Source organism: Oncorhynchus kisutch, linkage group LG6, assembly GCF_002021735.2.
Source record: "Oncorhynchus kisutch isolate 150728-3 linkage group LG6, Okis_V2, whole genome shotgun sequence".
NCBI classification, from domain to species: Eukaryota; Metazoa; Chordata; class Actinopteri; order Salmoniformes; family Salmonidae; genus Oncorhynchus; species Oncorhynchus kisutch.
In genome coordinates, this window is record NC_034179.2 from 54,492,240 (window position 1) to 54,556,466 (window position 64,227).

The 64,227-nt window shown below is 44.5% G+C and overlaps 1 protein-coding gene across 3 annotated transcripts; it reads right to left on the reverse strand.

Moving 5' to 3' along the window:
• Window positions 1-2,784: 2,784 nt before the first annotated feature.
• On the reverse strand, window positions 2,785-27,658 carry LOC109892988 (cytoplasmic polyadenylation element-binding protein 4). Of its 3 annotated transcripts, XM_020485941.2 has the most exons (11): window positions 27,575-27,651; window positions 27,216-27,286; window positions 25,213-26,367; window positions 18,777-18,867; window positions 12,713-12,736; window positions 9,909-10,079; window positions 9,143-9,232; window positions 8,752-8,870; window positions 8,373-8,487; window positions 7,868-8,049; window positions 3,798-6,792 (listed from the first exon to the last, which is right to left on the reverse strand). In XM_020485941.2, the coding sequence occupies exons 3-11, from the start codon at window positions 26,320-26,322 to the stop codon at window positions 6,565-6,567; spliced, it is 2,130 nt and encodes a 709-aa protein (XP_020341530.1). In that variant the 5' UTR covers window positions 26,323-26,367; window positions 27,216-27,286; window positions 27,575-27,651; the 3' UTR covers window positions 3,798-6,564. The 3 variants fall into 3 exon arrangements, with proteins under 3 accessions (XP_020341528.1, XP_020341530.1, XP_031682801.1); XM_020485939.2 differs by having other exon boundaries at window positions 2,785-6,792; window positions 27,216-27,623; XM_031826941.1 differs by lacking the exon at window positions 12,713-12,736 and having other exon boundaries at window positions 27,575-27,658.
• Between the last annotated feature and the right edge of the window lie 36,569 nt (window positions 27,659-64,227).

Here is a 64,227-nt window from a genome sequence, read left to right on the forward strand (position 1 = left end):
TGCGGTGAGTCGGGCATAACCACACACTTTTGCTTACGGAAAGGACAGGTGAAAGTCACTTAGGCTGCGCACCGTGTGCTCAATACCCAGACTGTCACATCTGGTGGTGTCAGGTCTGGGTTGTCTGCCATGGGCCATTGGGGCCTGATTATATTTCCCCATAGTACGCTTTACCGAAGTTGACTGACTTAAAAGGGAACGTAATGTTCTGACTATAACTACTGTTCCCTGAAGGAGGGAAAGGAGATACAACACCTGTTTGGCCCCGCACCGCCCGTTCCTGGGCTTGGTGAAGAGCATTATTCAATTGAAGGAATGAATCCAAGCCTCACGCTTATCACCTGTGGAAGGCGGTTCTTCCATCGAGGCACATTGGCTTTGTCAGGCGTGATTTAGGATCCTTCAACCGAAGTCGCGAGAGTGCGACTCCCCATAGTATGATGTACCTCGTTTCCCTCCTTCATGACACAGAAGTCACAACGTTACATTCTTTGTTTCAAGGGTTCAGTGCACTACTTTTGACCAGGGCACATAGGACCAAAAGGCACATAGGACCAAAACAGTGTTCAATAACAATAATCTAAGGAGATTTCAAATTCTTGTCCTAGAGTACTCATTCTTATAAATGTACTACCTAAGGGACGATATGTCCAGGGCAGAGGCTTTTCCTTGCTATGAGTCTTACCAGACACCACGGCCTAGCTGTGCTTAATGAGGGGTCCATGTCTCTGTGACCTGGTTGCTGGCTGCTACAGAGGCAGAGAGAGAAAGAGAGAGAGGCAGGCACCCGGTCACAGAATGGATTGGCTCAGCAGAACCTTTGTCTCCACTGTCAGAGAGACAGGCGTGATGTCATCTGGATCTTTCATCCAAGTTTTTTGTCACTATTATTCTATACTGAACAAAAATATAAATGCAACATGCAACAATTTCAAAGATTTGACTGAGCAACAGTTAATATAAGGAAATCAGTCAATTGAAAAAAAAATATTAGGCCCTAATCTATGGATTTCACGACTGGGCAGGGGTGCAACCCACTTGGGAGCCAGGCCCAGCCAATCAAAATTAGTTTTTCCTCACAAAAGGGCTTTATTACAGACATAAATAGTTCTCAGTTTTGTCAGCTGTCCAGGTGGCTTGTCTAAGACTATCCCGCAAGTGAAGAAGCCAGATGTGGAGGACCTGGGCTGGCATGGTTCCACGTGGTCTGTGGTTGTGAGGCCGGTTGGACGTACTGACAAATTCTCTAAATTGAGGTTGGAGGCGACTTATGGTTAAGAAATTACATTCAATTCTCTGGCAACAGCTCTGGTGGACAGTCCTGCAGTCAGCATGCCAATTGCACATTCCCTCAAAACTTGAGACATCTGTGGCATTGTGTTGTGTGACAAAACTGCACATTTCAGATTGGCCTTTTATTGTTCCTAGCACAAGGTGCACCTGGTTAATGATCATGCTGTTTAATCAGCTTCTTGATATGCCACACATGTCAGGTGGATGGATTATCTTGGCAAAGGAGAAATGCTCGCTTGCAGGGACATAAACAAATGTGTGCCCAAAATTTGAGAGAAATAAGTTTATTGTGTATATGGAACATTTCTGGGATCTTTTATTTCAGCTCATGAAACATGTGACCAACACTTTACATGTTGTGTTTATATTTTTGTTCAGTATATGTACACTTCCTGCAGCGGTATATATCCATGCAATGCCATCCGAGAACAGGGTCGGGGTCCATATTGACGGAAGCCCAACTACTGTTTTTGATGCTGCCTCACGAGGAAATGTTTTCCCAAATGCACCGCACAGCCCCAGGGACCTACAATTTTTCTCTTGCATTACCTATTTTGATGATAGCAAGGTAATTCATGGTTTTGCCTACATTGAAGGAAAATTGTATGGCTTTACACTTACTCATGCAATGTGAGTGCTGCTACCTACGGTACATAAGGTCCCAAAGTTAGTGAGCTAATGTTTTTTTTTCCAGGTTTGACACAGTACATTAGAGTGAATTCTGAGTGGTGCTTTATATTGGTAATGTACCAGTCAGCAGGCAGGTGGAGCTGCTGAGTCTGATGAATATGATCACGTACAGTATGTTTGGAGAGGACATTAATCACATTCTTTATCCCAGGACATTTCTGCAGGATTATCAATACCCTGACATGTGTGATGATACATCTATTTTGAATGACTGGTTTCATCAGCTACGGTTTGTATAAAGCAGGGGCGTCAAACTCATTCCATAGAGGGCCTCATGTCTGCTGGTTTTAAAATTTTCCTGTCAATTATGACCTAGACAACCAGGTAAGGGGAGTTCCTTAATAATCAATGACCTGAATTCATCAATCGAGTACAAGGGAGGAACAAAAACCTGCAGACACCCGGCCCTCCATGGAACGCGTAGCATTATAGTGACATTCTTTGAAAGGATCCAGTAACGACTGGCATACAAACACACTGACGTCTTAGCCTGGAAAAGGTAATAATGGTTGCAAAATAACTGCTCATAAAATATGAATAGTTAATCTGATACTGACATTTGCAAAAGCTGCTGGTGGTCGACATTTTAACACCCTCTCTCGCTCACACACAGCATAACGTTCAAAACTCGTTGCGACCTTATTTTCTTGTATGCAGTAAAGATATCTGAATTCATTCAGAGATTTTATCAGCCAGGGCCCAGCAATGGCTGCTGCCTAGCTTTATGAAAGCAGCAACCAATGAACATCTACAGAAAACACAATACACTTAACTGTCCACACAAAGAAAAACACAATGGGCCTTATTGTCACAGTTAAGTTTTATTCATTCAACATTTCACATTACAAATATTTAAAAGTTATGCATACTGTTATAAATAGTTGGCTGCAAACAATTAAATAACATTAGATCTCTTTTTCATTTCACTAGCACTTTTACAGACCAACTCCTAGAAATATGGACATTTTGTATTACATAACTTAATTTGAAAGGAAAATACAAAAATAGTAACTTATAAAGTGAAATGACAATAAAAATTATGGTGATATCTTAAGTAAAAAAAAAAATATTAATAAATACAACCTTCCCATACACAGTTAAAAACTATTGACATTTTGCCATTAAGTAACATCATTAACAGACCAATATTTAAATATTTATTTCCTTCAGAAAATGTGAACCATATATTGTGGAGCACAATATAGCAATTAGTAAAAACTAGACACTAACATATTAAAAGCTTCACCTCAAAAATATAACAAAAATCTGATCAAAATTATAAAAAATTATACATTCCAATTAAAAATATACCAATAAACAGCTAAATACATTATTGACCTAATAATTACAATGCAACCAATCACAGTAGCTTGAAATAAACAAATTAAGCAAATGAGCACAAAACCTTTAAATGTTTTAAAAAATAACTTCAATTATTTATATTAGTACAAATAGTTTGATTTCTTTTTCTTTTCTTTTTTACAAACACCAGCATGAAAAGGATTACAATAACAGTAGAAAATGACTGTGAAAAACATATTAACATCTTCTTTAAATGTCTGCAATTAAAAACGGCATTAAAGAATTACATTGCAAAGTCTTATTCTGGAAAAAAGTTCAAAAAAAGTATTGCACATAACAACTCGAAGTTAACTTGCAACATTTACCACATTCAAGTCTTAATGTTCCCCTTCCTCCAACTAGGTTGATTTGCCTCAACAGGCAGTGGAGATGAGTTATCAAGTCTTTTCAACAGTGTCCTAAAAGATGCTCAAGTCTTGCACTGCTAAAATATATTTTAGAGGTTTTTTTTTATTATTATTTTCTTGTATATTTTTCTGTGCATCCTGCAGAGGTCTGAGTATGGGGAAGGCAAAGAGATGAACACATGGGAGGGGAGTGAGGTGTGGGGGTGTCCTTAATAAATTAAAAGTTGTGAAACATCTGGTGCACTACAACAATTAATTTCAATAGCTAATTCATGTACTTCTTTTTTTTTTTTTATCATGCATGCTAAGGATTATAATAGGAGCTAGTTGGCAAGTTCAAGAATATACATTTTCCAATGTTAAAATATCTAAACACCAAACATCCATTCTTGTGATACGAGATTCAGCCTAATTATGAACCATCATTTGCATTCTCCTTATAAATGTTACATTCCAGCTATGGAGAGAGGAAACCAAAAACAATAGAAGTTACCATTTTCCAACTAGGGTAGCCATTTTTTTAAACATTCATTTTAAATGACAACGTTTTCTCACCATGCTGTTAAGATCAGATTTTTGTGAAACATTTAGTGTATGAGATCTAATACCTTAAGCAATACACTTTCATCATCCCTCTGCAGTTTTGAAGTCGCATCAACACAAGTGTGCACTTAGTTGTAAAGATTCCTCAGCACTGAAATGTATAATAAAAGCATAATTGAAAATAATATATTGAAATCACTCAACTTTTTTCTTTAAATTAAAATTTCCATATATGCAGATCTCTCAGTAACAAAAGTACAAAAGCTACCTTTCACAATGTGAAAAATTGAGGTATTGCAAAAAGGACTTTTCCCATTTGTGAAAAAATGTGCCTAAAATGACTGTTGAAAAAAATGTTTAGAAAAGTAGTGCATAATAAATGTTTATATGTGCATGACAAAATAATTTAGCTAGAAAACACTGTACCAAAAATCAGCAGGCCATGTATAAAATAATCTTTTTTCTCATTAACAGCAAATTCTTCAAAAAGGGTTTTTAACTTCTAAAATGTTCACCCACCACACCCAAGCTAAATTCATGGTGCAGAACTGGTGCATTATCACACCATCAAGCCAACACAAGGATACGTATTTCACTAGTGTATTAAGTTATATTTTAGCACTTACTCCCTGACATATTTAACGCTAGTAGATTCAGATACTGTATGACTATATTAACCAGACCAACTGTGAGTCTTTGTTTACCTTTTTGTGTTACATTTCCAAACCTTTTGCAGATCTATCCAAGTTACACAACTGCCTAGCAAGAAGCTTCTCCATTTTGACCTTTGGAAATGAGCGGATTGACTGGTGAAAAGGCCTGGGTGCTTGTAAGCTCAATAAATCCAGTTGTTTTCACTAATGTTTTCCTGGATTTTGACTGCACTGTTATCTATTCAAGGCCAATCTTTGGTTTACTGGTGTCCATCTGGTCTTCTTAAGGAAAGGGTAGAAATTATATAAAAACGAGAATGAAAACTCTTAAGAAAAAAATAAATGAGCTAGTATTACTCACTACTGCACAGCCGTCTTTGCTTCCCTAACGAGTCTAGGTATAAACTCTTTATTGCAGTCTTGAGTGAAAGAACTGCATGTGGGACGCACATAGTAGAGCACATTACATGGAGTATCTTCATTTATGCTTAAAACACTGGCTGAGTTAGCTCGGCTGGCACAGGAAAAGAGGTCTGCTGTTCTAGCTATATCAATGCCTCTAGGGGTAAATGTGTGTTGATGACAACCCCCAACTTTTCTAATTAATTTCTCTTTTCTTTTTAAGGGGGGTAAAAACAAAATAGGATTGTGGATAAAGGCTTGGGAGATTTGCACACCTGCATTAATAATAATAAATGAAAATTTAAAAAAACAAAACACAAAATATAAAAACAGGGCTTTCTGCTCACATGCAGCCCTGATGAGAACTAGACCCTAGCCCCTCCTCCTCTCCGAGCTAGCAAGACCACAGACACAGAGAGGGGGGTTCACTTATTATCTCGACACCGGCCAGAACTCAGGGCCTCTGGGACCTCCAACGCCATACATTCCTCAATAAGATGCTCTGTTCATTCTTACTACAACCCTGGTTGGATTACAAAAATAAGGAAGTGACAAAGCAGTGTCTAGAAAAGTGTGCCGTTTCCCTTTGATTGTGGTCCTAAGGGAAAGGTGGAGACCAGCTTCTTTTCTTTAACTTATTCGGCACATTAGCAGCTAAGCTTGAGGTATTAGTTTTTGCATGTCAAAATGGAGATCAAACTCAAACGCCTGTTGTGAAATCGATCTTGTCAAGTAACATCAAATATTAGCATGGTCTTAAACATTATTTCAAACATTTGATCTGTAGTCGTTTCCTTTTCAAACCAATTGAGATTAAGCTTTGGTTAAACTACTGGGATTTTATACTGAATCATCTGCACTCTAAAGTAAATAAATAAGTGCACTCTTCTTTAGCGACACCTTTTATATTCACATTTGCTCTGAACTACAACTGAACATACTGCTTTAAAATTCATGGTCAATGACACGCCAAATTGGATAGCAGAGTGACAATTGAAAGCCCTTTTTTTCTTCAAATGTCTCTATGCACTAATAAAATATAAAATCAACTGAAGTAAAGAAAAGAATGGGATTTAAACATTTTCTTTTCCTTCCTTGACATATCGGGATATAATTCCAGTTTCTCATCTTTAAAATAAATATGAATTTAAAATTAAACATTTTTTTCAAATTAGAGCTAAAAAGTAACCAGCAACTGAAAAGTGCATTTATTTGTACAATGATTTGCGACTCCGACTCCCCCCTCTGCCTCTGCCTCTTACTCTGTGTGTCAGTCAGTTCCAGCGGAAGGAGATGTGCCTAGGCCGGTCCCCTCCTTCCTTTACCAGTGGCTTGTGGAACTCCCGGCCGGCGCGTGAGTGAATGGCCGCCCAGCAGTATTCACAGTAATACTGAAGACAGGTGACGTTGGCGCAGAAGAAGGGGGCAAACTTGCCCCCACACCGGGTTCCCTGACACTCATCACACAGCTGGTCGTCCAGGACGTATGGCTTCACTTCCACCTGTAGAGAGAGATAGAGAGAGGAGATAACTATCTGTCAGACACCCACTAGAGAATAAAGTTAGGATTCGTTTACATTAATGTACACTACATCACCAATTAGTGAGGTCAGGCACTGATGTTGGGCGATTAGGCCTGGCTCTCAGTCGGGGTTCCAACTCATCCACGACAATCTCAACAACCCATTTCTGTATGGACATCCCCAAACGGTTGCCACAAAGTAGGAAGCACAGAATCGACTAGAATGTAATTGTATGCAGTAGCGTTAAGATTCCCTTCACTGGAACTAAGGGGCCTAGCCCCAGACAATTATTCCTCCTCCCCCAAACATTACAGTTGGCACAATGCATACGAGCAGGTAGCATTCTCCTGGCATCCGCTAAATCCAGATTCGTTCGTTGGGACTGCCAGATGGTGAAGCGTGATTCATCACTCCAGAGGACGCATTTCCACTGCTCCAGAGTCCAAAGTTGAAAGTCACCGAGGTCTTCAGTAAGGCCATTCTACTGACAATGTTTGTCTACGGAGACCGCATTGCTGTGTGTTCGATTTAATACACCTGTCAGCAATGGCTGTGGCTGAAATAGCCGAATCCACTCATTTGAAGGGTGTCCACGTATGTTTGTATATTGCTATATAGTGCATCTCCAAAGATTTAACACACAACTGTACTGACAATTACGCACGTCATCCTTTTTACAAAAACTTTTTATCTACAAAAATTCTCAAGTCACTACAAAAATAGAGACATGTTGGCTTGGCACATACGAATGTGTGAACAATTATTCCAGTGTGACCGAGTGAAATAGCCAAATTCTTCTGCAGGTGGCAGCTGGTTAAAGGTACAAGGCATTTGTTTTCTGTCCTCGTACGCCCCAGTCAAAATGCCAACAAATATTTTGCTTTAATCTTCTAAGACCAGAACAATAAAGAACAATTTGTCCTTTTAAAAAGACAGGAGACAGAGCCTATCTGTTTTAGCCTACCTATTCTGTCCTTCCGCATATTTGTGTGTGTAATGCTGCATTTTCCTGAGAGAGAAGAGAAAAAGGAAGAAAAAAAAAGTCTTCACCAACCCGTTTATCGATTTCTCCATGCTGCAGTTGGACAAAACGAGCGCTGATAGCAGCAATGTAGCTCTGCTGATTAGAGAAGGCGACCCGCCCTGCTCCCTTGGGGTACTTGAGCTCGGGGTCTGTGTCGATACCGGCGTAGCACACCCCTCCATACAGCCTGTCCATGATCATTGCTAGCTCCACTGTGAAAGGAGGGAAACACAGGTTACGAAAGTGTTCAAATGCAGCACAGTTCCAGGATCTAGCCTCAGATTTAATGTGACATTCCGAACTTGGCCATAATATTCCAAATAGCTGTACGAAAGTCCCCCCATTACACACATGCTGATGTGATGAAATGCAACTCTCATCTAACCGGTTTTTAATATACCATAGAGGAGCTAGGGCTGCATCCCAAATTCCCTATGGGCCCCCTAGTCAAAAGTAGTGCACTATATGGTGCCATTTGGGACACAGCCCAGGACTAAAGTGCCAATGGGAGTGTGGACTAGGGTCAATAGGTTACCTGCACGGAGAGGGCGTGGCACCCCACCCACAAATATGGTCTTCCTGGGGTCCAGAGGCTGGGAGCCGTCCATCACAAAGTCACTGTCGTTCAGGTTCCAGGGACGGATCTGGACCTGTTGCACACATACACAGGGAGACGTATGTATCACAACATGTTACGTCTTAACGTTTGTCATGTCCACCATGTTACGCCAATTTCACAAAGAAGGGTGGCTGCTTGGTTATTCACTTGGTCAGCCACTAATCGAATGGGCTCACTAAATAATAAATGAGGCAGTAAAACGCTGCTGTGGCGCTGCATCTTGATAGCTTTCACAATAGCATGAGAGAAGGGGAGAGAAGATAATAGCAGATGGGTGATGGGGCAATCCGCTCACCGGCTTGTCTTTGATGGTGGGGCTGGACACACACAGGTAGAGCTTGCCGTCCTCTTCAATACAGGCCTCAATCAGGGCCTGCACAGAGCTCTCATCCTGGAACAGCAGGAAGGCATAACCTACAGAGCAAACAGAGGGACAAGGTCACTCAAACCACCTACACGGAACAATGTCACAGAGATTACTAGAGGACTTACCTCTACCATTTCATTCTCTGTCTGCTGATGGAAATGACTGTCAATGGTAAGACCGCTCTGCTCACGAGTTTGTTTTAATATTTCAGACTATTTAGGCCTCAATAGTCAATTCTGATAGTACATTTTGATGGCAATGCTGTATGTGGCTGACGATAAGGGCAGTAAGCAGTAGGTTGACTTAAAACGCGACTCACCTTTCGGGGGAAAGTAAGATTTGCTCTCTGCCTTGTGAGGCCAGTCCACAAAGAGGTGTCCAAAGCGACGGAAACTAGCCGTTATCTCATCTAAAAAGGCGAAAAAGAAAAACATTCAACTATTGCTTCACAGTGGTTATACTGTGATATGGTGCATGTGTGTAATATCAGATGCCTGTTCTTAGTGGTGTAGACTACAGGGATATATGTGAGTCCCTATTACATTGGGTGTAGATTGTAATGGTAAACAAGGAGAATAAAGCAGAGCAGATGGTAGCATCAAGAAAACAAGCAGGGCCTCAGCTGTTCTCTAGTCCCCTGCCAGCAACACCAATCTGACACGAGATGTCCTCCACTCCTTATTCTAAAAGAAAATACACAGAGAATGTACTACAACTATGCCTACTTAAGAGCCAAAACCCTCAGGAAGCAATAAGAACCGGGCAGAAACTGAACAAAATAACACAAGATGTTGTGTTATGCAGTGAGAAAAATGACAAGAGGCTTTCACTACGCAGCGCTGCTCTTACGGCAGAAATTGGTCAAAGGGAGACATCTTCAACCTCCGTCGTGGAACCCTAGACTACAGCCCATGAAGACATGCACATTCTAGACCTCCACCCCATCAACCAGGTGTCCAGTCCAGTAACATCCTTGTGTTCACAGTTCATTGCCTCCACCTACGTAACCGTCGTCAGCAGTATTCAGTGAAGCAGTTTATATTTTTTAGAAATTATAACATTTAAAATCAAATTTAAAAGGTTACCTTCATCAATATCAGGGGGGAGACCGCCAACGAAGACCTTGCGTGAGTAGCGCTCCACTCGCTCCCCGTTCTGGTGGGGGAAGCAGTGGGGTGAGCCTAGGCCAGGCAGGCTCTGCTCGCCACGCTCGTCGTCAGGGAAACCATCCTCCATGGGGAACAGGGAAGAATGGACTGAGGAGAGGATCACAGACAACGCAGTCAGCCAATAACAGAGGATAGCATGACTAAACACAACTGATACAACAACAAAAAGATCAATACTCATTGGGTTTATTTCCTAGGTGTATCATCAACCTGAGTTGAGTGGAGGGGGTATCATTGCATGGTTAGGTATGGTCTAGCAATTTTAGCTACAACAACATGCCCATTTTCCAGTAGTTCATCTGACATGAATCATTGAGTGCCAGAAACAATGCTACAGTAAGGCCCTGCTGATCTGCGTTAACAGGGACTGAGGCAGGGATACTAATCAATCTCCCGCTCTCCACATCCGTCCCCAGCACAGAACTACACCAGCCACCCCTCCCCCATTTCAGCTCAAAACACACAGTCCACACACCCACATGAGCGCCTGCAGCCAAGCCCATGGCAGCAGCAGGGGCCGGGCAAGCCTAAAATATCGTTCCGGCCGGGTGTCCTGGAGCCACCCCAGCCTTATTCCTAACCAAGTGACGGAAACCAGAGCTGAGCAGCTTTACGTGAGAGAGTTAGCCCCGAGTCTGTACACTGTGTGTATTGTGTCAAAATCTAATCAAATTTTATTGGTCACATACACATATTTAGCAGATGTCATTGCGGGTGTAGCGAAATGCTTGTGTTCCTAGCGCTGACAGTGAAGTAGTATCAAACAATTCACACAAAACAAAGTGAAATAATGTAATATAAAAATACAAAGTTCGGATACACCTACTCATTCAAGGGTTTCTTTATTTTAACTACTTTCTACATTGTAGAATAGTGAAGACATCAAAACTATGAAATAACAAATGGGATCATGCAGTAACCAGAAATGCACATTCTTGGCTCTCTCAACAGGCTTCGTGAGGTAGTCACCTGGAATGCATGTCAATTAACAATTGTGCCTTGTTAAAAGTTAAATTCCTTCTTAATGCATTTGAGCCAATCAGTTGTGTTGTGACAAGGTAGAGGTGATATACAGAAGATGGACTTTTACCAAATAGGGTAAAAGTACATATGGCAAGAACAGCTCAAATAAGCAAAGAGAAACAGTCCATCATTACTTTAAGACATGAAGGTCAGTCAATGCTGAACATTTCAAGAACTTTGAAAGTTTATTCAAGTGCAGTTGCAAAAAACCATCAAGCGCTATGATGAAACTGGCTCTCATGAGGACCGCCACAGGAAAGGAAGATCCAGAGTTACCTCTGCTGCAGAGGACATGTTCATTAGAGTTACCAGCCTCAGAAATACAGCCTAAATAAACACTTCAGAGTTCAAGTTACAGACACATCTCAACATCAACTGTTCAGAGGAGACTGCGTGAATCAGGCCTTCATGGTCAAATTACTGCAAAGAAACCACTACTAAAGGACACCAATAAGAAGAAGAGACTTGCTTGGGCCAAGAAACACGAGCAATGGACAATAGACTAGTGGAAATCGGTCCTTTGGTCTAATATGAGTCCAAATTTGAGATTTTTGGTTCCAACCGTGTCTTTGTGAGACGCAGAGTAGGTGAATTAATGATCTCCGCATGTGTGGTTCCCACTGTGAAGCATTTAGGAGGTGTGATGGTGTGGGGTGCTTTGCTGGTGACACTGTCAGTGATTTATTTAGAATTCAAGGCACACTTAACCAGCATGGCTACCACAGCATTCTGCAGCGATACTCCATCCCGTCTGCTTTGCGCTTAGTGGGACTATCATCTGTTTTTCAACAGGACAATGACCCAACACAGCTCCAGGCTGTGTAAGGGCTATTTGAACAAGGAAAGTGATGGAGTGCTGCATCAGATGACCTGGCCTCCACAATCACCCGATCTTAACCCAATTGAAATGGTTTGGAATGAGTTGGACCGCAGAGTGAAGGAAAAGCAGCCAACAAATGATCAACATATGTGGGAAATCATTCAAGACTGTTGGAAAAGCATTCCAGGTGAAGCTGGTTGAGAGAATGCCAAGAGTGTGCAAGCTGTCAAGGCAACGGGTGGCTACTTTGAAAACTTTTTTTGGTTACTGATTCCATAGGTGTTATTTCATAGTTTGGATGTCTCCACTATTATTCTACAATGTAAAAAATAAAAATAAAAACCCTTGAATGAGTAGGTTTGTCCAAACTTGACTGGTACTGTATAGACAATGTGGACACTATATGGATAGAATATGTAGTATACCTGAATACATGTGCACGTGAAGCAACAGTTAAATAGGATAGGCCTTGACTAGAATACACATATGAAGTGGGTAAAACAGTATGTAAACACTATTTAAGTGACCAGTGTTCCATAGGGCAGCAGCCTCTAAGGTGCATGGTAGAGTAACTGGGTGGTAGCAGTCTAGTGACAGTGACTCAAGTACAGGGCACGCTAGTGGGCGGGGGCCGGCTAGTGGTCACTACTTGACGTGTGTATCTGTGTTTCTCGCTCTGTACACAAACAAATGTAATGCTGACAACCACAACACCACAGACCAACAATGACGCACAACATCTACATGCAAACACATACTGCCCCCCTTCATAAACACTGGACATGGATGCAAAAGACAGGGTCTTTCTATGCCAGTTTTGAAGGTAAAACCAAACAAACAAATAATCCACTTGAATAACCCAAAATAATTAAATTACCTCGTCTCCTCCCATAATTCCTTGCTGCATGTAAAAACAAGACAGGTGAACAAAGGGATGCATAGAACATCAACAGTTTTATTGAAATGCTCATTCTTTCAGTCACAACACATGCCCTTCTCCTTTGCAGTCAAATCCTACATGTTAATAGTGCTGTATTGCCTCCTCAGTGCCCAGCAGTACATGGCAGACAGAGCCAGAGGATGCCCTTGTGTCATGAGGATCCCACACCCACTCTCTTCCATGGGTCAGATGGCGAGCAGCTCTTCAGGAAGTCAGTGGAGGGTGATTTTACACGCGTGTGCATTCCACAGAGTATCTACCAGCTGGTGTGAACGCCTCTCTAAGACTAGTACTCTCTGAATGGTATCTATGCAGGACCACCATCTGTACAGTTTGATCACTGTCTGACCATATGACCGAGCGATATAGGCTAACACTATGAGACTCAGGGAGAGACTCCATGGTGGATCACTGGGCTCTCAGTTGCACGTCGGCTTATGCATATCAAAATGCAGTTGAGGAAGCTGTATGTTATATTTTTTTAATTAACATGTCACTATCTTCAGGCAATAGGGTTTCATTCTCAAGTAAGAACACAAATGGGGAGCATAGTTCTTTCATTGCATAGCTAGGCAAATTAGAGGTCTGGCTGAATGCAAATAGCATAGCCTCTGGCCCTCTGTGGCCTTATCACATGTAAAATATATAAAATAATATCTTGCCTATGCAATGAAGGAACTAAGCACCCCATTTGTGTTCTTACTTGAGAATGAAATCCATTGCCTAGGGATGGTGACATGTTAATTTAAAAAATATAACATACAGCTTCCTCAACTGTATTTTGATATGCATAAGCCGAAGTGCAACAGAGAGCCCAGTGATCCACCATGGAGTCTCTCCCTGAGTCTCAGAACATGATTTAAAAGCAGAAATTAGAATGACAAAGCTGTAAAACATTATCCTAAATATAAACCATCAACTTAGTGAATTCCACTGCTGTTAAATATGAGGGACTCCGCATGAAATGTCCTTTATCACTAATGTTTAATAACACCCTTATTATTTGACTAAGTCAATATGTCTTTGTTGTAAATGTGTTGGCGCCAAACTTGTGGCAGTTGTGAAAAAGAGTCAATAGCTGGAAGAGTTGCAGAGTTAATAGAAAATAATGCCATTGTTGATTAGATGCTATTTCATTGATTAGGCTATTCTCTTGAACCATATGATCTATCTACTAGAAACTCATGGATAATGTGGTAGAATATAAAGAAATTAATACTATGACATGTGTTGTAGTACTACCCATTTTTTGCCCCAATTTCGTGATATCCAATTGGTAGTTACAGTCTTGTCCGATCGCTGCAACTCCCGTTACGGACTCGGGAGAGGCGAAGGTCGAGATCCTGCCAAACCGCACCGCTTCTTGACACACTGCTCACTCAACCCGGAAGCCAGCCGCACCAATGTGTCGGGGGAAAACACCGTCCAACTGGCAACCGTGTCAGCATGCATTCACCCGGCCCACCACAGGAGTCGCTAGAGCGAGATAGGACATCTCGGCCGACCAAACCCTCCCTTACCCCGGACCAAATTGTGCGCCGCCTTATGGTTCTCCAGGTCAGGCCGAGTGGCTGCAGATAGAACCCGGATCTGTTGTGACGCCTCAAGCACTGCGATGCAGTGCCTTAGACTACTGCACCACTCGGGAGGCTTATGAATAAAAACTATTTTAAGTTATTCTAGTAAAAATTACTTAAGTTACAATAAATTATCTGTTAATTACCAAAAAGATCCAAGATTGCAGTAGATTTGGTAAATTAGTCTACCGTAGGTTTCCAATCCTATCACTATTCAATGAATCTGACATCCAGAGCAAATAAAATAAATAGATTCAGTTCTGGGGGAGACGTGTTAGAAAAGATACTAGAATGAGGAGCGGTAGGGGAACGAGGAGCTCCACCCCCTCTTTTTTTGGAAGTTACAGGCAAGTCTACGGGCCAAATGTCCCCATCCCATCCAAAATTGAAATGCTTACATCTGCAAAATTGTGATTTGTTGTAATTACCAGTGCTGAAAAATCTACGCACCTGGTTGCAATCCATAGTCTGTTGACAGATGCTACAACACCAGAAATTCTACGTGTGTCTGTCCACAAGAGATTACTATTCAATAAATCCACATCAATCATTTAAAGAAATAATGGCATAAGAATCGTCCACAGAGCAGCAAATCCACACTGGTGCCTCAAGAGCACGCCAAGCACAAACATGACTACTGACTACGTTAACATATGGCTTGTTTCACCCATCCATCCCTCCATCAGCATGGGTAAAGCCATCAGATCACTAGTGCTATAAAAGCATTTACATATCATTTATGGGCAAAGGACTATCTCCCCGTGGATGTGTGAATCCTAGGCGACCTAGTGAGAGGAAACAGAGTATAAATCATTAAGAGATTCAGTTACAAGCATACGCTGCAATACACAAACTGAGCCGTTACATTAGCCCACGTAGTCCGTCGCCCAGCCGCCTGCTCGCTGGCACCTCATACAATTTACACTGAGCCATTTGCGCACACCCTGTTCCTCCCATGACCTCCTGCCAAATGTACTTGAGTGTTGAACTGTGCCATGCTGGGATGCCTTGGTGAAGGGGATAATGAGGGAAAAAACTCGTAATAGTAAACCCATTGTGACTGGTGTGGACCAGAGCCATGTATTTAGAGAGTTGGGCCATTGAGGTTTCAGCGTTGATGCATTTACATGACACTCAACATTCTATGGCAGCCATGTCAACGCCCCATAAGCATTACATGGGGAATATTTAATGTCTAGAATTGGAACAATATTTCGCTTTGTTTGTTTGACCAACTCTCTATATACATGGCTCCTGTGTGGACCAGATGAGAGTGCGGTGATTGGTGAAATCCGTTCCGTCACACAAAGTCTCTAAGCCCCTCCCCTCCCTCCACCTATTCAATCAAAGAGAGAGAACAGGCTGGTGGACAGGCTCAGCAGTCAATGGTGACACAGAGCCAACACACCATTTTGTAACTTCTCAGAGAACAGAGTGCTCTTTTTAGTCGCAGAGGACAATGCTGGAATCGATTCAAAGCCACTTCTACAGTCCATTTTTCCCCTCTTTCCTTTTAATCTGTTCTACAAAGGTCCACGTTTGACGGTCAGATCATTCTTTTCAATTAGGGATAGGCGGGCCGGGGCGCTGCTTTGGTACCCTTGGAGCTCACCCAAAGCGACCCAGTAAGGTCAGGACACAGCCGGAGTAGGGCCTGCATCTGTGTGGATCTTTCTAATGTAGAAACACATTGCCCTGGAGACAGTGGCAAGGAACTGCTGCTGCTCACAAGGCGAATGATGCATCATAATGATGTTTTTCTCTGCCTTCTGTAGCTGGCACGCAGCACTGGGAGCGTCATTCCAATAATCAGCAAAGGCACAAACTAGATTGGAGAACATCTGAGAGGCAAAGAGCCTGAAGTGATGAGCTGTTGTGTGTGACAAAGTTGACTTTCACTGTGTGGTTTAACAGCTCAGTACAGAGGTGTAAAAATGAATACACGCTACGGAAGAGATAAACATTATAAACCCATGCCTAAGCTACTCCCTCTAACCAACCGTGACCCAGTCTGTCCTTTCCCAAACAAAACAAAGAGTAGCCTAGGTGTAAAGTAGAGCGTCCTCACTGACTGACAACAGGAACGTTCCGGTTTGCAATGTTTGCGTCACAAACCAGACGGACAGACTATAGAGACCGTCGCAAGCGTTTCATTTACATGCCCCATAAAATACTATTTTTTTTTACTCTGCGAAATCAACAAACCCTTCACTAGCTGCAGCTATGAAAATACCTCCCACACAACCAGCAACTAACTTCAAACACGACCTCTAAAACGCCTCACTTTACATCATTATAAATCTATTCAAAATGCAGACAGTTTTATTAGTGGTGGAGTCCCTTTCCTCCACGTCACATCCTGGATCAGCCTGACTAATCCTGAGGAAGCCTTGCATCACAGAGAGGGCCAGTCAGCACACCCAGCACAAGTGCTCCATGGCTGGGCCAGGGAAAGAGGCACCTGTGGAGGTCCACTCCATCAGAGGTGCTGGCATTTATGGGTCAGTGTAGCTGCTGCTAACACCAGTCTGCTGCGCCACGGCATTGTACGTATGCAGCCGCACAGCTCTAATGGACCTAAGTTGGGGAGCTGCTCAAAATCCATCTGCAACGACCTCAAATGGGGAACTACAGGCAACTATGAAGGATGAAGGAAGAGTTGGGAAGGAAAACCTAGTCCTGTCAGTGATTATCTCTGCATGTCTGTTCCATTTGACTTCACACCTGAAATTATGGGACTTTCGTACCTTATACAATGCAAAGTTGAGAGGTCTAGTGGGGACCGTGGCATTACAACATAACGGTTTAATTAGAGGAAGGAATCGATGCAAACACGTTTGTTTTCCATTGTAAATTAGCATCTGCTGCTGATGGAGCTTACGAGCCTATGAGCTTATGAGCCTCTCTGACCTGGATCTGTGTGTGGTGTGTGAATGTGTATGGGTAAGTAGGCACCTGAGCGGAGCTGTGAGAGAAACAACCACCCCCACTATCAGCTCGGGGACCGTTTGGAAGTTGTCAGATGCGATGAGAGCTTCTCGGAGTAAGCTACTCTTCCTATAGCAAAAGTGACTGCTGTCCCCGTTAAGAAAGTATCAACTTCACACTGTATATCTAAAAATGACCATACTAATTGTTTCAAGTAAAACTACCAAATCTATTACTCATGGTGAACCTGGACAATTTAAATAAAATATAAGCCCCGATTAGGTTTATTTATTTTTATCTAACTAGGCAAGTCGGTTAAGAACAAATTCTTATTTACACTGACGACCTACCCCGGCCAAACCCTGACGACACTGGGACAATTGTGTGCCGCCCTATGGGACTCCCAATCACGGCCGGTTGTGATACAGGCTGGAATCGAACCAGGGTCTGTAGTGACGGCTCTAGCACTGAGATGCAGTGCCTTAAGACAGCTGCGTCACACGGGAGGAAGTTGGGCTGTAGCCAGATGAGAGTCGTCTCTCCGGTGGTAGCTTAGGCTACTTTCATTCCAGTAAAACATTTTCAACAGCGCATTTGATAGAAAATAACCTAGCGAATTGCAGTGGCTCTCACTCAATGAATAAAGCCTAATATTGCGAAAGCCATTTTAAAAACATTTGAATGCTGAAAGTGACAGATCAGGAATAGACCTCAATTTGCACCCTCTGTAGAATAGCCTAGCCTAGAATTCTGAAGTGCGCATTGGCTCTAGTTGTATTAAAAAGACGCAGAAATCGCACCACCATTTCCTGGTTGCTCAAATTTTAATAGGTTGCCTAATTTCAGTTTGTGATAAAACAAGCAGTCATTCTGTAGAGAATCATTGTACCATCTAAACCACTGAAATATATTTTCCATAACCCAAAATAATGTATATTCAGCTGTTTGAAACTGGTGTACAAAACCAAAAGACAAAATAAAATTGATCAGAAAAGGAAGCACAGAAATAGCACACTTCTTCGACTTGCTTTCAACAGGAATGAAAGATCTATAACTCAAATTTCTATGTGAATCTGGTCAGGTGTAGCTTTAATGGAATAGACTACAATGTTGTTTTTTTTCAGCTCAGATTTACTCGAGTGGCAATGGCATACAACCCGGCATAGCTTATAGGCCTAGGGGTTTTATTTATTTACATAATTATTATGTACTTACCGGACCGAGGTCCCCGTACACGAATGTGTACCATTACACCCCTACTGCACAATCATAAGTCCATTTGCAATCTCAGTAGAATAGCCTACATAAGCCTCCACACCTTACTTCCTAGTCTACTCTAGGGCCACTGAAAGGAAAACTCAAAATCAGTTGTTTGACATGGCTGTCCTCGATGACCTTGCAGCAGATTTGGGAGGACAAAGGTTCTAAGATACGGCCGTTAACAGCAATTTTGTGACCGGACATGCGATCCTGGTGTTGTGCGATTGTCATCTTACCTTTCAGGGTATCTTGCTCAGCCCTCATGATGTCAATGAGAGAGTTCTCCAGGGAGTGCATGTTGAAGCCATCAAAGGATCTGGTGCGCTCCTGTGTAAAAGATAGATGAGAGTTCTGCTTTAGAGGGATGGAGCCGCCGCTGGTTAAATGTTACATTTGTTGGCCTATATTCGGAGTCCGACGCCATGAAATTTCCATTATGCTTTCATCACACACACACACACTTCATGCATGGAATACAGAATACTATGAATAAAGTAAATGCAATCGTGAGCGTTTATTTTTTGCTGCAGAGTTATAATTATTTTATAGCTTTCTCTTACAGAAGTAAATCTGTATCTACACATTTTCATTGCAAGTATTATTCAGTACAGAATGCAGGTCGTCTGCTCAAAAACACACTCACTGTGCACGCAGAGGAAGCTCAGGCAAGCAATGATTGAGATGAACTTTAAACACAAGACCATGAAAAAGGGCTGACACCGCGACCAAACTGGAAATGTTCAATTCTTTTAGTCAGTCGGGCATGACGTGGCAGTGCGATAGAGCGCTCATAACCTAAACCAAACACGCTCTTAAGCCAGCAGTTCAACTTGTATACAAAAACAATATGGAGGCCTACTACTAAAACAAAGCAGCCTTTCACTCGCTGTCCTTGACTTGAAGGTTTTCAATGGACACTCAACACTTCCCATGACAATGGTAGTCGCGACTCATTTCTAAGAATTACTTGAGCAGCAAGCAGGTTAAACCCCTCTACTGAATGGCATACCAGAGGCCAGCCAGGAATAACACAAGACAAGTCCTACCTGATGATAATGTGAGGCTTGTTGCGCAAGAGCTGGAAATGATTCACAGTATCCTTCAACCCAGGCCAGACCAGATCTGGCCGTCATATGACAGGAGAAGCACTAGTATGAAGGCTCATGTGGTTTTCTGGACATGGTCACGTCTCACATGTTATGGAATCATATACCAGGATTTCTACACAGGCCCCATTTTAGGAATTTCAATACCGTTTAATGAAATAATCCATGCCTTGAATAAATTGTACGCGACAGCCTATCACCTTCAGGTAAAATACACATCATGCTAGGTGGTGGGAATTGAAGCAGATGTTTAATGCTCCATGGCCACCATTTAAAGTGATAACATTAACAACCATGGCCTTGACAGGGACAACCAAACTATTACCAGCAGGCTGGTGCTCCAGTAGACCGTGGTTTACCAGAGATTAATACAAAAATACTCATTACAAATTAAATTCTCCACAAAATCTAGGTTCTAGTACAGTACTAAGTAACGAGATGCCAGATCCTGTAAAACCCTTCCGCCACCACGACGCACAAACATGGCTGCTGTTGTTGTTGTTGCTAAGCATCTGAATGGATTGGCAACCGTAGTGATTAACTATCGGTTCTGCCCTCCTTTCTCACACACCTCCTCCCATCTGATAAACAGGCAGCAACACTCATCCCTGGAAGCTTAGAGGGCCCAGGCTACGTACTTAGGCGCACACAAACAGCCCTTAAGAGCACACATGGCATGGGCCAGCTGAACCTGCCTGGCCCTCAGTGTCTATCTCACAGCCTCAGAAGTTTGGTTAATCTCCAACGTACACAGATAGAAAGGTGCGCGGGTCAGATAAGGCACTTCCTTAACAAGCTCAACAATAACCTTTGGAGAAAGAAAAAAAAAATGTATAAAATAAAAAGTCAGGTTTCAGGCGTCCGCATGCTTCCCAGCCGAAACAGTTTCAGAAGATTTTTTAAAATATATAATGGAGACATTGACATTTTTGTTCGTTCTTTCTGCCGTTTGGGCAAACAAAATGTTCTCCCTGAAGCCAGCAGAAGTTCGGGAGCCGAAGTCCACACCCGTTCGCCTGTGATTATTGAACAATCCCTACAGTTGACCAAAGTCTTTGTTATCATTCAACCAGACACGACTCGTATTCATGCACTGAGAAATAATGCAGCAAACATCTTATAAAACGAGTTGTTTTACATTCTAAGATCCCCTCTGCAAAAACTTTAAATGAATGACAGATGACTATTTTGAGGTAGTGTGTACTGGCAACGGCGTCTCAAAATAACCAAACAGTACTATTGCCATTTTTTCCAAAAGAAGGTCTTAAGGGAGTATGCCAGCACACACTTTCAGTTCGCCTAACGAACTTCGGCTAGCCGCCAGCCAAACTGAAGCATGACGACGCCTTTAGTCCACATAATAGGCGAGTTGCACATATACAGGAAAGTAATCAAAGAATTCCCCCGACCCCAACTATGAGGAAAAAAAGTTGCACCTTACAGAAACAAAAGAATCAAGGGAAACAGTGAGGGAGAGACCAAACCGGTGTAACAAAGGAAACTGAAGGAGACCAAACCAGTGTAACCCATTTGTATTATAATATCTCTCTCCAGGCAGAGAGCCTGTGTCTGGGAGCTTGAAGCTAGGGCCAAACTATCCAATGTGAAGAACACTGCTAAAATAGGCCTTGATGATACACCCTGAGCGGAATGATTAAGTATGGCATGCTAAGGGTGTTTCTGCTACAACATTAATCTACAATGTCACAGCTATACTAATGAAAAAGGGAATGGAACGGGGGGAGGGAGGTAGGTAGGTATAAGGGGCCCAGCTTTGACACTTGATTTTTGTGTTGCTGGTCAGAGTATTTCAAAGCCTTGCACATTAAAACACCCTCAAGCCCATTAATCCAGCCTCAGAGCCTGGTTAGGGAGGCAGGGGGTGCAGACTGGTCCCACGGGGGACCCAGATCTACTTTGGTGATAAAGTAATTAATGAACAGCAACAGAGCCTAATCAGAGAAGGGGTGTTAAATGCCTGTGACACTTCTGACATTTTCTCTATCGCTCTCATTTCTTTTATCTCTCTCATTACAACACACAAGATGCTTCCTGTTTCAAAACGACATTCAAGGGTAGGAGAAGGGCGAATAGTACACAACACAATTATGCGCTACTCACTGATGGTTATTTCATTATTCCAGGGATATTTGCAGAATTTAACACCATAGGATCATCCCATAATTGTCTGATGTCCTCAAAATGTTAATAGCTGGAAGTGTTCTGGCCATAAACGAGGTGTTGACAATTAATGAATGAGGCTCGTTACTACAGCAGTAGAACAAAAGATTCAATCTGGAACTGACCTCAGAACAGCAGTCAGTCACACAGTCCACACGATCAAAAACATATTCCCATTAGTACACTTAACTGATACAACAGTGATGTGAACAACAAGACATCCTGCCACATTGTGACCCAATGGACAGCAGACTAATTTGAATGTTCATAAAAAAAATATTTAACCTTTATTTTACTAGGCAAGTCAGTTAAGAACAAATTCTTATTTTCAATGACGGCCTAGGAACAGTGGGTTAACTGCCTGTTCAGGGGCAGAACAACAGATTTGTACCTTGTCAGCTCGGAGATTCGAACTTGCAACCTTTCGGTTACTAGTCCAATGCTCTAACCACTAGGCTACCCTGCCGCCCCGCAATGCCTTATAGATTGTAAAAACACAAAGCAGCAAGGTCTACTATAAACTAATGACTTACGGGTATTTCAGTCATACCTAATTCAATCAGGATTTATGAATCTCTTTAAAATTAGAAAAGATTAAATTCATTCAAGACTCAAAACATTCAGTCTTGTATACAAGGACAATGCAATCCCCATCCAATAAGGTCCTTGTGGACAGCCCAATGTCCCCATAATTATATTAGGGCATCAATTCTGATTTGGAGCTGTTATACATTCAAGCAAATGTATGTCCTTCATTTAAACTAGCTCACCAGAATACCATAACCTACCTCTACTAACAACTTCCCACGTAGATTGCTAATGTGGCCCTTTGGGTGCCTGCCCAGCCCCAAATCCAAAAGGCATGTTACCGGGCAGCAGGCCCTGTTCCTCCCAGTCACGGAAGGCTGTAGAGCAGCTTACACAAGGCTAAGAGGAAGTTTGGGTTTTAGAAAGTGAAAAACCTGCTTTGCCTCAGTGCAGAGAGGCCTAATAACACAGCTCTAGTACCACACCCAAAGGCAGTATAGTAGGGACCAGGGCCCTTCACACAAACTGTCTCCTATGTACAATCTTTGAAATAATATCATGAGATGATACTGGTGTGTATGTGTTCGTCCACATTGTATAATATTATCATGACATCCCTCTCTGGGAGGCAGTCACTAATCCCTGAAAGATGACACTGGACCTAGGCAACAGACGACTATTTGTCATGGGCACCTGCACCCAATAACAAAAGCTACTCTAATACAGAAACAAACAGAGTACAGTGGCCTAGCCAGCAAAACAAACAGCCTTCCTACAGTAGTCTAGGTCTCCCAGTACAGAACTGATCTGTGATCAGCAGCACAGCCCAAGGCCATCACAGGATGCACGTCACATCTAAATAAAAAGGAGGGGGCTTTTGTTTTTAGCACCATTGTCTCTTGACGAACCTTTTGTTGCCCATTTTTGTTCTCCCGAGTGGTAGCAGCATCTCCCTTCTCTTATTTTCTCCCTAAGATGCTAGTTAGCCTAATCATGAACGCCTCACCTGTGTCAGCTTGCATGGAACCCGTACTCTCCTACCCCAACAGACAGCCTCTGCCTTCACACCAAACATTAGATATTCTAGGTGGAGACACAGGAGGCATATGGAAACCTACAGCGCCATTAAGCTTTGACTAAGAGATGGGCATCACATCACTTGTATCAATGTAACTATTTAAGTCCCTAAGGAATACACCTAAACAATTACTGAAGGCTACAAATAGACATCCAGTGTTGATTAACATAACAAAGGGTTTCTATGAAAATGTGCTGCTACAGTACCAAGGTATTTTTACACAATATTACTTGAGTAATGTAGCCTACATGTGGTGTAAGCTTGATGGCTGTAGGTTACGCTAAAAAGGGAAATTGGTGACAGCCTATATGCTGCTGCAATCTATTATTTTAAAACAGGCAAGTGGTTAAAAATGAATAGGGAGTGAACAAACAGGGGACAAAATAACTGCAAAAGGACACCGCAATCACCCACATGTTGCCTCTGTGATAAAATGGAAACTATGTGGAGCCATTTGGAAATGCCTGGCAGTCACAAGAGAAAGGCATGTGATCCATGGAAATGGACTTGTGTTCACCATCGCTGTCCACTTTAAGCTGAAAACATTGCTTGGTCAGGGACAGAGACAAACAGGAAACCTAGTTATTATGTAGTAATGTCCTTACTACAAAAATCTGTGTTTCCCCTAAATTAATTTAGTGGCGGTGACCGAGATGCACTTTTAATTGGATAGTCGTTGGCTCAATAAGTCTATGGGAACAGCTAGCATGTCATTGCGCTAACGCTAGTAGCAATGCATTCACCCCCACCAACCTTGCCACCACTGCTGAAAAAAATCCTAGGGGAAACACTCAAAATAGAATACAACCATGAGAGTTAGCCTAGTGTGACTAAACATGATTGCACAGTAGAAATGGAATAAATCAACAGCACTTCCAAACAGCTAACCTTAGCCTACTATACTGCATTTAGATTCAAAACAGATCCCTCAGTCCAGTCACACAAAAGTAGCCTGTCCTTTCTCTACTCAACCATTGAATATACTTCATTTCCAATGGATTTTAAGACCACAACTTCATTCTGACAGTCTCTATTCAACGCTCTGCATTCTGAACTGCCGATCAGGCCAACCTAACGTGTGAGAATATTCATCCTCTTGAAAAGACAAATTGAAGTATTTACAGCCTGCGTCAGGAAGCTAAAACCCCCAATCTAACCCTCTACCCCCAATGCATTTAGAAGGCAGAGTGTCATAATCGAGCTAGCATGAGCAACACGGTGATTCTAAACCAACAAGGGTTTAGAACCCCCGCAACCACCTTCACCCCACAGACACCCCTGTGCTTGATCAATAAAATAACCTCCATGCCCTTTCCATCAATCCTATCAGTGTTCTCTGCACATAACACTGTTGTCTAAGTCATCTTAATTGTGCGCTATCAAATTGCATTAAAAATGAGACTGCATTATAAAGATGGCGTAGACCGGTAGTCTTGGGTTATTATTAGCCCTGTAATCTTAAAATCACTATTCCACAGGAAGATGGGTAATTGATGATCCATCCATTTCTCTACTGCGTGTTCTATGGATGAAGAAAAATATATCATAGCTTCTCTCTCTCATATACGTGGCACCCATCACTGCAGTGGCAAAGCTATGTTAGTCATAAGGGGCCTCTGGCAATTAAAGCATAGGACTAACATTAATATTGTGACAAATTCATCATATAACGGAGAGTAGGGCCTTTGGGTACATAAAATACAATTACATCTCGCTGAGTGGCTCTAAGTATGATTACAGAATTAAGAGGTATAAAAGCAGTGGGAATTATTCACTGACCTGGAAGGGGAAGATGTTCTCACTCCTGCTCACACTCTCATCCATCCAGGACTTGGGGTTGAAGCCAGGGCTGGTGCGGGAGTACTTCTGCGACGGCACGTGGTTGTTGGGGAAGGTCTTCTTCAGCGGGGAGATTGAGTTCAGGGGAGTCATGCCTCCGTTGAGGCCTCGACGGTACTCACGCCCCTGGGAGCCTCCCCAGCCACCATAGCCCCCACCGGGGCTCCAGGAGGTGGAGGAGGGGGAGGGAGAAGGGCTTTGGTAGCTACCCCAAGGTGACGGGGGCTTATTCAGGTTATTGGACAAATGCGGCAACTGGCTAAAGGCAGCATTCCTATGGGGGAAGGGAGGAGGGTGGGGGCTGGCCGGGGACCTTCGGTGCTGTTGGTGCTGGTTGTGGGGATGCTGAAAGTGGGGGTGTGGGGGATGGTGCTGGGAGATGGGTCCAATCTGGGGAGAGAAGTTTCCCCCGAAGCCTGGGCTGACGTGGTGGGAGAAATTCTGGAACAGGAGGGGCCCGTTGTTAGCAGAGGCAGCTGGGTTAAAGAAGCTGACATCCTCGTTGATGATGGTGGAGGGGGTCTGGGAAATAGCAGCTGACCAGTTGTTGAAGCCAGTCAGGGACGAGGAGGTACTGGACTGGCACGGAGTCCCAAGACCTGATGTCTCTTGGTAGTCGAAGCCTGTCAGTACTGGGGACTCGAGGCGCAGCTTCTCTTTTCCATTGCTACCCTCAGAGAGGCCGCCCTCCACCTTGTTCTCCTCTGACCTCGCCTTCTCTAACTCAGATACGATTCCAGACTCCGGGTGGCCAGGGGATAGTAGCTGTTTTTCTTGCGTTTCTTGCATTTCCTGTTGCTGGGTTTTGGGCTTTTCTGACCCAAGAATTTCATCTTGCATGCTGCTGTGGGCAGCTGTGGCTGAAAACAGCCAAGGTGACCCATTGTTACTGCCATTGCCAGCTGTGGTACTGTTTATAAAAGCACCAGGGCTTTGAGACGCATTCTGATGATGGTGTGGAGGTTGCAGATGTGGATGAATTCTGACTGGGAAAGCAGACTTGTTGCCAGTGTTATTTTGCACTAAGACTCCAAACCCGTAATCCCCCATTTGTTTTCCCACACACAATATCTGCTATCCCTTGATCTTCAGCACCTAAAAAGAGGGGGGGGAACAAAATACACCCGTTATTATTTCAATGTTTGTAAATGAGAATCAGGCTGATAGAGAAATCAGACAGGACATTGATAGCACTCTAGCTTTCTCATTTTCTGCTGCTAATGTGATGATCCCTTATTGCTTGTCGAAAAGCAGTTAGCTAGCTATACTCAGCTAACGTCTGTCGAGAATAGCTGTCAATATAACCTTACTAACGAGACATGTTTCTCTGCCACATCAGTTCCCTGTAGTTAACTATTTTGTTTGCATGCTAGCTGTATAGCTAGCTAGCAACATATTTAACTAAAGGCTCATGACGTTGCCACAGTCAGCATATGCTACGCGCTAGCAGCTAGCCAATTTGCTAGCAACTCGGATAGCTAGCCTACCTAGCTAGTAAACGTTAGCCTGCTATTTCGGACAGTCGACAGTTGATCCAACATTTATAAGGACAACTAACTTAATAATAGGTAGCATTTTTGTCGATAACAGGCGCAATTAGCTTTCTAGTTGCAATAGTATTATTCAAGAGTATTTGGAAAATGTATCTAGCTAGGTAAATTTAGAACGAAAACATGACAGACAAGCGACCTTGCGTGACAGCTGTCAAAGCCTATTCCCTGTGTGGGAGCTATTTGGACTCGACCCTTTATTAATTACATAAAACTTATGACGTATCTAGCTAACGCGTTAGCAATCTCTTTATTTATATAGTTTCTGGTTGTTTTAGGCAAAATATGAAACGGTTATTATCAATTCGATAGTCGTAGATGCTAGCTAGCTAACTTCTGAATAATCTGGCTAAAGCGACGCTGCAAACATCGATCATAAAATCCCTTTTTCACCTTTTGGTCGCTACTTTTGATCCAAGCGATGACTCGATCCGTCCTGTAGTTAACCTGCAACCTCGATGTGTCTGATGAAATAACGAAAAGAAAGTTTATGACTCAAGCGATATGGTCCTTCTATGCCTTTCGCTCATACAGTAGCAATGGCTAAACAGCTTTTCTCTCTCTCTCTCCTGACGTGTCCTGCCTGATCAATGACACAACCCTCTCTGGAGAGCGCTAACCTTGACTGTATAAAAAATAATTACGTCATTGAATTAAATATATACAACTAATTCAATACTAGTTAAGTGTAGTGGCTTATTCGGTCGGTTTCATTGTTAAAATTATTTCAAATGTTCCTCTAGTCAACTGACTTGTTCTGCGTTTCTTCGCCTTAGCTCTACCTCTCCTCAGAACCGACCGTGGCCAAATGACAAGGTTCTCATCCGCAAGACACTTCCGGTTAGAGCTCTGCCCCCTCCTTAAAGCCCTCCCGCGAATGGCTGAGAGCCTCGCGTCAATTCGTGACACCACCCACACCTCGTGAGACAGCGTCGTGTAATTGGTCATACAAAAAGTAGCCTCACCCATTTTTTCCAAATAAGGCGCACATGCGAAAGATGTGTCCGCCTTTTAAGGTCTTTAAACGTGATATGCATATTCTCTTCACGCCAAGTCTCCACCTTGTAGGGTTGAATCGTGAGAGATGAGATCCAGCTGAAATTGCATTCCATGCACGGTATCTTATGCAACCATGTCATGAGCCTCCTACAGAAAGATTGAAAAAGGTGAATGGTATGGATCCTGAGCAGAATTAAAGCATTGACCAGGCTGTAGTTATGATGATATAGTGACAGTCCTACCTTACTCGTAGATGCATATACACAGGGTACAAAACATTAGGAACACCTGCTCTTTCCATGACACTGACCAGGTGAAAGTGATGATCCCTTATTGATGTCAACAGTTAAATCCACTTGAATCAGTGTAGATGAATGGGAGGAGACAGGTTAAAGAAGCCTTGAGACATGGATTGTGTATGTGTGCCATTCAGAGGGTGAATGGGCAAGAGAACATATTTAAGTGCTTTTGAACGGGGTATGGTAGTAGGTGCCAGGCGCACCGGTTTGAGTGTCAAGAACTGCAACGCTGCTGGGTTTTTCACGCTCAACAGTTTCCCGTGTGTATCAAGAATGGTCCACCACCCAAAGGACATCCAGACATCTTGACACAACTGTGGGGAAGCATTGGAGTCAACATGGGCCAGCATCCCTGTGGAACGCTTCGACACCTTGTTGTCCAGTGGTCATCAGCCGGTCAATCTTCAAGGCATCCCTAATAGATCATCAAACTTTTCTGTAGAAAAGCCAACGATAAAGCCCTGTACACTGGGTAGGCAAAGTGTTCCTATTTTGGGACCATTTCATTTGTCTGAAAGACCAACTCTGCCTACCTGGCGGACCGGGAGATCTGTGGCCAAATTGAGTGTGCCTACTGTGCCAATCAGACAGCTTAAAACACCGTGCCTACAGCTTCTACGACCCCTGCCACAGCAAAGTTTGATACTAGCCTACTTGAGATTTCATCGTTTTTAAACCATGACCAGAGTGGGACTGTCAAAGAATACAGCAAAGAGCTGCTGTTATCAGTTAGTTTATGTTCAGGTTGTTTAGTTTTTTTTCCAACACTGTCAACACTGTTTTATTCATCACTATTACAAAAGATAAAAAGCGTGTCTCACTATGTCCACACGCGTTGCAGTTGGAATGAATGAGTCAATGAAAAAACGAAGAATATTTCACTTTCTCTGGTCATAGGAACAAAATTCATTTGTGCATGATGCTTGTGCGACTAGAGTTTCGCCATCAGGTCTCTGGTCAGTCTCAGCAGAAGAAAGGAAGGAGAGAGCAGGGACCATGAGAGGCTGACCCTCTGCTGCTCTCTCCCTCCCTCTGAGACGAATGTTGTGTTCAAAACAACTGGGAACTCTGGGAAAAAATAAGATCTGCCTGGGAAAAATATTTTTGAACGGTCATCCAACTCGGAATTCCAAGTCGGAAACTCTGGCATCTTTCTAGGGGTGCGTTCGTAAATTCAATTCGGCGATCTACTCCGATTTTAGAGCACTGTCGTCTGTGTGCCAGAACGCAGAATAACTGAGGAATTTATGAACTCTCAACACCCTTTGAATATGGCCGGTGTCAGTAAACGTCGGCAAAAAAAGAGGAATTAAATTGTTGTCAGTAGTACAGTTAGTCACCAACGCTCTGGATAACATGAAAACAGCCTAACCAGCTCTGCTAGGGCGAGTAAAATTGTCAGAGGGAGGTGTTCTCTCATATGTGTCTGGAAGTAGCTCTGAACGCTTCCAGAGCGAAACGCTCTGAATTTACGAGTGCACTCTGGCACTCCAGATTGAATTTATGAACACACCCTAGATCTCCAACCTGATGATCACTGATGTCATGATTTGACCTCGTTTTTTCCCCCCGAGTTCCCAGTTGTCTTGAAAGCACCATGACCAGCAAAAAAGCTAATTGCTATCAAATTATTTCAATGTATCCTGAGCTGTGCCTTGCAAGTGCTACACCAACTGATCTATTATGTTATCAAAGCTCAAGCTTTTAAATATAAGATATGGTCTGAGAAGAACGATATTGGCAGGCCAGGCATATAGCCAATGTGTTGTGATAATGTATTAGGCCTACAGCACAAACCTCATTCCTGCAGAACTGTTACATTTAAGATGTGTAAAAAAAACATCTGAGCGGTAGATTGTTGGCTTGAATTTTGACTGGGAAAGTGATCTTGACCCAGAAAAGGCAATGCCCCGACGAATTGAGGCTTTTCTGAGGGCAATATTCAACATGGAAAAGAGAGCATGCTCTTCTGATCTTAGATATATTCACCATCAAACACTCACAGACAACCAGGATCATGTGATGTGCCTTAAATGAGCATGCAGCCCTTTAACTGCAGGCCATAGGCATGGAAGCTTGGGATGCAAATATCTTCTTCAACTTCCTGAAATTCTCTGTGGTTTTGAAAGGCAAGTTGGTGGTGATGGGGCAGATTGTGACAGCGAGGGAAAGGCCTGCTGTCTGTGGCAGTGGTGGTGGCACCTGCTTGCTCTCTTCTCTCCATTTTTGGGCATGCAGGATCAATCTCATTACCAGTGGGCTGTGAAATGATGGGTCAGGGAGCACCGAGAGAGAGCCTCCGCTCTGAACAGCTGTGTCACAGACAGAGATCTAATTAAACCAAGCTGCTACCTAGTCTTCTATTCTCTCACCCACTAATCAAGCTCTTCCTGCCTGATGATTTTCCTGGGCTGCTCGGGTCACAACTAACTGATATTCTCTCATTTTCCTTTTCATGAAACAAATAAAAAATAAATGTCCCATTTTATTTTTAAAAAGTGTGATTGTGGTGTACTGGGGGTTCTACAGAGTGATTTAACCGCATGCTGGTGGTGGCCATGGCTACTAGAGCATGAGAGCTCATTTTAGAATGTTCCGTCTCATTTCTATTTAACCTCATACTTCACTCAGTGAGACATGTCCCTTCACCTGTTGATAACAGCTTTGACTGAATTTAATTCAAATGTGTGTGTTATTATCTGCCTGTGCTAATTGAGGTAGTATGTACATGAATGTATAGTTAAAGTGACTATGCATGTATGATAAACAGAGAGTAGCAGCGTAAAAGAGAGGTTGGGGGGGGGCACACAATGCAAATAGTCCAGGTAGCCATTTGATTACCTGTTCAGGAGTCTTATGGATTGGGGGTAAAAACTGTCGAGACGCCTTTTTGTCCTAGACTTGGCACTCCGGCACCGCTTGCCATGCGGTAGTAGAGAGTACAGTCTATGACTGGGGTGGCTGGGGTCTTTGACAATTTTTAGGACCTTCCTCTGACACCGCCTGGTGTAGAGGTCCTGGATGGCAGGCATCTTAGCCCCAGTGATGTACTGGGCCATACGCACTAACCTCTGTAGTGCCTTGCGGTCGGAGGCCGAGAAGTTGCTGTACCAGGCAGTGATGCCATACCAGGCATTTTCTGGTTTGCAGAGCAATGCATTGACAGGGAAATGAAACTACCAGAAGGTCGTTCTTTCAATTATTTTATATTTTCAATAATACTGTCCCCAACAACAACATACCACACGTACACAAAATAAATAGCACAATGTTGAGGTTTTCTAAAAGCACAAATGTTACAATAAGCCAATTAGCATCAAAATAATACTGAGGTCTAATAGATCAAACTTCTAATTTCTGATGTTTTTTGTAACTTATGATGCATGGATTTGATCAATTTATTCAATTTATTTCTGCTGTTATCAAAACAGCTAATGGTAAGCCATGCAGCCACTTGAAAACTTGCTTCAGAGTGCGCGTTCACTACATGACAGGAACAAGCACGGTGTGTCTTGACGGCAGGTTAGAATGTAAGGATGGCCTTTTTCCACTAGGAAAAAGACTGTAGATCGTTCATTTTTCATGTACGAGCCATACATTTATACGTCGAGTCCAAAACGGGAGGTCGTTAAAAATACTGAGGTTGTTTTCAATCTTCGGGAACATCTCTTTTAACAGCTCAAGATCAAATCATTCTGCCATGACATTACATTTGTCATGTCCCTTTAAATGGGGTTCATTCACTTCAGCCAACATTTCAGGATTTCTGTAAAGGAGTAAAAGGGAACCACTCTGTTTTCCTGGGTACTGCTGTTCTCAGAACTGTGGCAGAGCAGCTTTTTTACACTGAGTAAATGCTTATTCATGGCCCATAGTTTTTCCAGTTCCGAGACAGATAGCAGCCTAATGCTTACACAGTAGTAATTACATAGTGCCAGTTAATGTAGACCAGTGTTTCCCAAACTTGGTCCTCGGGACTCCAAGGGGTGCACGTTTTGGTCTATCAAAGCTTGATGATTAGTTGATCATTTGAATCAGCTGTGTAGTGCTAGGGCAAAACAGGCACCCCTTGCGGTCCTGAGGACCGAGTTTGGGAAACTCTGATGTAGACAGTAGACACCTCCATAGCTCCCTGTCCTATACCCGTTGTTTTCCCATTTTCTCTCCAATTCAGCAAACATGGTCCTCGGGATATTTTATCATTCACCTTGACAATAGTGGGAAGAGCCAGAGGAAGGGACCATTTGATATACTGTACATATTTTTCTCGCACAGTGGGGTGAAGCTGTTGAAGTGTCGGCAAATAGAATACAGATGAATAGAAGAACTGGTCTTTACTGGCCTTGTTCAGAGAGACACCCCCCCCCCCCCCCAACTCATCTTCCTTCCCATGCAACCCAGGGAAATACCATCCATATTTAAAAGAGAGAGCAGATTGGCAGATGATAATAGCTTTTAAACTATGTAACCTACTGTATTTCCTATCAGGATGTGCATTTGTTTGTCCACCGTAGCATGTAAACCAATCGCAGATCCAGACATGTCTTGCTTCGGTTTTTCCCCGTGTATATATCGCAATAGTGCTGCGGAGGCTATGAATAAAACATTGAATCCATTAAAAAATTAATCACCCCTACCTAAGGCATAATTATGGTGCGATTTCTCCTAGAGGGCTGAGAATAGACTGTAACAAAGCCACATTATGTTGCGTAATGCCATTGTATTGCGCCACATAAAATATTCAAGCCGTGTACATACACCAAACAAAACAATCTGGGAAAGCTACTGGGTGCCTGGCCTTGTGTTCACAGCAGTCATCTGTCCTCATGAGGGCAAGGCAGGAGGATCAACAAAGGCATCATTTATGTGTTGTGTATATACTATAAACATGGTGTTTTTTTCAGCAACATGTGCTTAACACCACTGCTATGTAAGTGCCAGACGCCCAACCTAAATTTACACTAGCATGTTCCACTATATTTCTAGACTGCCTCCTTATATTTGACACTTAATCCATTCCTTATCGCCGTAGTTGGTTTGAAAGGAATGGAATATAGTCATGGACTATGTACAGCAGGCCAGGGGTTTTTCATATTGTTCTCTGTGTATTTGTCCTAGTGCATTTTTCCCCAGGGATGAAATACTAATTAAGCCAAAGAGGTCTGGCCAGTGGAATATATCAGTGTTTGAGGGAGGAATGTTGGATGGTGGATGTCAGAAAGGTCTTACTGATTTCATTAGTCCTTTGGGTACTGTAAGGAATAAATTACAATGGACCAGCTGTGTGTGTGTGTGTGTAACAATTGAGATCCTCCCTCTACCAGCACTGGGTCCACTTTCCTTTTGGGGCAGCTCTCCACTGTTGATGAGCTTGGCCTGTTGACAGGAAACATCTGACAGTGGCCAGAGCTAGTGACATAGCTTACAGCGAGGGAGAATGATCAAAATGGCTACCTTGGCATCATCTCACTCACACTACCAATCCACCTAGAACGACCTCTCTTTCCTCTCACCCCTCTCTCTCACCTCACTCCCCTCTCTCCACCTACATGTATCTCTCTCACGTAATGCTGACGCGGCCTAAATAATGGAGCTTTGGAAGCAGAAGTGCTGAGTAAGACCGACCTGAGCCATCCTTCACCCCGGCAGAGATGCATAGTGGGGCCTCATCAATAATGTAAAGTCCTCCGCCATGCTGTATTTGAGGGGACGTAGCCTACAGTTTATGGTTCCACCTCTACTCATCTGACGGATGGAGTTTCAAGATGAACCTCATCAGTTGATGCCCTGTCAGCCCATGGACAATGTAATGTCTATGTGTCAGCCACTCGTGATACAGTGGCTTCCCATGTGAAAGAACCTGACTCTTTTTCAACAGAATCTAAACAGTGTTTTACATTTGAAGGAGAGTGAAAAAGAGTTGCGCCAGTCACTAAACTGTTATCTACTTGTCCCAGGAGTGCTTGAGACCATCATCATCATAAAATCTTGAAAGCCTGAGGAGGGAAGATACTTATGTTTTTGACTCCCTCTCTCGCTCTCTTTCCGAGCTCATATTCTTCTGTCTGAATTACTGCTCCAGATGTTCGTTTCTTGGTGTCCCCATAAACTTCCTGTGTTTTAGCACCAGACAAAAGAGAACTAAGATGGATTCCCTGAGGCTTGGCATTGCCCCATTCTTTTCTTCACTGCTTTCAGTATACAGTAGCCTACTTGTGTCTGGGCAACTGGCTTGGCTATGCACGAGGTAAACTGTATCTGTACCTAATCCAGGTTGGGTTTCAGCCTTCCAGGTCATACATGATCATACGTTTACTGTAGCTTTAATGTATGGTTCAATCCAATATTCCAAAGTGGGTGCCGGTGCTTACAGAATAAATAATTGAAGACAGAGTTAATACAAATGGAAGGGCATTGATCCTCGAGTCATAGTTCAGTTTTATTTTCTGTTTCCTGGGAACATTATGATTAGCACCACAGTGTTTTTATGATGTGAAGAGGGCTGTTGACCTTTTAATCAGGACCAGAGCGAGGCTGAGCTTTAGTAAAGAGATTGATTTCCCCTCAGGGCCCCCGAGGCACTGTTATGTTTATTGACCTCAGTTTGCAGAGTTCACAACCTGGCGGATTGATAGTTGGTCCCATTGATTGAAGTATAACACATAGATTATTAATCAGTTTAAATCTCTCTCTCTGACTCTCCTCCCAGCCCTGCCTGGGATCCTCCCAGCCTCCCAATACAACGGGACTGCTGCCTAGGTAACAACGATGGAACCAAAGGAGAGGCCCTGCAGTGTGCACTGTGCATGAAAAAGAGCTGTCCCCGGCCCCACCTATACACTGCACCACCATGCAGGATCAATATCATACAAAATCCATGAGGAAACCATTTAGCATATCCTTTGATCATCACTTATGACGCCCTCTAATAACCTCTTGATATTACGGTTTCATCGGCAGGGAAAGGGAACGCCGATGACTACATCTTTCTGCTTGCCTTTCTCTTTTTCTCCATCTCTCCGTTCAGAACACAGGCCTAGGCAGGGGACAGATGGCATGATGCAACATATCAGACCAGCAATCTGCAATCCCACAAAACATTTACACCACCACTCCACCCCCCTCCAAGGCTAGCATGACAGACCCAGCCCTGTGCTGCCTGCCTGGGACAACACGCCCTGCTAGTCTCCCATTACCAGTTACCTTCACAGAAACACTACGTACAGGACATCCCTGCATGTGTCGACTCCCATACTGTCTGTCCTCTTAGAGACGCCACGGAGCAACATGATGGTGTTGGAGGAAAGGAATGGAATGGAGCGAATAGGTACTTGTGGGAGAGAAAAGGCTTCGAGGTCTTGGTTTATATATCTGCTCTATTTTGGATGAGTTTGATGCATCTGTTTATGTGTGCCTCTAACCTTTGAAGCCATAGACATATACATGCACATGTTTACCGGTCATCAATACTCTGAGACCATTCTAAACCTTTATGAATTCAGTTTAAACCTGTGTAGCTAGCTATGATCAATACTACCCTCCATTGAACTTCTCTTTCATCTGCATGAAAGCTCCTCCTTTTTTGGGGGATGGGAGAGCTGTTTGGGGGAGGGGGTGAAGGGATGTGGCACAGTTTTTTGGGAAACATGTTCTTTCAGCTTCCACTCGCCAGGTCTGGCTGGGTCACTGGCAGGCCATTCTGCTACAGGCCAACATGGGAGCTGATTAGATTGATTTCTGTCATTCGCTGTCTATAAATCTTTATTGACACATAAACAATTGCTATGCAATGTATAGCACTTTCAGGCTCTAACCTTCACAGTAACTCACAGACATTATCGAACAACCGTCCCACAAACATTGCAACAACACAAACATTAGCGTTTGTCCATTGAATGATGACAGTCTCTGGCATGGACCAATCTGTGTGTATTATTTAGCTTTTTTCCCGTAAATATCTGTTATGCTACTGTATTTTATCGCTTAAACAATTAAGAGCAAATCTAAAAAAACATAATTTTATGGAAAAGGTAAGACATTTTCTAAGGAATCCTGGTTAAGCACCGTATTTATTTTTCCGTTACCTGATTTTGATTCAGCCAGGCATTGAGAAGGGGTCCTCTGTCCTTGTGCTCATGGCAACGGCTGAGCCCGAGTGTGTTGCATCTTGCAGTGTGTGAGCATTGAAAGGTGTGGACGACAGCACACATCACTGTCACACCAAGCGCTCCTCCGGGCCATCTTGTGCAAGGCCACGGCCCATTCCCCATAGCAAGGCCAGCGCAGCAGCACACCCTGAGACAAAGCTGTATTGTATGTGCACGTGACCAATTAACCTTGACTTGATAGGGCATATCAGCTAATATACTACACAGAGGCAGACATAGACGCTGTATACTAGAGGCATGCTAGTCTAGATGGCACTAGTAAGTCATCTCCCAAGCGCAACTTTTGTGTATGTCTTTTTATGTAAACGACAACTCTCTGTGCTGGTTGCCAAGTCAACCATTGCCCCATTATCCTTTAAGTTATCTTCTTCCTTCACATCCAATAGGAGTGCTGCAACATCTCTCAATACAAAGTCCACTTGAATCTCTGTCCGGTTCTATTTCAAGCCAAAACATTACCATTGATCAGGGTTTAAGCCAGCTCAGCCTTCCTTAGGAGAGGCCAGGTCAGAGCACCTTCAGACTGTTTACTTGCCTACCCAGTGGGGGAGAGAATTCAGATAACTGTTGGAGTATATATGGAGTGTTTTCTTAGGCGACCGGCCCACTGCCATGCTAACCTTTTGTGAGAGGTACCTATATTGCTGCTGTAAAACATTTCCACTATATGTGGATTGCAAAGGATGGATGCCATGGTATTGTACGAAAGCCCTGCTTGGTACAGGGAATACATGTATTGTCTTTGGGCACTATATTACAGAGCAATTACATAAGAATGAATTGTTAAAAAGTGTTGTTTTACGTATGATAAAAAAGACTGCATTCCAAGCAAAAATGTATAGTACTTGATCACTTGCAGTGGAGGATGATGCTATGCAAGCTGTCGTTGTCCCTGTCCCCATAGGTTGAGTTGTCATAGACCAGTCGAGAGCAGTGTTGTTGTTTTTTTTATCTCATGGAGCGAATGCCCGGCAAATGCACTGAAATCAAATTCCTGCTGGAAGGTCATTTGTTCAGCTGCCCACAGAAGCGAGGAGGCAGGAGGCACTCTGCCAGTGGGGATAATGTAACAGCCAGGACATCACATTGGGGTGGCAGGTAGCCTAGTGGTTAGAGCTTTTGGTCAGTAACTGAAAGGTTGCTGGATTGAATCCCCGAGCTGACAAGGTAAAAATCTGTTGTTCTGCCCCTGAACATGGCAGTTAACTCATTGTTCCCCGGTAGGCTCTCATTGTAAATAAGATTTTGTTGTCTGTCTTGCCTAGTTATTTAACTGTCTTGCCTAGTTAAATAAAGGTTAAAAAAAATAACATCACATCGCTGCCTGCCTGGCTGAACGGGCCCTGCACAAACACACACTCCCACGCCCTGCCCCCTCCTCCTACAGTACACCCTGTCCACCAGCCCCATTATCCTACAGTACACTCTGTCCACCAGCCCCCTCCTCCTACAGTACACTCTGTCCACCAGCCCCCTCCTTCTACAGTACACTCTGTCCACCAGCCCCCTCCTCCTACAGTACACTCTGTCCACCAGCCCCATCCTCCTGCAGTACACTCTGTCCACCTGCCCCCTCCTCCTACAGTACACTCTGTCCAGCAGCCCCCTCCTTCTACAGTACACTCTGTCCACCAGCCCCCTCCTCCTACAGTACACTCTGTCCACCAGCCCCCTCCTCCTACAGTACACTCTGTCCACCAGGCCCCTCCTCCTACAGTACACTCTGTCCACCAGCCCCCTCCTCCTACAGTACACTCTTTCCACCAGCCCCCTCTTTCTACAGTACACTCTGTCCACCAGCCCCCTCCTCCTCCAGTACACTCTGTCCACCAGCCCCCTCCTCCTACAGTACACTCTGTCCAGCAGCCCCCTCCTCCTATAGTACACTCTGTCCACCAGCCCCCTCCTCCTACAGTACACTCTGTCCAGCAGCCCCCTCCTCCTACAGTACACTCTGTCCAGCAGCCCCCTCCTCCTACAGTACACTCTGTCCAGCAGCCCCCTCCTCCTACAGTACACTCTGTCCAGCAGCCCCCTCCTCCTACAGTACACTCTGTCCAGCAGCCCCCTCCTCCTACAGTACACTCTGTCCAGCAGCCCCCTCCTCCTACAGTACACTCTGTCCAGCAGCCCCCTCCTCCTACAGTACACTCTGTCCACCAGCCCCCTCCTCCTACAGTACACTCTGTCCAGCAGCCCCCTCCTCCTACAGTACAATACACGCTGACGGCACAGACATAAAAGACTACTTTTTAAACACCTCCAAGTGTCCCACTCTCCGTTCCAGCAGCACCACCACAATACATTGAAATGCATGGCATGGTCCGGTATTTTTAAATCAGTCAGACTGGCACGGAATAAGCAATCAGAGTATTTTACGATACAGTTGCAGCTCAAGTTGGTGTTTGAAGGCCCAACGGTTTCTCTGTCAAGGACTTCCAGTTAGTTCATCCCACCCCTTGTGAGAGGAGTTACTCTTCCACATTAGTAACTTGCCCCCCCCCCCTCATACTCCCCCACCCCCGGGGTAGGTCTGCCAAAGGGTTTAAGAGCACAAAGGTCAGACCAGAGCAGGGTGAAAGGGGCTGGTGCATAGCGGTCCTACTCAGCCTTGAACAAGCACCACTACCGCTTCTAGAGCAGCTACGTTTTTTTTTCTTCTTCCAAATGCAGAAAAAGAAAGAACACAAACTGTTTTGGCAAGTGCACCCTACAGGATTCTCTGAGGTTGCTCTAGTGTGCAATTAAATCACAAAGCAAGTCTGCTCTTTGGCTCAGCAGCACTGGCATTGAGGAGGAGGAGTAGAGAGACAAGAAAACTCCTCTGTTAGCTGCTTGCTCTTTTTTTCAGTTTACTCTTTAAGATTTACCAGACTAGATATTTATTTATATATATTTTAAATTTAACTAGGCAAGTCAGTTAAGAACAAATTCTAATTTACAATGACGGCCTAGGAACAGTGGGTTAACTGCCTTGTTCAGGGGCAGAACAATAGATTTTTACTCTGTCAGCTGGGGAATTCAATCTAGCAACCTTTCGGTTACTGGCCCAACGCTCTAACCACTAGGCCACCTGCCGCCCCATATAGCTGCTACAGATAAGGAGTCTGATTCAGATGCTGTAATTGGCGCCAGGAATCATCATTATAAAGACAGCCTTCTCCCTTGCCTGAACATCGTTGATAGATACAGAGAAAAGAGTCGGAATTGAACCCTGTGGTATCCCCATAGAGACTTCCAGAGGTCCGGACAACAGGCCCTCCGATTTGACACACTGAACTCTGTCTGAGAAGTAGTTGGTGAACCAGGCGAGGCAGTCATTTGAGAAACCAAGGCTATTGAGTCTGCCGATAAGAATACGGTGACTGAAAGAGTCGAAAGCCTTGGCCAGGTCGATGAAGACGGAGAAGCTGGGGAGGCTCTGGCAAGTAGCTGCGGGGGTGCGGAGCTGTTGGCCGGGGTTGGGGTAGCCAGGAGGATAGCATGGCCAGCAGTAGAGAAATGCTTATTGAAATTCTCAATTATCATGGATTTATCGGTGGTGACGGTGTTACCTAGCCTCAGCCTCTTAACGATTAACTTTCATTAACTTTCGTTACATTCAGGTCCAGGTTCCCATCTCACGCTCAGGTGTCATTTATTGTCCGCAAATGTGGAAATATATTTTGTGTGTCATAGAGTGCCGTGCTCAGGTTCTCTCTCTTTCCTTTAGTCTGTTACTCTACTTTTTCTAGAAGTAGAGAGGAGGCTAAGGGATACTTGAGCTGGGGATGTTTACCCTCCAGCTCTGCCCTGAAAAGGGTTCCAGTCTGCTCCTCCAGCCCCCGACCGAGCAACCTGGACTCCGGGGTAGACATAACATAATAAAGGTAATTGATATGATATGTTACATTTCGTGTGGTATGTATTAATTTGTCCATCATCCATTTTGAGTGATATGTTATGAATTACAATTCGTACGATACGTAATGAATTGCAATTTTGCAAAAAGTATTATAGTGTATGTTACGAATTCCAATTTGTTGTGGCAAACGTTAGGTGGCTAATGTTAACGTTAGCTAGGTGGATAACATTAGCTATGCTAGGGGTTAGGGTTAAGGTTAGGAGTTAGGTTAAAGGGTTAGCTAACATGCTAAGCAGTTGCAAAGTAGAAAATCATTTGTAAGTAGTTGCAAATTAGCTAAAATGCTAAAGTTGTCCGTGATGAGATTCAAACACACAACCTTTGGGTTTTTAGACGTTCACGTAATACGCCCACCCACCCGCCCACCCATTAACCTCGACCAAGCACCCTAATTTCGTTATTGCCTGAAGTAACCTTCTGTCTTATGTAACTATACCAAACATAATATATTATACTAATTTGAGTGTCCCGGATGTTACGTTTAGTGTATGAGACCAGGCTGGACAGAGCTGCTTAGCCCGGCACAGACAAGCCCTCTGTCCTGGCATGGAGTGGGGCTCCTGTCTCACACCCTGACCACTTTTAACCTCACAAGCCCGGTTTCAGGGCAACGCCTCATAGACCACACTGTTGAGAAGAAACTGCACAGTCACTCTCAACAACGGGGCCATTTTGTTTCAGGTGCCGTGGCCTGCCGGTGTAGTGTATCAAGCCCAGAACTGAATTACCCATACAGGAAGAAGTCTGGCTTTTTCCCAGGGCTGGATTCAGCTGACAGTCAAAAAGCTTTTTTCCCTTCTTTTCTCTCTCAGTCAATGCATCAGCACAAGGTCAGACTTAAAATGAAGGTTGAATGCAGCAGGGTTTGGTGTGCTGCCTGACATGCAGCAGATTTAGCTGAGTGCATATAGGCTACAGTACAGTTCGCTCTGTAAAGCTGATTTACGGATAGAGAAATCACTGATGCCACTGAAGCGCTCAAAACTGTCCGTCCCTATACCCAGAGTCCTCTCTTGCTGTCCCTTGCCGTGCCACATAAACAATGCATTATGGCTCTGTGGGTGACGAAGAAAACACTAATTACCATGACAACGTGATGGAGCAGCGTGGCAGTGCAGTGTTCTGTGCACGGCTTCTCATGGTGACTCATTGCAGAATCATACTCAGGCAGTGTGCTGCTCCTTCGCCAAGCTATTCCTCACGAGGTCATGCAAGCGTGTGTTCATGTATACCCAAAAGCCACCGCCACCGCCAATGGTGCCTGTACTCCCTCTCCATGGCAACAGCGATGATTGCATTGCAGCCTACATGTGAAGGCTGTGGGGTAGAAGCAATGGAGAGCACATTCATACAGAGGGAAGACAGGCATCTCCATGCGCTAGTGGGAGTGAGGGACACCATCTTGTGCTGTGGAAAGGATTGGGAACACAGCTGGCAAGGCGAGGTGAGTGGGTTATCTACATGAAGGCACCAAACATTAGTCTCTACAACATGCCATAATATATGGGTGGTTTAATCAGATGAATGATTACTTATTCTTTAGTATTACAATGAGTGATCGACATTTAGGCTCAAAAACAGCTCCCCAAAATCACCCAACAGACTGCAACACAGACACGATCGAGATGGAGAAAAAGCATGTGATATAAATCCTATGCATCTCATGCAGTGGATAGTCTAAAATGGTTGCCAAGCACTCTAGTTCCTTTAGAGCCTACATCATCCATTTGGCGTGACAGTGTGTTTAAGTGGGTCTGTGGGTCTGTTTGTGAGTGTGTGTGTGTGTGTGTGTGTGTGTGTGTGTGTGTGTGTGTGTGTGTGTGTGTGTGTGTGTGTGTGTGTGTGTGTGTGTGTGTGTGTGTGTGTGTGTGTGTGTGTGTGTGTGTGTGTGTGTGTGTGTGTGTGTCAGAGGTATCCTGGACCCTGTCATAGAAATGGCACTGCTGGTGCTCTGAGATGCGTTAGACAGATGGAGCTTGTGATAGGTCACATCTGGCGGTGGGGGAGGAGTGGAGAGAGTCTTTATAGTCATTTACAAGGTAAGAGTACTGAAGTAGAGAATCTAGGTTAAAAACTGGGATATAAAAAAGATTAGATAGGAAAGTATGAATACTTTCTATTTTCTTCACACGCATTGGTCAGTGTGTGTGATTACATTATACACCGAGTATACAAAACATTAGGAAGACCTAATGTCAGACTGACCAGGTGAATCCAGGTGAAAAGAGAATAAAAACAGGTTAAATAAGGATTTTTAAGCCTTGAGACAATTGAGACATGGAGGGTGAGTGGGCAGACAAAATATTTGAGTGCCTTTGAACAGGGTATGGTGGTACACTCTTAGAAAAAAAGGTGCTATCCAGAACCTAAAAGAGTTCTTTGGCTGTCCCCATAGGAAAACCCATTGAAGAACCCTTTTTGGTTCCAGATATAACCCTTTCAGCTCCAGGTAGAACCCTTTACACCGAGAGTTCTACATGAAACTCAAAAGAGGTCTACCTGGAACCAAAAATGGTTCTAGCTGGACCCAAAAAGGGTTTTCCTATGAGAACAGCCGAAGAACCCTTTTGGAACCCTTTTTTCTAAGAGTGCAGTTGCCAGGCACACTGATTTAAGTGTGTTAAGAAAAAACTGGCGCTGGAGGTGATGGCTGCAATTTAATTGGCTCTTAACCAACCTTGCTGTTTTGTTCGTTTTTTCGCAGTGTTTAACTTATTTTGTGTACAGTGTTGCTGCTATCGACTCTTATGACCGGAAAGAGCTTCTGGACATCGAATACTCACCTTGAATTGGACAAATCATTTTTCTTTAATGATTCATATGGGAAGGATATACTCCAAGCTCCCGAACAGGCCCTCATCCCCGTCATTCGCTCGAGAAAGAAACTGAGATTTCGCAGAAAGAGATCGAGGTGCCTTGTGAGGATCAGACGACAAGTGGCTAATCTGCCTTTGCCATCCGTACTACTAGCTAATGTTCAATCGCTAGAAAATAAATGGGACGAACGGAAAGCACGTATATCCTACCAACGGGACATTAAAAACTGTACTGTCTTACGTTTCACTGAGTCATGGCTGAACTACGACATTAATAACATACAGCTGGCGGGTTATAAACTCTATCGGCAGGATAGAACAGCAGCGGCTGGTAAGACACGGGGTGGGGGCCTATGCATATTTGTAAACAACAGCTGGTGCACGATATCTAAGGAAGTCTCAAGGTTTTGCTCGCCTGAGGTAGAGTATCTCATGATAAGCTGTAGACCACACTAACTACCTAGATTGTTTTCACCTGTATTTTTCTTGCAAACTATTACAGACTACAAAGGGAAGCACAGTCAAGAGCTGCCCAGTGACAAGAACCAACTATTACTTATATGCTCGCTTCGAGGCAAGTAACAATGAAACATGCATGAGAGCATCAGCTGTTCCTTTAAACAGGTCAACCAACGTTCACAAGGCCGCAGGGCCAGATGGATTACCAGGACGTGTACTCCGAGCATGCGCTGACCAACTGGCAAGTGTTTTCACTGACATTTTCAACCGTTCCCTGTCTGAGTCTGTAATACCACATGTTTCAAGCAGACCCTGTTCATGGTCATAGTCCCTGTGACCAAGAACACTAAGGTAACCTGCCTAACTAATGACTACTGACCCATAGCACTCACATCTGTAGCCATTAAATGCTTTGAAAGGCTGGTCATGGCTCCCATCAACACCATTATCCCAGAAACCCTAGACCCACTCCAATTTGCATACCGCCCCAACAGATCCGCAGATGATGCAATCTCTATTGCACTCCACACTGCCCTTTCACACCTGGACAAAAGGAACACCTACGTAAGAATGCTATTCATTAACTACAGCTCAGCGTTCAACACCATGGTGCTCTCAAAGCTCATCACTAAGCTAAGGACCCTGGGACTAAACACCTCCCTCTGCAACTGGATTCTGGACTTCCTGACGGGCCGCCCCCAGGTGGTAAGGGTAGGTAACAACACATCTGCCACGCTGATCATCAACACTGGGGCCCCTCAGGGGTGTGTGCTCGGGCCCCTCAGAGATGTGTGCTCAGTCCCCTCTCGTTCACTCGTGACTGCCCAGCCAGGCACGACTCCAACACCATCATTAAGTTTGCCGATGACACAACAGTGGTAGGCCTGATCATCAACAACGATGAGACAGCCTACAGGGAGGAGGTCAGAGACCTGACCGTGTGGTGCAAGGACAACAATCTTTCCCTCAACATGATCAAAACAAAGGAGATGATTGTGGACAACAGGAAAAGGAGGACCGAGCACGGCCCCATTCTCATCGATGTCTGAGGAAGGGCCTAAAAATTGTCAAAGACTTCAGCCACCCTAGTCATAGACTGTTCTCTTTGCTAACGCACGGGAAGCGGTACCGGAGCACCAAGTCTAGGTCCAAAAGGCTTCTAAACAACTTCTACCCCCAAGTCATAAGACTCCTGAACATCTAATCAAATGGCTACCGAGACTGCTCTTTGCTACCGCAAGGGAAGCAGTACCAGAGCGCCAAGGCTAGGTCCAAGAGGCTTCTAAACAGCTTCTAACCCCAAGCCATAAAACTCCTGAACATCTAATCAAATGGCTACCCAGACTATTTGCATTAACCCCCCTCCCCCCCCTTATACGCTGCTGCCACTCTCTGTTATTATCTATGCATAGTCACTTTAATAACTCTACCTACATGTACATATTACCTGATTTACCTTGCCATCGGTGCCCCGCACATTGACTCTGTACCGGTACCCCCAGTATATAAACCCGCTATTGTTATTTATTGCTGCTCTCTTATTATTTGTTATTCTTAACTCATACTTTTTTGGGGTATTTTCTTAAAACTGCATTTTAAGGGCTTGTAAGTAAGCATTTCACTGTATTTCACTGTTCGGCACAGGTGACACATTTGATTTGATTTGAAGAGCTGCTTAGCTGCTGGGTTTTTGACGCTCAACCGTTTCCCGTGTGTATCAAAAAGGGTCCACTACTCAAAGAACATCCAGCCAACTTGACACAACTGTGGGAAGCATTGGGGTCAACATGGGCCAGCATCCCTGTGGGACGCTTGACACCTCGGAGAGTCCATACCCTGACGAATTGAGGCTGTTCTGAGGGCAAACGGGGTGGGGTGTAACTCAATATTAGGAAGGTATTTGTTTGTGTTGCCGTGTGTGTGTGTGTGTGTGTGTTTGTGTGTGTGTGTGTGTGTGTGTGTGTGTGTGTGTGTGTGTGTGTGTGTGTGTGTGTGTGTGTGTGTGTGTGTGTGCACGTGACAACCAACAACCCTGTGGATCTGTGCGACGGTTGATCTGTGTTGGTTGGTATCTGTGGGTGTGTAGCTGTTGCATGTGATCTGGCTTCTCTCATGACCGGATTAGGAACAATGAGCTCCATACAGAGGCTGGAGAGGCAGCACAGCCCCAGGAATGGGTGCTCCAGCACCTCCACCATCCACTGCCCAGCCTGCCCTGCGTTATCGCCAGGGCCCTCGCACCTCTTGCAACTCACCATATGACCTATCCCATTTCAATGCCAACCCCTCCATTTTCCCCCCACACACTACACCATCCCTCTGTGCCCCCTTCCCGGCCTCCATCTCCCCCCACACACTACACCATCCCTCTGTGCCCCCTTCCCGGCCTCCATCTCCCCCCACACACTACACCATCCCTCTGTGCCCCCTTCCCGGCCTCCATGTCCCCCTACACACTACCACATTCCTCAGTGGACCCACCCCCCCTCCTCCATCTCACTCTCACTACTTTCACTACCCTACCCAAATCAAATGCCCACATCAACCCTTGTATGCCCCATATCTGAACTCATCCAACCCCTCCATTTCCCCCGCATCATCATGCCCCACTTTTCCATCCCCACATCATACCCTCCTTCCCTCCACCCCAGGCTCCTGTTTGAAGCTGGCTTGATTTTGATGAGCCCCCTCTCCATTTCCAGGCCAGTGTCTGTTTACTCCCCACAATAGTAGCTACAGATGTAGGATCTTAATTTGAGCAGGTTTGCTACAGCAGTTAAATAATCCTGCAGCAACAGGAAATGTGAATTATGTGGATTATAATTAATGGAATATTTTTGTAGGGGCAAATCAAGTCTGACATTTTCAAGTGGAAATTAAACTTTTTAAACATCAAATACACTACACGTTTGCATTTCCTGCCGTGCAGAAAAATTCTCAGCAACAAAAGAATGATCAAATTAAGATCCAAATTAAGATCCTACATCTGTAGCTGCCATGATCACAATGAATAATAGGTTGTTTGGATTCTAAAGAACAATACCGACTTAACCCTGTTAAAATCTAGGACAGCAATGTTTTGTTTTGAACACATTTCTCCCTTTACTTTACTCAGAACTGGCCATACAACGGCGCAGAGTGACCTCAGCCCTGTGTGACTGGAGAGAGAGAGAGGAGACCTGGCTGGTCTCCAGTTACCGTTATCGCGGAGACAACAAGGATCTCAAGGTTAAGCCATGACCTGCTCCTTGTCATCGAATGCCGTACCTAGCTAATCCTACTGCCGCCCAACTGACCCCCCCCCCCCCCTCCACCTCTGTAGGGTAGTTGTCTGTTTAGAAGGTAAGTGTGTCATGTTTAGCTATGGGATATATGGGTGGCTTTGCTGGGGTGGTCTACCTTCATGCCACTCTATCCGTGTGGCGTACCTTCACAGAACGATTGGGACAGCGGTGTGTCCGCCTGTGCTGCGTACCTTCCCAGAACTATGGGGACAGCAGTGTGTCTGTCTGTTTGGCATACCTAACAGAACTATGGGAACAGCAGTGTGTCTGTCTGTGTGGCATACCTCACAGAACTATTGGGACAGCAGATTGTCTGTCTGTGTGGCGTACCTCACAGAAGTATGGGGACAGCAGTGTGTCTGTCTGTGTGGCATACCTCACAGAACTATTGGGACAGCAGTTTGTCTGTCTGTGTGGCGTACCTCACAGAAGTATGGGGACAGCAGTGTGTCGGTCTGTGTGGCATACCTCACAGAACTATGGGGACAGCAGTGTGTCGGTCTGTGTGGCATACCTCACAGAACTATGGGGACAGCAGTGTGTCGGTCTGTGTGGCATACCTTCACAGAGCTGTCCGTGTGGCCGTAGGAACAGCTGTTGTTTATGGTGCTCCAGTGGTTTGTTTTCCTCAGACTCCATTAGGTACCCAGACACTCTAGAGCAGCGGGGAGAGCCAGCATGCAGTGCTCAGGAATTAGACGGTCACTGATGCTGAACCTTGTCTCCATCCTACCGCCTCTCTCTTTCCCGCTGTCTCTTTATTGCTCTCTCTGTCTCCCTCTCCCTACAGTCTCTCAGGTCCTGATGCACAGAGAGACACAGACAGACACAAGTACAGACACAACGACACACTCACACAGACACACACAGACATGCACACATTCAAACGACACAAGCACAAAGGCTCTCACTCAGACACAGAGAGAGAGAGAGAGAGAGAGAGAGAGAGAGAGAGAGAGAGAGAGACACACACAAACAGGGGATTGTTGTGTGGAGCCCAGAGGCTGAGCTCCAGTGCAGCCGACCCAGTCCACCCGACACAGAGCAGCTGCACATGGTGAGCCCATGTGACTTACTTTCGGCCATGTGAGTCTCTCTCTCTCCCTCGCCACTTCTCTCCCTCTCTCTCAGAAGCCTGCAGTGTGACAAGCCGGTGCTCACGGAAATCCACAGTGTTGTGGGATTCCTTCCTGCTGGATTATGTCACTTCATCTACAGTATGTCTCTCTATGTTTCACCAGCTCTACAATACAGATTTTTCTATGACATTAACTATGTTTCCATCCACAGTTTTAATGCGAGTAAAGTCATACCGTATTTTTTTTTAAATCCCGACAAGTGTGATGGAAACAAATGAATTATGCCACAATTGCGGTGGAAACTCAATGACATGCTAAATTGTACTTCCACTACGACCTTGGAAAGCATCGAGAGTTTATAGGCCGATTAAATAATAATTTATGATGGCCTTCATGGTGGTTAAGTGATGGACGGTGATGAGTTTGACGCAAATTCCCAATAAATATTGAGGGTGCCATATCTCATCGTATAACCTACCCTGTCCACTTGATCAGCGAACTGTTGTTTAGACAGCACGCACCAAAACCAGATTGAGAAAGTTTGCTATTTATCCCAACCCATTGAACTTCTGCTTTTTATTCGGTACATGGAAACGTCCGTGTTATTTAGGTGTTATTTATGTACACTATGTCATCACGCACAGCATGTTATCCTCAACAAGTCCGTTTTGAAGGGTTCAGAACTCTGTGGTACAGATTTTTAGAATAGTCGCCAACTGGATGGAAACCTAACTATTTATTTGGCCCTGTCTGTTGGGTGCATTGTCAACCATTATCTCGTTACATGGCGAATTGACCACATAGTTATCCTAGTTCCATTGGTGAATACACCGCAGTTCTATGATTATGTAGGCATGTGTATAAAAGGTTACGTTACTGCAGATGGAGAAACACTGTTCTCTGGGGGCTGGTGACCCCCAGGAGGAACTCCATGCACTGATTACGGCACTCTTCACTCAATGGAAATTTGGGGATTGTGTAAGAGAAACACGTACCACTCAGCTGCGCCAGTCTCTCATCCCTCCATGGCTTATAAAAGACATGGTTATCGGTTTACTTCTCGTGTAATTCTATGTTATCCACCCCCTACTGTGTGGACTGTATCTATCTACACATGCAAATGCATAATAGCTAGCACTGTTCCGAATTTTCACTCACTTAGTTAGCTAGCTAGCTACCCTTCCCCCAACACTCAGAGCGCTCACTGACACCCACACACACAAACACACACACACATACTGTAAACACATGCGCAATAACAGACACACACACAAATACACATGCACAATGAAATACACACACACACACAGCTGATTACAGGCGCATAGTCCCAAGCGGATTATACCGTACTTTACACTCACCCACACAAACATACTAGCTTTTTGCTAACAGAAACACACGTGGTAGCCAGTTGAGAGAAATTTGGACATCTCTGCACAAATCTTGTTCTGTAATTCATTCAGCAAAACAGAAGAGTTTGGGTCAGGTGACAATGTGACACACAGCCATGCCTAACCTCTCACCAGACACATGACTTTGGAGGGATCTGGAGCGCCTGAATAACTAGACTGCATCATTGTCACACTTCGTCTCGTCTTTGAGTCTATAAATCTATATGAGTGTACAGTATGTATATATGAGTGTTCAATATGTATACATGAGTGTACAGTATGTCTATATGAGTATACAGTATGTCTATATGAGTGTACAGTATGTATATATGAGTATACAGTATGTATATATGACTGTACAATATGTATATATAAGTGTACAGTATGTATACATGAGTGTACAGTATGTCTATATGAGTATACAGTATGTATATATGAGTATACAGTGTGTATATATATGAGTGTACAGTATGTATATATGAGTGTACAGTATGTATATATGAGTGTACAGTATGTATATATGAGTGTACAGTATGTCAATATTAGTCTTCATGAGTGTATGTCTATGAGAGTAAGTCAAACTCATTATCAAAATCATTAGTTCAGCCAGTTAAACAACAATACTGTAGATCATATGCCATAAGGCAATCTTAGTCATAAACGTGTCCACTCTAACAGTGTACTAGCAAAGAAATTCCATAATGATTTACATACTAGTCATGCTCATACACAATTAGAGGACGTGCCATCCTGTTTTATCTAAAGAGCCTGGAAAAAGTCCATTAAATGTGATTAGGAACATCACAGCCTCTGTCACATCCGCATGTCAAACACAGCAAGGGGACGGCCCTTCAGCAGGCACTGTATGGCAGCTTTGTTCACAAGCCGACTCAGAATCTCTCACTTCTTAGTTTTGGGCGGACTAAATAGATCATTTGTGGCCTAATTAGCCACCCAGAGACACCCAGCCCTGCACATACAGTACGTCACCATGCTGACTGCCCAAACAGAGTGCAGGGCAGAGATACAACACAAGGACAGAGGGCTAGTGCAGTGTGCAGAGGAGAGATAGTCATGTGAGGAACAACACAAGGACAGAGGGCTAGTGCAGTGTGCAGAGGAGAGATAGTCATGTGAGGAACAACACAAGGACAGAGGGCTAGTGCAGTGTGCAGAGGAGAGATAGTCATGTGAGGAACAACACAAGGACAGAGGGCTAGTGCAGTGTGCAGAGGAGAGATAGTCATGTGAGGAACAACACAAGGACAGAGGGCTAGTGCAGTGTGCAGAGGAGAGATAGTCATGTGAGGAACAACACAAGGACAGAGGGCTAGTGCAGTGTGCAGAGGAGAGATAGTCATGTGAGGAACAACACAAGGACAGAGGGCTAGTGCAGTGTACAGAGGAGAGATAGTCATGTGAGGAACAACACAAGGACAGAGGGCTAGTGCAGTGTGCAGAGGAGAGATAGTCATGTGAGGAACAACACAAGGCGTGGGGGGGGGGGGGGCCTATAGCACTGCTGTGTGAGTGTCAGTCATAGTCCACTGTTAATCTAATCTGCAGGGCTGTTTTCCTTCATTCTCACCAGTTAACAAATGCACCTCTTACTCTGTTCTGTTCCAGCGTTTACATAACCAACCCATGCTAAGCACTTGGCCAAACAGAACAACAACACATGTGACCTGGTCATGTACAGGACAGTGGGGTAGGAAACACTAGAAATGTGACCAATCGTTGGTCTTGATAGTAACAGATGCATTTTTGCTCGTCAAACTTCCGTGAAATTGCTGAACATTCTTCAGATTTCCCCCCGGCTAGATCCATTAATCACGCACCTTGATCAGAGAGGGAGGTAAGGGCAAGCCAGCATGTTTCAAAGGTTGAAGAGGCTAGACATTCAACTCAGCGGAGTGTCTTTCCTGCATGACAACAGTGGGGCTGATAGGGCAGATTGATAAAGGCCTCACACACTTCTGTGGAATGAGAAGGGAGGGCACACCCTTATCTATAACCCCCCACCCCCCTCTCCCCTGCCATAAACAGAGACCTTCTCCACATGAGCTCTGTCAATGTGTTTTTAACCAACTTCTCTGATTTGTGCTGAAAGTCCATAGCTATCATTTTATAGCACTGTCTGCAATACTGTTAGGGAGAATCTGAATGTACTGAAAATATACAGTCCCCATGCATTGAAAATATGCATTTTCAGAGGATATTCTTGAGTTCTTGAGTGTGTTTGTACACCCCCCCCCCCCCCGTCAATCAGTCTGTGTGTGTGTTTGTGTGTAGGTCATAGGAGCCTGTGTGTTTGTACACCCCCCCCCCGTCAATCAGTCTGTGTGTGTGTGTAGGTCATAGGAGCCTGTGTGTTTGTACACCCCCCCCCCCCCCCGTCAATCAGTCTGTGTGTGTAGGTCATAGGAGCCTGTGTGTTTGTACACCCCCCCCCCCCCCGTCAATCACTCTGTGTGTGTGTGTAGGTCATAGGAGCCTGTGTGTTTGTACACCCCCCCCCCCCGTCAATCAGTCTGTGTGTGTGTGTAGGTCATAGGAGCCTGTGTGTTTGTACATCCCCCCCGTCAATCAGTCTGTGTGTGTGTGTAGGTCATAGGAGCCTGTGTGTTTGTACATCCCCCCCCGTCAATCAGTGTGTGTGTGTGTAGGTCATAGGAGCCTGTGTGTTTGTACACCCCCCCCCCCCCCCCCCCCCGTCAATCAGTCTGTGTGTGTAGGTCATAGGAGCCTGTGTGTTTGTACACCCCCCCCCCCCCCCCCCCCCCCCGTCAATCAGTCTGTGTGTGTGTGTAGGTCATAGGAGCCTGTGTGTTTGTACATCCCCCCCGTCAATCAGTCTGTGTGTGTGTGTAGGTCATAGGAGCCTGTGTGTTTGTACACCCCCCCCCGTCAATCAGTCTGTGTGTGTGTGTAGGTCATAGGAGCCTGTGTGTTTGTACACCCCCCCCCCCCCCGGTCAATCAGTCTGTGTGTGTAGGTCATATGAGCCTGTGTGTTTGTACATCCCCCCCGTCAATCAGTCTGTGTGTGTGTGTAGGTCATAGGAGCCTGTGTGTTTGTACATCCCCCCCGTCAATCAGTCTGTGTGTGTGTGTAGGTCATAGGAGCCTGTGTGTTTGTACATCCCCCCCGTCAATCAGTCTGTGTTTGTGTGTAGGTCATAGGAGCCTGTGTGTTTGTACACCCCCCCCCCCCGTCAATCAGTCTGTGTGTGTAGGTCATAGGAGCCTGTGTATTTGTACACCCCCCCCCCGTCAATCAGTCTGTGTGTGTAGGTCATAGGAGCCTGTGTGTTTGTACATCCCCCCCGTCAATCAGTCTGTGTTTGTGTGTAGGTCATAGGAGCCTGTGTGTTTGTACACCCCCCCCCGTCAATCAGTCTGTGTGTGTAGGTCATATGAGCCTGTGTGTTTGTACACCCCCCCCCCCCCCGTCAATCAGTCTGTGTGTGTAGGTCATAGGAGCCTGTGTGTTTGTACACCCCCCCCCCCCCGTCAATCAGTCTGTGTGTGTAGGTCATAGGAGCCTGTGTGTTTGTACACCCACCCCCCCCCCGTCAATCACTCTGTGTGTGTGTGTAGGTCATAGGAGCCCGTGTGTTTGTACATCCCCCGCCCCCCCCCGTCAATCAGTCTCTGTGTGTGTGTAGGTCATAGGAGCCTGTGTGTTTGTACACCCCCCCCCCCCCCCCCGTCAATCAGTCTGTGTGTGTGTAGGTCATAGGAGCCTGTGTGTTTGTACATCCCCCCCGTCAATCAGTCTGTGTGTGTGTGTAGGTCATAGGAGCCTGTGTGTTTGTACATCCCCCCCCGTCAATCAGTCTGTGTGTGTGTGTAGGTCATAGGAGCCCGTGTGTTTGTACATCCCCCCCCCCGTCAATCAGTCTGTGTGTGTGTGTAGGTCATAGGAGCCTGTGTGTTTGTACATCCCCCCCGTCAATCAGTCTGTGTGTGTGTGTAGGTCATAGGAGCCCGTGTGTTTGTACATCCCCCCCCCCGTCAATCAGTCTGTGTGTGTGTGTAGGTCATAGGAGCCTGTGTGTTTGTACATCCCCCCCGTCAATCAGTCTGTGTGTGTGTAGGTCATAGGAGCCTGTGTGTTTGTACATCCCCCCCCCGTCAATCAGTCTGTGTTTGTGTGTAGGTCATAGGAGCCTGTGTGTTTGTACATCCCCCCCGTCAATCAGTCTGTGTGTGTGTGTAGGTCATAGGAGCCTGTGTGTTTGTACATCCCCCCCGTCAATCAGTCTGTGTGTGTGTGTAGGTCATAGGAGCCTGTGTGTTTGTACACCCCCCCCCCGTCAATCAGTCTGTGTGTGTGTGTAGGTCATAGGAGCCTGTGTGTTTGTACACCCCCCCCCCCCCCGGTCAATCAGTCTGTGTGTGTAGGTCATATGAGCCTGTGTGTTTGTACATCCCCCCCGTCAATCAGTCTGTGTGTGTGTGTAGGTCATAGGAGCCTGTGTGTTTGTACATCCCCCCCGTCAATCAGTCTGTGTGTGTGTGTAGGTCATAGGAGCCTGTGTGTTTGTACATCCCCCCCGTCAATCAGTCTGTGTTTGTGTGTAGGTCATAGGAGCCTGTGTGTTTGTACACCCCCCCCCCGTCAATCAGTCTGTGTGTGTAGGTCATAGGAGCCTGTGTGTTTGTACACCCCCCCCCCGTCAATCAGTCTGTGTGTGTAGGTCATAGGAGCCTGTGTGTTTGTACACCCCCCCCCCCCCCCCCGTCAATCAGTCTGTGTGTGTAGGTCATAGGAGCCTGTGTGTTTGTACACCCACCCCCCCCCCGTCAATCAGTCTGTGTGTGTAGGTCATAGGAGCCTGTGTGTTTGTACACCCACCCCCCCCCCCGTCAATCACTCTGTGTGTGTGTGTAGGTCATAGGAGCCCGTGTGTTTGTACATCCCCCGCCCCCCCCCGTCAATCAGTCTGTGTGTGTAGGTCATAGGAGCCTGTGTGTTTGTACACCCCCCCCCCCCCCGTCAATCAGTCTGTGTGTGTGTAGGTCATAGGAGCCTGTGTGTTTGTACATCCCCCCCGTCAATCAGTCTGTGTGTGTGTGTAGGTCATAGGAGCCTGTGTGTTTGTACATCCCCCCCCGTCAATCAGTCTGTGTGTGTGTGTAGGTCATAGGAGCCCGTGTGTTTGTACATCCCCCCCCCCGTCAATCAGTCTGTGTGTGTGTGTAGGTCATAGGAGCCTGTGTGTTTGTACATCCCCCCCGTCAATCAGTCTGTGTGTGTGTGTAGGTCATAGGAGCCCGTGTGTTTGTACATCCCCCCCCCGTCAATCAGTCTGTGTGTGTGTGTAGGTCATAGGAGCCTGTGTGTTTGTACATCCCCCCCGTCAATCAGTCTGTGTGTGTGTAGGTCATAGGAGCCTGTGTGTTTGTACATCCCCCCCCCCGTCAATCAGTCTGTGTTTGTGTGTAGGTCATAGGAGCCTGTGTGTTTGTACATCCCCCCCGTCAATCAGTCTGTGTGTGTGTGTAGGTCATAGGAGCCTGTGTGTTTGTACATCCCCCTCCGTCAATCAGTCTGTGTGTGTGTGTGTAGGTCATAGGAGCCTGTGTGTTTGTACACCCCCCCCCCCCCGTCAATCAGTCTGTGTGTGTGTGTAGGTCATAGGAGCCTGTGTGTTTGTACATCCCCCCCCCCCCCGTCAATCAGTCTGTGTGTGTGTGTAGGTCATAGGAGCCTGTGTGTTTGTACATCCCCCCCGTCAATCAGTCTGTTTTTGCAGCCAGTTACAGTATGTACACAGCACTGTTTGTGTTAGTAGGAGTAGGAGTGAGTGGGTTGTATCTGTTTGACAGAGTCTGAGGGCATGGCCTATGTGTTGGAGGCCTGACTGCCTCTACCCTGTAAGGCAGGGAAGCAGGTTCTGTGCTGTGTGACTGATAGGAATCCCCTCCCTCCCTACTGCTGTTGGGATTGGTCAGAGCCGCAGTGGGAGGAGGTCACACGGCTCTCCCTGTAAGACCTAATTGATTGAGACCGATAACTTCCAGTAATTCAGATGATTAAACCTTTCACTCTCAAGGCTGGCAAGAGATGAACAACCTAGCGGGGCGGGAGGTCATTGGCCAGCCAGGAACAGCCTGAGGGGTAGAGATGCCTACTGTTTTGTTTGGGCCTTTTTTTTTCGAGAGCCGATAGTGCTGATACTTGCTTTTCACATTCCATCGTAGAGCACATGGTTGAGTGGAGACATGAAACTATGTGGCAGTTCAGTTCCACCCAACCCTCCAGCTGCTAGCTGCCATATCGAAGGGTTCCATTCAATCTACCCATGTTACCTTTGATGAAAGTAGTTAAAAGAGTCCATTAATAACCCGTTTCATCCCAGCGGTCACAACAGTGAAGAAGAAAAATGTTTGTACTTTACAGCCTCTACAGAATTTAAAGTTGTACATAATTAACAAATAAGTCCCGTATTCTGCATTGTTAAGGTGTCTAGTATGATTCAGGCAAGTTTCATGTGATTTCTCAAAATGGTCAAGACCACAAGCATAAATCTCCAAGGTGTACTTTTACAGACGATTTGACACCAGAAGTCTGTATTCAACAACTTTAAAAAACGAATTGTTGAAATGTTGAAATATTTTCTTTGTAAATATAATGTTTAAAAGGGTCTAGTTTATATATGTGCCTTCATTTTCAATACATTGAATCCATGATGCCTGTTGTATATGAAAATATCTTAGAGGTCACCTTTGTGACCGATGGGAAAATGCAGTGAGTCTAATTTATTGTATACAGTATATTTAATCATAGCAGATTATTTATTTTTTCAGTAGATTGAAGTTTAGTCAGGATATGGATATACTTGATTCAAGACGATCTTTCAGATGATTTTACCATTATCCATTAGCCTTTAAATATCTTTAAAACAGAGGTATTGTAAAAATGTAATTTTGTTATTTCAAGGGGAGAATTGGCCATGAATTAGTGTAATAACTTAACAAATATTGAATGTCAAAAAGTTTGTTTAGTGTCTCTTACACAATGGTATAACTGGTTTATGTGAGTTGCTGAATAGTCACTCGGGTAGATCTGGTTTTTCAGAGAATTTGGACATAACCGCAGTTGTAAACCTGGTTCGTTTTAGTATTTGGGCTGAGATATGCAGATGTAGATCTGGTTTATATTAGTATTGGGACTCAGTCAAAGGTGTAGACCTGGTTTGTAGGAGTACTGGAGCTGAGGTGCAGGGATAGACCTGGTATACAGTTTATGAGTATTCAGGCTTGGACACATTAAGACCTGGCTTTGTTGACTAATTGGGTTCAAGCACAGGTGCAGACTTCATAGGTACGTAACTTGGAGCTGAAGTACAGGTGTCGACCTGATTTGTATGAATCTTGGGGCTGAAATGCAGGAGTACTCCTATTTTTATGACAATTGGTGCTGACAGACCTGTAGCAGTAGACCTGTTTTGTTTGAATCCATATTGAGTTTGACGTGCAGGTGGACACCTGGTCTGTAAGAATATTGGGGCTAAAGTATAAGTGTAGACCTGGTTAGTATGAATGTTGCAGCTAGTCCTGGAAGCTACGGCACTGGGGTAAATCCATGTGCCCATGGATTTACCTGGTTTATACAGTATGAGTAATGGGGTTTAGGGATACACAAGGCTCATACAGGTAATGGGTCTGGATGAACGTCTATGACCCATTCAAATCAATTCTGACAACTCTGACCTGTTCACCGGACGTGCTACCTTGTCACAGACCTGCAGTTTTCAACCCGCTCTCTCTCTCGGTCTCACTCTCCACCCCCCCCCCCCCCCCCCCCCCTCTACCGCACCTGCTGTCTCGACCTCTGAATACTCGGCTATGAAAAGCCAACTGACATTTACTCCTGAGGTGCTGACTTGTTGCACCCTCTACAACCACTGTGATTAGTATTTGACCCTGCTGGTCATCTATGATTGTTTGAACATCTTGACTCTTATAATCTTATAAGCCAGAAGAGGACTGGTCACCCTTCAGATCCTGGTTCCTCTCTAGGTTCATGCCTTTCTAGGGAGTTTTTCCTAGACACCGTGCTTCTACATCTGCATTGCTTGCTGTTTGGGGTTTTAGGCTGGGTTTCTGTATAAGCACTTTGTGACATCTGCTGATGTAAAAAGGTCTTTATAAATACATCTGATTTGATGACTAAGATATGTAAATAACAGGGTTTGAATGTGCAGAAAATAGCTGGATATAGGTTACTGTTGGTTACTTGGAATACAGGCCAAAGGAAAGTGGGTAACAGGGCTGAGGTAGGCAATTCAAATGAAAAGTAACATGTATTGGCAAAATAACTGGGGTCTATGAGTAACAAATAGGGCATTTAGGGCTAGGATGTGGGTGTATCGGTATTGTATCCATTTTAGGGTATTGACATGTGGGTAAAGGGTTAGGGCATGGGAGTAACAGGGCTGGGGTGTGTGGGTAATTGGGTTTAGGTGTGTGGGTAAGTGGGCTGAGGTATATAGATATTGGGGTTGAGGAATAGAGGTGAGTGTCTGTTAATTGTATCATAGGCAGAGCGCTGTATGTTTTTTAAAGCAACATGTATTACATGTTAGGATTACTAATGGCATAAGATTTGCATAGTGGCATGTCTGTCTGGAACAAATGGTGCTACCTCACCGGGATGATCAAACATCCATAAATTGCTATTTGAACAAACAAAAGCAGAATGCACAGGAGCTAGTTCAGGAGGCAAGTCCTTCTACAGAAAAGTGCCAGCCAGGAAGACCCTGTCATGGCGTATTTACACATAAAGTAGCACAGTGACAGGGAAGGTCTGCTATAGGCTAAATGGATTGTGCTGTGTAGACTTTGATGTGCATAGGGTGTGGTGCAGGGGGCTAGCGCCCACCCCAACCAGCCCCACCCCATCCGACCCTTTCAAAGTCCAAGACCAGTCCAGGACCAGCCCAGGTCAACCCCGCCCCGCCCCGCCCCATCTCATCTAACCCACCCCATCCTATCCCAGCCCGGTTTGGCACAGTTATCAGACAGGATGCATGTGAGAGCCATAAATAGAGGCACAGAGCTGCAGATCTCAGATCCCAGCCAAGCGGCCCAAGATTACACCTGCTGAGAGAGAGAGAGAGAGAGAGAGAGAGAGAGAGAGAGAGAGAGAGAGAGAGAGAGAGAGAGAGAGAGAGAGAGCGAGCGAGCTACCCTCTTCATAATATTCTCTCCCTGTTTCTGTCTTGTTCACAGATCATTAGATCTGCCATATTGAGGATATCCTGTACTGGAACACTGTTAGTTCCCATGTAGAAGCTGATATACAAACCACATCCTGATCCTCTACTGTTTTTATGCCATTTAGACCATCACCGTGGGTTTATCCAGCTCCTCTCTGTGTGACACAGTGTTACCTCATCATTGCTGGCTAGATTAGCTTTTCACATAAATCCTCTCTATAATTGATCATGGGAAACCTCTGTAGAGGAACTGTATTAATGAATCAGTCATGTGAAAGATGAATGTGATATAGCATGAGAGTTTTAGCCTGAGAGAGACAGAGATTTTACAGGGACAAAGGAAAAGAGAAGAAGGGGTAAGTCCACTCTCTTTAACCTTATTCTTGAACCATTTGTTATTTCCACGAACGAACAAACGCACACACCCACACCTTTGTTTTACTATCCTTGTGGGGACCAAAGAACAAAAAACATATTTCCCCTAACCCCAAACCCATAACCTTAACCCAAAACCCTAACTCTAACCCTAATTGTAGCCCTAAACCTAATCCCTAAGCCTAAAATAGCCTTTTCCGGCAAAATCCGGAACTTTTGTCCCCACTTTATGAATTGTCGTTGTTTTCCTATCCTTGTGTGGACTTGTGGTCCCCAACATAGCTGGGGAGGGGTCAGACGTATCCTTCTGCCTGCCTTTATCACAATCAAAGGCCAGCGAGGAACAGGGGGAGCTACAGGAAGTGTGTTTCTTTGGAGATTAGTTGCCATGGTCTGTGGTGGTACGAATAGGGAATTTAAAGCCCTGCTCTCTCTCTCTCTCTCTCTCTCTCTCACTCTCTCTCTCCTGCTCTCTAGAACAACAAGCTCTAACTACAGTCTAACTGTAGCCTGCCAATATGATGGGAGCCTGAGAATAGCACAGTGCCGTTCTACCATTCTACCGGCCATGACCGTCGTGTGCCCGAGGAGGGCTACACTCATGTGGTAATCAGACCTTGCATGTGCACCGGATCCCTACTAGTATTCATAGCCTATATTTAGAATCCTAATGGATGGAAAATGGGGGCATGAAAGGATTACGCTTCTAATCAACTGAGATTTGAACATTTCTCAGAATGAGTTGCTCCTGAGCTCCTGCTGGATAATGCTGAATGGATAATGCATGGGATACCTGAATGGAAGCAATTTTATAGCTATAGCTGACCCTGCAGGAAATGCTCTGAATAGAATATGACTTGATACGAGATATATCAAATTCACCATGGTTTATTGGTGACTAGCACCTGTTCCCAATGCCTATATCAGACAATATGGCCTTAGGCTGGCCATCATCTGATTCAGCCAAATATGCATGCTCCGTATTTTAACTGGGTCTGGAGGGCACAATGGATTGTCACAGTATCACAGGACAGGAGTCTGGCAGGGGTACCACTCAGTCTGCAGGCTGACTGTCTGGGATCCCATAAGCCAGAGGCAGGCAGCATATTGAGCTCTTCTCATTAAAGTGTCACCATGAGCTTACAATCTGGGCATTTTGGGCTTGCATCCATCACACCCACCCCCACACCCACCCCCACACACACCCACTTCTACATGAATCTCTCCCCGTCCCAACCAGGGCACAATACTGTCTCATGTGGAGGCAACAGAGACTAACAAGCACGCATGCACAAACACAAGTACACACACACACACACACACACACACACACACACACACACACACACACACACACACACACACACACACACAGAGAGAGAGCACAACACAGTTGGTGTCTTAATTAGCTTTGGATTAGGGTACAGCATGTGCAGGAACAGAACAATAAAGGGGAGAGGAAAGGGGAGAGGAGACTGTGGAATGTGGGAAGTGTGGCGTGGTTTTGGTGGGGAATCGGCTGTTTCCATTTGGTCAGGCAATGTCGGGGAAGCTACTCTGAAAATGTAGCTTACCAAGCTACCAAGTACTTCACACTGGAAGAAGCTAAGCTACACTAAAGCTACTCTTAAGAATAATATATTTTAGGCCAACTTAATAACATGTTCCGGAACTTTGGCAACTACTGAGTCATTTTTAAATCTCCCGCTTCAGGCTGGATGTGTAGTTCATTCATGCATAATCTATGAGCAGAATTACTGTTTTACCTCAGTTAGCCACAAAATCCCTAGTTTGAAAGTGATTGTTTTTTCTGGAAGCCATGCTGTGCCATTTTCCCCCACGTGGGCAGGCCCCCTAGCAATTCAAATTCTAGCCAATGAACTTCAGCCTCTCGCATTTTGAGTGACTGCCAGCAATATACACACAGCATAGCGCGAGAGAGCAATCTTCTGTCTACCACCCCTACCTTGTCACAACACAACTGATTGGCTCAAACGCATTAAGAAGGAAAGAAATACCACAAATGAACTTTTAACAAGGCACACCTGTTAATTGAACTGCATTCCAGGTGACTTCCTCATGAAGCTGGTTGAGAGAATGCCAAGAGTGTGCAAAGCTGTCATCAAGGCAACGGGTGGCTTCTTTGAAGAATTTAACATTTAAAATGTATTTAGATTTGTTGAACACTTTTTTTGGTTACTACATTATTCCACATGTGTTATTTCATAGTTGTGATGTCTTCACTGTTATTCGACAATGTAGAAAATAGTAAAAATAAAGAAAAACCCTTGAATGAGTAGGTGTGTCCAAATTTTTGACTGGTACCATATGTAACTAGTATGCAATTATCGGGGACTACTTGCTTGTGTGCGCTACTTTCAGAACTACTGGCTAAAAGGTATACACAACTGACAGAGAATCTCTTTCACTGAAGTTACTTAGAAAAAGTAGTTAATTACATCCAAACTACTTTGTGAAAAATCAGCATAACTAAATGTGAAATGTCATAGACTACAAATTGCAAGAACAGTTGCATCTGGAGTCAGATGTTAACAGAATGTGTCATTTAGCCTATTACACGCAGTTGAATTAGACACACAAACTATTTTTAAAGTGAGAATTAGGTTGGTCTGATGCTGAAAAGGACCCTTCTTGCCTACTTCACCCATATTATTTTTTTTGCAAAAGATGGTAATGTGTAGTTCCAGTAGTTAGCAACACCACTACGTGGCAAACAAAAGTTATTAACTACTGAAAACACTACCAAGGTTTGGATTTAGTTCAACTACCACCAATCTACTGCAAAATGAAATTATTTTACTAGTAGATTACTAGAACTAAATGTTGTTCACTACTCCCCAACACTGTGGGCAGGTCCCAACAAGGTATGGTTGTTCAAACTGGACTGGGCAGGAGGAGGAGCAGGAGAACAGGACATGCCTCAGCACACATGTCAGTGTTGGAGAAACCTAGCCCTGGCATTGGTTAGATTGGTGACCCTTGACCTCCCAAGCTGTATGGACATGTCATCTCTTCCTGCCTCCACAGGCTTTTCAATAATTAATCCACTCCCACTTATCATTTCTTTATTGGACACAGAGGGAAAGAGGCAGGCTTCTCAAGTTGCCCCCTACTGAAAAAAACACACACACAATCACAGATCACGGCCTGCCTGTAATGTCAACCCCCACACTAGCATAGAAACACACACACACAGAGTTACTTAAACAAAGACACACACACACACACCGGCAAACACATACACACTCATGCGCACAGATATACACAAACAAAGACAGTACACACACACCTGCCCGCACTTTGTAAACCCCATCGGCCTCGGCACGCCAACTCAATTGAATTACTGTTATCATACACCCCCGGCTGGGAGTGAGGTCCAGTCTGCCCGCCATGAACCATGCCCCATATGTCTGGCCTTCACTGGAGTACATACACAAGACCAAACACACACACAGAAATATGCAGGGCCAATAAACACACACACCAACACACACACACACACACACACAACCAAAAACAGAGACAAACACAAGCACCACCACTGCCTCCCATTATGGCAATCACTTACAGGCCGTATTGATTCCCCTCGAGCTCTGAGTCATAGTTTGGGCAGGAGAGATGTTACCCAGCTAACAATTCTAAGGAGAGTGTACGTTTTTGTAATGTTACCCATAATGTTCCCCTAATTTTTGAGTGTCCAATTTTCCGTTAGTTAAGGGAACATTCTATCTATGTTAGCAAAAACCTTCTGAGAACCTTTTTAGCGTGTTTTGGCGTTAGAGGGGGGAGAACATTCCCTTAATGTCAAAGAGAACATACCCAGAACATGGATACCATGTTCTCAGAATATACAATATTAATGTTCTAGACACATTTCATGGGACGTTGCAAAAATATTTCTGTCCAATTTCCTGAGGATTAGGAGAATATTCCATCAACGTCCCACCAAATATACACAGCATTGTGGTTGCCATGTTCTCAGAATATAATATATACATTTCTAAGACACGTTTCATGGGAACGTTGCAAGAACATTCATGTTTCCAGTTTTCTGAGGGTTAGGAGAATATTTCATCAATGTTCCACCCAACAAACACAGAACATTGTTGCCATATTCCCAGAACATAAGATATTCATGTTCTAGATACTTTTTATGGGAACGTTGCAGGAACACATCTGTGTGTCAGTTGTCATGTTGCCTGATGCCTGATGGAACCAATGAAATGTTCTCTCCGCCAAAAATGGTTTCCTTACACACCACGCCTGTTGCCGTGCCAATCAAGACCCTGATTGGGAAACTACTGATCCATTCACAGCTCTTTGTCTGTTGGCAAGGTTGTGGATACTCACAAACACAGCTCTTTGTCTGTTGGCAAGGTTATGGATACTCACAAACACAGCTCTTTGTCTGTTGGCAAGGTTATGGATACTCACAAACACAGCTCTTTGTCTGTTGGCAAGGTTATGGATACTCACAAACACAGCTCTTTGTCTGTTGGCAAGGTTATGGATACTCACAAACACAGCTCTTTGTCTGTTGGCAAGGTTATGGATACTCACAAACACCGCTCTTTGTCTGTTGGCAAGGTTATGGATACTCACAAACACAGCACTTTTAGCAAAACCGCACACTGTTTCCACATCATTTCAACAACATAAAAATCTATGTGATGACGTTGAAAAGTCACCGACGTAAGGGAATTTCATCTTTTTTTCCGCCCAACTTTCAATCTAGATTCAAAGACATGGTGACATTTTTTTGTTTGTTGATTTCACGTTGAATTCACATTAGTTGACAATTCAACCAAATGTAAAATCAAAACTAGGTGTTGAAATTACATCTGTGCCCAGTGGGAGTGTTTCCAACTTGCATATTTGACACACTTGATATACCTGATTGCATTGTGCATTTTCATTTACACAGTAGTTATTATTCAACATTCCTCACCTGGAATTTGAACTCAAAACCTCTTGTTTCACGGTACACCAATTGTCCTGCTACGAAACTATGTATGTGTCTTGTATCGGTTTATCTAACTATTCTAATCATTGATTTGATTGACTTATTTCAGTAATTTAAGGGCTTTCAGTATAGTTGTCTAATGTTGGTGGGGCATGATAACCTGATACTTCTGAATCCCTATCATCAATACAAGTGTATATTGAATGTACTTTTAACAGAACTGAGAAGTTCATTCACCCTATTGCTTACAGCCTTACACCTATCAAGTTGTTTCAGATCTACACAAGGACCTAGGGAGGACGTGGACCTAGGGAGGACGTGGGTAGGGTTTCATCTGGACAGGACAGGGCCTAACTATACTGAACAAAAACATAAATTTAACATGTAAAGTGTTGGTCCCATGTTTCACAAGCTGAAA

Bases quoted from the DNA above. Each gene is read 5' to 3' on its own strand.
- LOC109892988 (XM_020485939.2), bottom strand. From the start codon at position 26,322: ATGGGGGATTACGGGTTTGGAGTCTTAGTGCAAAATAACACTGGCAAC. The intron at 8,050-8,372 runs GTAACCTATTGA...CTCCTTTCACAG, and splicing joins GCCACGCCCTCTCCGTGCAG to TGGAGCTAGCAATGATCATG. The intron at 6,793-7,867 runs GTTGGTGAAGAC...CTCTCTCTACAG, and splicing joins ATGGAGAAATCGATAAACGG to GTGGAAGTGAAGCCATACGT.